Source organism: Manihot esculenta, chromosome 12, assembly GCF_001659605.2.
Source record: "Manihot esculenta cultivar AM560-2 chromosome 12, M.esculenta_v8, whole genome shotgun sequence".
Lineage (NCBI taxonomy): Eukaryota > Viridiplantae > Streptophyta > Magnoliopsida > Malpighiales > Euphorbiaceae > Manihot > Manihot esculenta.
In genome coordinates, this window is record NC_035172.2 from 7,181,936 (window position 1) to 7,254,024 (window position 72,089).

Genomic DNA, 72,089 nt, shown 5'->3' on the forward strand with positions numbered 1-72,089 from the left:
TATTGATACTTGAACATAAGAAAATGGTAACAATTTTCATTGGAAAATTGAACAGTCAGGCTACTTCCAAGCTTCTTGAAGATATCTGCAGTGAGCCTGGTGTGAACTGCACAAACTTATGGACCGCTTTCACTGGTACCCACTTGGCTTCTCCATTTCCTTCTACAAGTCCATCAGCTATTTGACTGATTTTACATCTTCATTTTTAACTATTCACAGGCCCAAATTGCTGTCTAAATTCTTCAAAAATTCTAGATAACCCGTCTCAACCAACAGCTACAAAGAACATGATTCACTTATCTCAAAGTAAGTAATCTCTGTAATCAACCTGCTTTACCATTGGAAGCAAACAGAAAGATTAAAAAGGCAAGGATTAATCTTAATTGTATAATTATGATTTTTTAAACAGTGATTAGGACGGGGACCATAGCAATGTACGATTATGGTAATGAAGAAGACAACATGAAGCACTATAAGCAAAGCACTCCTCCTGTGTACAACATGAAAAGCATCCCAAAGGACTTTCCTCTCTTCCTTAGCTATGGAGAGAAGGACTCACTTTCTGATCCAACGGACGTGGGAGTTCTACTGCAGAACCTTAAAGATCACGATGGAGACAAGCTCACTGTATTGTCCGTGGAGAATTATGCTCATCTTGATTTTGTTGAAGGTGTCAATGCTAATAAACTTGTCTACCATCCTATAATGGCTTTCTTCAAGCGTAACTGAGTTTGAAAACTCTATATATTCTGTCATCTGTAGCATAAGATCTGTTTGGTATGGCCATATTTTCATATTATAGGTTGCTCATGTATAGCTAATTAGTTTCACTTTGCAACCATTTGTTCTTCTTACCCTCTTTAGCTAATTATCGATGTTAATAGAATTGTATGTTTCAATTCATATGGGACCATTAACTTAGCTAATTATACAAACCTATGGGTGAATCCTAAATAATTATCATTTTATTCTCAAATTAAATACTAGTTGGAAGTATTTTAACCTTTAGTCGACCGACTCAATATGAATAAAATTTAGTTTATATCCAATGAATCAAACATACTTATAATTAAAAAAAAAGAATAATATCAAACGGACAAACTTGAGAAAAAAAAAAGTTTTAGTTATTTTTATTTTAAAATTATTTTAATTTACTTATTTGATTATTTGAACCTCATCATCACAAAATTATTAGATTCACTTCGATTTTATATGTTTAGTAAATTATTTTAGATTTACTTTAATTTTATGGTTTTTATATTATTTGAAATTAAAATATATACACCTTAATTATAGTTGAATGTTTAATATTTTTTAATAAAATTAAAAAGAAATATATATATATATATATATATATATATATATATATATATATATATATATATATATTATTTTTATTTTAAATTTTAAACGATATACCAAATCTTAGTATTTAATTTTCGTTATAATTATTATCATTCGATTTGAATTGGCCTTTGAGACATTGGTGCTTTTGAATAGAATCGTGTAGTTTCGTGAAGGTTCTTATACTGAAATCGAAAATTAATTTTTTAAATTCTTTAAAAGTAAAATCGAAGTTGGAATTCAGTATAGTTTTAGTATGTCTTCAGTTTTAATTTAATTTTAATATTATTATTTTAATTTCAATACGATTTTCAATTGATATAATAAAATTTAAGTAAAATTATTTTACTTTTTAAAATAAAAATCATTTTTTAAATTTTAAAATTTTATTAGTGTTGAATATCATATCAATTGTGAAAAATGGTAATATTCCCTTATATGAGCTATAGAGATTTTAAGAAAATCTCAAATATATTAAATTTATTTCATTTGAGAGAAATGGAGATTTAAAAAAAAACGAATAATATTTTTCTCTATCTTTGTTTGAGCAATAATTAAAAAGCAAGGAAATTATTATTATAAAATGTGAATATATAAACATGTTAAAAAATAAATATATAACAAAGAAAAAAAATATTTTGAAATACCCATCAACTATTTTTTTTCTTCTCAATTTTCTATGACCATTATTTAGAAATGTAATTAAAATAAGTTTTCTAAACAAGATTGAAAATAATTCTTTTCTAAATGGGCTTTTTATATATAAATCACTCAAAATAATTTACTATAGAAACATATTTATTTTTAGAGGAGCCTCCAAGTTTCTTATGTCATTTTTTTTTTATTTCTTACATCTTTGCTCTTGTTTTTTTTTTGTTTTTTTCTCTTAAAATTTTAGATATTAAATTGATTGTACAGGACGAGTCTGCTGATTTAAATACCAAATATTAATTATTGTCAGCGTCCGCTCCAGAATTTTCCAAAAAACAAACAAACCTTTAGTTTGTGTAAGAAAATGACAAAGATCAAGCAAAGGGTATCTATCATTTCTAAGTTCTAACATCTTACAAATACATATAGCAAATCTCTTCCTCAAATATAGATGTTTCCCATAAACCTGAAGTGATTCTGTGCTGCAATATGAGGTGTTATGAATGGATCTTCATCATAAGCATTCCTCGTACGACTCTTAATCCGTTGTTGGGATGACAAGAAGAGCTCCTCACAGCGAACAGCACGAGAAGAAGTTGATGATAAGATTGGTTCTTTACAGCACCTCCTAAGAGGCGTTAGCAAAATTTTCTTTAACTTTCTACCACATTTGCTTAGCTTCTCCATTCTCCTGTCAGATGACTTCTCTCCCATTTCTGCTTTTTTTTTTTTTTTCTTTTTTATTGAAGGCTTCCCGTTTCTGCCTGGAACTTGATTGTCTGCATATGTGCATATAAAGAAGCAAGAACGAAAGAACTATCACATGGATTCTGTGAGAGATGTTAATTAGTTTTTGCTTGTTTCTATTTGCAGCTTCATAACGTTCCTTTTTCCAAGTTTTTGCAGCCTTTGCTATTGGGAAGTTACATCACATGTTAGGACATAAGTTTGTTAGAGAAAAGAAGACTTCGATTACGTATATATATGTCAGCTATTATTAGCTTATAAATATAAAAAGTCGTTAGAGTCGCTCTATTATTGCTATGCTCCTTATATAATTTCTCTATATAATTTATCGATATTGAGTTTTTTAAGAATCACATGATATAATTTCTTGGGCTATTTAAATTCTTAACAAATAAAAGTAATAATAAAATCTAAATTATTTAAATATCAGAACATATCAGTTTTTTAAGAATCACATGCAACGCATACGATAGATCGATAGACCAACATTATAATGTGCATCTCTTTTAATTAATTAACGCTTTTAAAAGTGAACATTTTGATCGAATTAAATAAATTGAAATTTTAATATTTATAAAAATCAATTCATAATCGAAATAAATAAATTGAAATTTTAATATTTATAAAAATCAAAACGAATTGATTTTGAGTAGAAACTTATTTAAATCGAATCAGTCTGATTTAATTTGATTCGATTTAGTTTGATCGGTTGAAATTTTTAATAGGTTTTTTATTTTAAAATTTAATTAAAGTATTTCAATCTTGATTATGATATAATTTATTTAGATTATCAAAAATAATATATTATTATCACTAATTGGTTGGATTCCGTTTTATCGATTTTTTCTAATAAAAAATAAATTGAATTAAAATAATTAAAATTTTTAAAAATAAAAATAAAAATAAAACCGAAAAAAATAAATAATCAAACCATATTTCTAAATTAATTTAGTTCAGCAAGGTTTTTTTGATTCAAATTGAATATTACTCGATTCTAAACACTTATACATTTTTTTTTGGGAATTTAACAAAAAATAAGAAACAAAGACTTATTGGTTGCTTACTTCCTTATTTGCCATTTTGTTGAGGGTACTTCCTCCTCCTTAAGGGTGTAAATAAATCAAACTGTTTGTGAGCTATTCGAGACTCGATTCGATAAAAATTCGATCGGGTTCGGTTCGTTTTTTAAACGAGCCAAACTCAAACTCACTTTTTAGACTCGTTTAATAAATGAATCGAATTTAAACTTAGCAGTATTCGGCTCGTTTAGGCTCGCGAGCTCGGTTCGTTTTCAAACTCGTGAACAGGCTAGCGAATAAGTTCATGAGCAGGGTCGCGAGTAGTTCGCCAACACCAATCCCACATCGAAAGTTGAAGGGATATGGAGGATTGTGACTTCTCTATAAAAAGACAATCCTTCTACATTATTTTTCATTAGTTTTGGGTTTGAGAGACTTTAATTAAAATAAACAATATAATTTAAAGTCTCTTTTAACACCTTATAATTTAAATTTTATTTTTAATTTAAATAAATTTAAATTATATTTAGTTTATTTATATATAATCGAGCTCAAATTCGAGTCTAAATGAGTTCAAATTCGAGTTTTTTAAATGGAGTTTGAGTTAGTTCGTTAATGTGATAAATGAGCTTATTATGATTCGAATTCGAACCGAACTCGAGTTTAATATTTATTTTATAAATCGAGCTCGATGTTATAAATGAAACTTGAGTCGAGTTCGAACTCGAAATCTAACTTATAAATTTATTTTCTAATCGAATCTGAACTTATTAAAACTCGACTCGGCTCAATTCGATTACAGCTCTACTCCTCCCCTCCTTCCTGCACTTTATTCATATTCCTGCGCTCACTGTTTTTAGGCAATCAAGAAGCAATACGAGTGCACAAGGTAGTAAGATAGATTTATGCTTAAAAAGGAACAAGCTTTAAAAGAAAAAAAGAGAGTACCTATAAAATTAGTTGAATTAAATTTAAATGAGTCTTTGCAAAGACGGACCCATTCACGGTAAGGGGGTTATGGGTCTCTTGAAATTTTTGAAATTTTTAAAGGTATATAGATAATTTTTCTTAAAATATGAAAAATTATAATTAGATTCTTTTATGTTTAAAAAATTTACTAACTCATCCTTATTTCAAAATTATTTAATTAAATTATCATTATATTTTATAATTTCAAATTCTTTAATCCATTTATCAAAGAAATTTTTACTATTTAGTCCCTCATCTTCTATATTATTTTTCAATCCAAAAAATTTACTTCTTCTTTTCAAGATTTCAAATTTAAATATCCACTTAAATTTTTCTTAGATTATTCACTCATTATTTAATTTAATTTAATATATCATTTTTATTATTAAGTTATAATTATTTATTTATTTATTTCACTTAGTTACTAATCTATTTATACGATTGAAATTATACGAAAATAATTCTTAATATATTAGAATATTTTTTAAAAAAATTTAAATTTCAATAGTAAATCTTGTATTAAAATACTATATTATTTTAATATTTTTTTTATAGATTTGTATATTATAACAATAACGGAAAGAAATTTTTCTACGGTGAATATCATTAAAAGTCGACTCTATAGTGATAAACCATAAAAAATTGATCAATAATTTATATTAAAAGATATATTTGCAAATGCTAATAATGATATCATTAAAAATATATTTTAATGAATGAAAAATAAATGAGAATGTAATAATTTATTCACTTTTTATAAAAAGTTATTTTTTGAATATAAATTTTTTGCACATATTAAAAAAAATAATTTATTTTATTAATTTTTTTAATTATACTATTTTAAAAATATTAAATTTTATTAAATATTAAAAAATATTTTAAATATTTATTTAGAAAAATTAATAATTAATGATAGATTGATTTGAAAATAATATAAAATTAAATAGAATTATAATAAAAATTATATATTACTATAATGAAAGAAACTGAACAATAATTTTGGAACAATAATAAAAAAAAATTGATAAAATAATAAAATAAGAGATACTTATTTAAATTGAACTCTTAAACTGAATTTATGATTCGTCGACATGAAGATCCATTCATAGCACCTCATATTGCAAAACGGAATCCCTTCAGGTTTAGGGCAAACATCTATATTTGATGGAGAATATTCATATTTGTAAGATGTTAGAACTTGGAAATGATAGATATCCTTTGCTTAATCTTTGTCATTTTTTTACACAAACTAATGCTGGAGTGGACGCAGATAATAATTTTTTTTTTCCTGAGTTTATCCGTTTGACATCTTTTTCTTTGTAAATCAATCGATGATGAACATATTTAGTATAAATTTAGAATTATATACGTGGTAAAATTGGAGAGATTTTTTGTGTTTTATATTGGTGTGCAAAGAATTATAAGAATAGGTTAAATACATAGGGGATGAAGCTGATCTCAAACAAATACTGTGCTGAGCCTTGACAAGAGACTTGTGTTTTGTATAGGCGTGCATGCATGAAAAGACAGTACAACATAGATGCACGAGTCTGATGTAGAAATCCCCATTAAATGAGCTGTTAATAGACCCGATCTCTCCATGATTTCCTCCAGAAAATTCAAGAAATCTTCCCTCTCAACAGAAGAAAAGGGAACAGTATTTTCATCAAACTTAGATCAGAATATTGTTTAGGATTTCCTCAGGGTTTTAATATTTAAGTAAGAGATTTAGGCAACAACCATCTTCTTCTTCCTAGCTGCATTTACTTTATATTTTGCATTTTTATAATGGTATGAGCGGCTCAATTCTTTTATTCTAGTTGAAATTATTCTAGTTGAAATTAGATTGAAGTTTTAGATTTTTGTTTTACGGATAATATTTATGGTGAAAATATTTTTTATATTTCTTTGTGTTTAAAATATTTAAAATTTTTTTTAAAAAATATGTTTTTAATAAAAAAATTATTTTAAGAAGAATGACTTTTTATTTTGAAAAGAGAAAGTACGTTTTTAGATTTTTATAATTTTTTTGTTAGTTAATAATTATGTCCGTTATAAAACGTAATATATATTTAACATTAAGTAGTAATTAGTGCTACTATTAAGGAATTATATGATTCGATTTAAATAAAACATTCAGTTAGTTCGTCGATTAGAATTGAGTCTCTAAATCTTAAAGTGGTTAATAAATTATTTTTTTATCAACAATAAATTAAATTCAATAAATACTTTTCGAGTTTTTTTATTAATTATAATTAATTAGTGAGTTCTCCTAATTAATTTAGACCTAAGTACGACAGGTTACCTGAATTTATTGAAATTAATAGAGAATTATTATGTATAATTCTAATAACGTCGATAATTAGTTATAAGTGTAAGAACAAATGGTTGCAAAGTGAAACTAATTAGCTATACATGAGCAACCTATAATATGAAAATATGGCCATACCAAACAGATCTTATGCTACAGATGACAGAATATATAGAGTTTTCAAACTCAGTTACGCTTGAAGAAAGCCATTATAGGATGGTAGACAAGTTTATTAGCATTGACACCTTCAACAAAATCAAGATGAGCATAATTCTCCACGGACAATACAGTGAGCTTGTCTCCATCGTGATCTTTAAGGTTCTGCAGTAGAACTCCCACGTCCGTTGGATCAGAAAGTGAGTCCTTCTCTCCATAGCTAAGGAAGAGAGGAAAGTCCTTTGGGATGCTTTTCATGTTGTACACAGGAGGAGTGCTTTGCTTATAGTGCTTCATGTTGTCTTCTTCATTACCATAATCGTACATTGCTATGGTCCCCGTCCTAATCACTGTTTAAAAATCATAATTATACAATTAAGATTAATCCTTGCCTTTTTAATATTTCTGTTTGCTTCCAATGGTAAAGCAGGTTGATTACAGAGATTACTTACTTTGAGATAAGTGAATCATGTTCTTTGTAGCTGTTGGTTGAGACGGGTTATCTAGAATTTTTGAAGAATTTAGACAGCAATTTGGGCCTGTGTTACTTAAAAATAAAGATGTAAATCAGTCAAATAGCTGATGAACTTGTAGAAGGAAATGGAGAAGCCAAGTGGGTACCAGTGAAAGCGGTCCATAAGTTTGTGCAGTTCACACCAGGCTCACTGCAGATAGCTTCAAGAAGCTTGGAAGTAGCCTGACTGTTCAATTTTCGAATGAAAATTGTTACCATTTTCTTATCTTCAAGTATCAAGAAAGAAATGTTCTGTAATAGATAAAATTGCTTCAATTTAGTTTGCTTTCTCACCCTCGTGGAACAAATTCCCGCAGGCCTAACCAGTAAATGTCCTGAGAAATCAAAAGGGAAAAGTTAATGAAGAGGTAATGAGAGCCTTCTTTATACAAAGAGAAATTTGTTGATTTGTTTACCTCAGCTAAAAATGCATCAGCAGCTGCTTTGGTGAGTAGTGATGTAATCTGATTAAGATAAGCAATTGGGCTAAGCAAAGCTGCTGATCTTAACATGTTCGGTAATTTTTCTTGTGAAAGGGCAGCCAAAGCAGTTAAAGTTCCCTGCAAATTAAATCACAGTTTTTTTTTATGCTATATCATTGAGTAAACTGAGAAATTAGAATGTACAGATGGAGATGCAGATGCTTACCAAGGAATGGCCAACATAGTGAAGTTTCTGCCCTGTCTGTTGATGCACATACTGGAACATGGCAGGAAGATCATGAGCAGCTAATTCATCCCATGTCCAGTCCCAATAAGCCTGCAATTACAAGGACAAGAACTCATTAAAATTTTTCAATGAAGCCTACAATAATGAAGAAAAATGTTAAATGACAGCTAGAAAGCTGAAGCTCAACCGGATCATTGGGAGTAAGAGAGGTGTGTCCGCTGCTGAATCTACTTCCACGGGTATTAGCAATCCACACATCGTATCCATTGTCTGCTAATATGAAAGCCAGAGATTCATCAGGAGAATTGGATAGCCATGTTGCACCATCCTGTAATCACACAGTAATAGTTAGTTCTCTTATCTAAAGAAAAAAAAAAAAAAAAACAATGAGATTTTGTTTATTGGGATAGAATATTTCGAATCCCATCTGGAGCTAATTTCATCAAATGGTAATAATAACAAAGATAAAACTGAAAAGCTACTAACCGAGCTTAAACCATGTTGCAGCAAGACTGGTGGATTGTCTGCTAACTTGCCGGACCGCCCGGCAGGCGGGGCTTTTTACAAAATTAGGGGTGGGGGAAAACTTATTTCCCATTTTGGGGTTGGGGAAAACTTATTTCCCATTTTGGTGTTCGCCTGCCAGGTGGCGGGCAAAAAGTGAGTCTGGCGCTTCTTTGGAGGCGCCAGACTGAGTCTTGGCGCCTCTTTGAGAGGCGCCAGTGTCAAGTTCAGCCCCTGGCGCCTCTTTGAGAGGCGCCAGGCATGCTTGGCGCCTCTCAAAGAGGCGGCAAGCGTGGCTTTTTTTTTTTTAAATATATTATAATAATAAATTAAAAAAATATATATATATTATTTTTTGAATATATTATAATTACAAAATTAATATTATGGTATTTATATATACTTAAACTAATAATATACTTAAAGAAATAGAAAATATTAAAACTAATAATATAATACTTAAAGAAATAAGAAGTATTAATTAACAATTAAAATTTAATTATACATAAATTAATTCACAATATTCGCAAATATTTCTAATGATAACCATGTAAATGACCGCCGGTGCCACAATGTCGTGGTCTCCTCTCATTTGATCGTCTTGTGTTGTATCGACGCCCGTCAAATGATGGCTCCTGTTCAGCTTCTTGAGAATTTCCAACATCATCGTCAGCCATAGATATATTTAAATCAGGAGGTTGAGATCGAGGTCTTGAACTCTCCCCAATAACTGGATCCTGAGTTGGAAAGCCGAAATCCCCTGAATAAGGGGTTGAAGAAAATAACTCAGGAAAATCCGAAGAAAACAAGGTAAGTCGGCTTGAGGGATCATCAAGTGATTGTCGAGGGAATGCCGGAAAAACAGAGTCTGATGGAGTATGTGGTTGCGCAGGGGAGAAGAAGTCGAACGACGTGCTAGCCATGCCTTCCCCTCCAGTCTGATCGTAATTGGGAGGAGTTGGAGTAAATGACTGAAAAGGCATAGGAGAAGGCCCCGGTGTCCATCCTGTATACTGACTTTGAAAATTGTCTCCATAAGTGGGCATTTGTGAAGATTGGCCCAATTCTGTGTATGAGCCGTATGGATGGAATGCAACCGGTGATGGTATCTGCATTACACCAGGGTTTGGCGTAGGGCGTGGAATCTCCGTCTCCCTTGATGGCCTGGTAGTGTGGCGAGGATGTCGTGGAGGATTCCTGGAGGACGAGGGTGCGTCGTCGTCTACATCATGTGGAAGCGGTTGGGATGGTGGCGCCGGCTGTGGAGGCGGTATTTGGGAAATGCGATCGAACAAACGAAGTGCATGAAACATTGAATTGACCGCATTTCCAATCTTGTCTACTGTTGGGTGACGAACTTGACTCGCCCATAAGCGACAGTTCTCTAGACCATCCTCCTGTAAAATGTATTTGTTAATATATCTATCCCCTAAAGTTAAGTAATGTAAATATTTATATAATTAATACATAAATCACAAAGACACGCCCATTACCACAGCCCCGATTGATGCACCCCTTTGAGACACCCACCGACGTGCAATCATTCTGTACCATTCCATGTACTGTGAATGATAATGTAATGGCTGGGTCAGAGTATTGCTGGCAACAATCCGTCGGTGCCTTGATTCCCAGAGAGAAATCCAATGTTGGTTCTCAGTCATCCAGTTCGTAGTTGAAGAAGTTAATTTTATTGAATGCATATCAACTGTTTGACGGGGTTGTTGTGGAATGGGCTGAGAAAATCCAAAATGCCTCAGCACCCTGTCAGGTTGATGCCACTCCACAATATGAAAACATATCAGTGGGACAACCGATCTCCATATTTGTCTTCCCTGTAGACAATAATCTGGCATACCTGTAATACCCGACAGATTCAAGACATCGGAATTTCTACCGTCCGGTGGAATTCGAGGATGTCAGAGGTTTCTAGAAGGGTAAGAGAAAGGTTTTCTAAAATATTTTCAAGTATTTTAAAGGTTTAGAGTGAAAAAGAATTGAGTTTTGTGGAGAATTGGCCAAAGGAGTTTCTGTCATGTTCGGCCCCCGAAGGTTAAGTTCGGCCGCCGAAAGTGCCCAATGTTCGGCCCCCGAAGGTGATGTTCGGCCCCCGAAAGTTGCATGGTTTTGCATGCAGTTTCGGCAGCCGAAGCTGAGGTGGTCGGTTAGTTGTGCACACTCCTCCGTCCGTGGTTTGGCCAGGTGTTCACCTCCAGATCATGACCAGAGGTTAGGCCACGTCTCCCATGACTCATCTGCAAGCTTTTATCAGCTTAGGCAGAAGGTTGGTCGTGATTTGAGTGAGATGAATGTTTTTGAGAGAAAAGAAGAGTTGTGAGGGTTTGAAGCTTTGGAGGAGGAGTTGCTGCGTTTGCTTGTTCCTCTTCTGATTTCAGGAGGTAAGGGACGTCTTTAAGTTTGTTTTAATGAGTTTTAACAGCTTTTTGAAACAGGTTATGGGAGTTATGCATAAGTTGCATGCTTAGGTTAGTTTTGATGTTTTAATGATGAAAGCATGATTATATGTTGTGTTAGTTGTTTTGTTGGAGTTTAAGTTGTTTTAAGCTCCTTTGTGTTTGTTAAAGTGTTTATGCATGTTTTAGAGGGGTTAAATGCATGTATTGAGGGCTGAGCAGATGATGGAGGGACTGGCAGGCGTCCTTGTGCACGAAACTGAGTTCTGGATGAACTCAGGTTCGGCCGCCGAAAGTCCAAGTTAGGCCGCCGAACATGCCTGACTTTCGTCTCTGGAGGAGACATTCGGCCGCCGAAGGTGCTGCCGAAGGTGCCCTGTCCAGCCTTCCTTTGCTTGTTTTGCATGCTTGTTTTGAGGTATTCTAGAGGGGTTTTGGGGAGATGTTTATCAGTGATATAGAGTATGTTTGGTACCTCATTTAAGTCCTCCATTGTAGGATTGGACCCGAGAAAACGAGGTATTTAGCAGTAGTAGCTGCTTCAGAGTTAGAATTGGTCCAGAGCTAGTTAGCCCAGAGTTAGCCAAGCAGAGGCTACAGGTGAGTGGAACTAAACTGAAGATTTTACATTGAGAAATGACACACTTCTAGCATATTTCATGCATCATAAACTGCCATGTTATGTATTAGGTTGTGCTGCATTAGAATTCACGAATATGACGCATTGCATAAGATGATATTTGTGCGGATGAATGTTGGATGATCCTTAGCCCTTGATATGGCACAGAGTACAGATATAGAGTTATGGCATGAGGTAGCCATACCAGGTCGCCCCTGGATAGTCCAGGTCGCTCCTGGTACTATGAGATAGACAGTTTGACCTGACTCAGATAGAGAAGTCCAGGTGAGGCCTAATCGCCCCTGGCACAGTTGGCCTTGTGATAGAGCCAGGGAAGAGAAGTCCAGGTGAGGCCTAATCGCCCCTGGCAAGTTGGACATATTGTTATATGTATACACTGAAGGGCTATTGGTGACAAGTTCATCCTTTTGATGATATGTTTGTGATGTGATGCATTCCATGTGAGCATATAATGAATGGATTGTTTTATTGTTCCTCCTCACTGGGCTGTAGTAGCTCATCCCACTCCCTTAACCCCAGTTTTGCAGGTTCTGAGATAGCTATGGGAAGTCAAAGTCAGCAAGAGTACAGAGGAAAGTAATGTATGAATGTATGTTTGTAATAGCATAGTGGACATGATGTAATTAAAAGATTAGTTGTAATGTAATGTATAGATATGTACTGTCATATACTGGATAGATTTGTGCTTTCCCTAGTGTTATTGCTATAGTGTGATGTATGATTAATCCCTTTGTACATGCATCCTGTTTTACGTTTCTTGATGAGAAATGTGTGAGTTGGGCTTAACGTATGGCTTTGATGAGATACCAATGGGATGTGTTATAGAGTAAAAGGGTTTCACTCCCTTGCCCACAGCAGATAGTAGTCCCTGGTATAGGCCCTGAGGGCCATTTCAGATTGACATATCTGAGTAGCAGCAGTTAAGCCTACAGAGTTTTACAGGATTGTTGAGTCAGTTTGTATCATGTATGGGATTATCAGGTACACAGAGAGTATAGTTGGCTGACTACGGGTCCTGGCGGCCTTAAGCCGATCTGGATCCTAGTGCCAGTGATGGTTCGGACCGTTACTAAGGGGTACCGGTTTCCGGGTCGTTACAGATTGGTATCAGAGCATAGGGCCTCAAGAGTACGGTGTGTTGGGATAGCCCACACCGGAAAGAGGTGTTGTCTTGTATAGGAAGGAAAGCACAATAGGTACAATCATGTCCACTAGGATAGGATGTGGAGTCCTGTCTTGCATGATGATGTGAAAATGCCATGATGAGTTGCATGTGCATTATTGATATGTTTGATATGTGTTAAGGATTCATGTGTTTTCACATGGATCATTTGATGATATTGTGTGTGATGTTGTGCTTTTCAGAGGCAGGATGAGAGGAACTCGTCGATCTGCGAGATTGACTGGAGCTCCGTCGGAGGATGAGGACATGGATGCTCATCTCCCAGTTCTGCAAAAGGCAACATCAGATAGTTTAAGCAGAGAAGGTACATCAAGGGACCCTAGAAGGTCTAGTGATGAGAGTAGAAGGGGAGTTGTGCAGAGTGGTATGTCAGGGTTTAGGAGAGTCCTAGAGGAGGATGTGCAGAGCAGAGATGGTAGCTTTAGCAGGAGCAGGTTAGGAGGAGATATGGGTGAGTCTCAAGGAGGCACTCAGGCCTCGAAATTTGTTCCACCTCAGTATCCACCCTACCAGTGGGGGGCAGAGTACCCGATGAGAGGTACATCAGAGTTTCCTAGTTATCACCCATATCCCACCTTTATGCCCTATCCTTCCTTTTATCCGCCATATCCACCGCCACAGCCACAGTATACCATGTTTCCACCCTTCTTTGGTTATCCAAGTTTAGCAAACCCTACCTCAGGGAATGTTGCACCTCCTCCACCACCACTAGAACCAGTAGCCCCAGTTGTCCAACTACCTAAGCCTAGTTCACCTGGAGGAAGTAGGGTACAGATGACAGACTATTTGCGGTTAGATATTCCCCAGTTTGAGACTGGTGATGACCCTTTTGAGTATCTCAGAATGGTCAAGATGATAACTGATGAGTTGGGAGCCAGTGAGCGTAGAGCCATTCAGATGGCAGGGGTCACATTGAAATGTGAAAAGGCAAGGGCATGGTTCAACCAGTATGTGAACCCGAGGGTAGAAAGCTTATCCTGGGAGCAGTTTGCAACAGAGTTTGCTGAAGGGGCTTTTCCAGATAGCACAAGGAAGAGGTTCCATGATATAGTAGATATGGCACAGAAGAGAGAAGCTAGTGCCAAACTTGCAGGGACAAGTGATGTGAATCTCTCCCCTCTGCACGAGGCTGGGATAGAAAGGAAAAAGGGGGGAAGAGGCCTCAGACGATCAAAGAAGAACAAGTTCTGGAAGCAGCTCAAGTCTGGTCTGGGAATAGGTGAGGGATCGAGCTCTGGTTTGACAAACTCCAAATGTCCGAGGTGCGGTAGGCCGCACAAGGGAGTCTGTTTAGTAGGGACAACAGCATGTTTTAGGTGCGGACAGGAGGGGCACATAGCACGTGAGTGTTCCACCGCGACTTTGATAACACAGTCCCAGCAGACAGCCTCAGATAGAGTGACTCAACTAGGAGCTCTAGCTATGACTTTGGGCAGAGGCAGAGGGAGCGAGATCACTCCTTCTTCCATAGGTTCCCCAGGTGAAGGTCCGTCAGTACCAGCACGGCTCTTCGCTTTGACGCAATAGGAGGCTGACACATCGGACAGGGCGGTAACAGGTACTTTTCACTTCCGTTTGTTTTGATGTGTCTACTCTTAGAGACTCTGATGCTTTGTTTTCCTTCGTGCTTGAGGGATTAGACTGTCCTCTTTAGGTCAATAGACCCAAGTGTGATCCATCAGCGGCAGAGTTAGTCTGCCAGTTGAGGTCAATGCTAGTTCAGTGCTAGTTGTGAGTAGGTGCCTTCCAACTGACCTAGTGGTTCTAGAGTGATTGATTGATATCATTCTAGGGGTGGATGGGCTAGCTACTCATAGTCTTGCTTGAGATAGCAAAGACAGAGTCGTCAGGCTTAGAGATCAGGGTGGCTCACAAGTGGTATGTTGAGGGGACAGTGTAGAGATGCCTGAAATGTAGTATCAGCCCTCTAAGCTCGTAAACTAGGTAAGAGAGGTTATCAGAGGTTTCTTGCTTGCGTGTGTCATAAAGTATAGCAGTTGATCAGATTAGGAAAGGAACCAGTTTTAGTGCCCACAGTCAAAGACAAGTTTTGGATTTTGACCCAGACAAGTCATCAAGGTTACCACCTGCTAAGAGAGTTCAATGAGAGATAGGAATGGTGTTTATACCCATCATTTCTAGTCTTCTCTGTAGGATGGTACCAGTAGCATAAGTGAGATGGTAAAAGCCAACTGAGTAATAGCTAGTGGTTCGTGAGCTAGGAAAGATACTCGAGAGTGTTGCTACGAGATGCTATGGCCTTGGATTTTATCCAGGTATAGGGAGAGTGATCTCTCATCTCCGAGTGCAGCCCTCAAGGAAAAGAAATAAGGCAGAGAATAGAGTAAGAAATAGCAGAGTAAGAAAAGAATAAAAGGGTAAGTGAAAGTGAGCAGATTAAGGAAAAGAGAAGAATAAGTAAACTAGAATAGAACAGAGAAAGAAAAGAGTAAGATTAAGAGTAAGTTCAGGAGGAGATTTCAGTTAGTCTGGGATTAGGTAGTAATTGAGGCAGAGGAAAGGGTTAGCTTTTCCATTAGTAAATTCCCGAGGGAAGTTCCGTTAGCTTTAGCTCGGATCTTCACCCTGACTCAGTCGGAAGCTATCACATTGAACACAGTGACATCAAGTATGTTCACTTGTGGATGTTCAGATGTGTATGCTGTTCGTTTTGAACCCGCATGTTTTTACTTCCTTGTGGCTTAGTGAGCTGTTACTAGAGTGGGTTTGATGACTTCTAGGCTTAGAGTGTTTTCTCTGGGTTAATGGACCCGGGTATGATCCATCTGAAGCAGAGTCAGTGAATCAGATCAGTTTAGAGTTGTAGTGAGTAGAAGCTATCCAGCTGACCTTATGGTTCTAGAGTTGACTATTTGATGTCATTCTAGGGCGGATTGGCTACTTACTCATTGTACTACCTGTGTCTATAGAGACAAGGTAGGAGAGTTCAGAGTTCAGAGGCTAGGATGGATCATAGAGAGTCCTTAGAAGGGACAGAGTATAGGTGCCTAGAGGTTTGATGTCAGCCCAGCAGGCTCATAGGTACACAGGAAAGGTTATCAGAGGGTTCTAGTTCGTGTGAGTGAGTTTAGTAGTCAGATCGGGGAATTAGCCTCAATACCCGTAGTTAGTAAGTTCTAGATGGTTTCCCAGATGAGCTGTCAGGTTTACCATCTGTCAGGGAGTCAGAGTGTGGAATAGAAGTGGTGTCTGGACGCGGAACCATTTCTTTCCTTCTACCCTACAGGATGGCACCTACAGAGAGAGAGAGAGCATGATCAAAGTATAATAGGAAAGCTTGGTAGAGAAAGGTTACATTCGACTTAGTACCTCACTCTGGAATGTTCCAGTGTCAGTGTGAGAACCGAAGGATGAAACCTTGAGATTTTGTAACGACTGTAAGCAGTTGAACAAAATCACTACTAAGGATAGGTGTTCCCACACAGGATTGATGCTCTGTGGAGACAACGAGTAGGAGCTGTGTATCCTCCACGATAGATCTTAGAGTTGGGAACTAGATATTAAGAGTTAGAAAGAGAGTTAAAGAAAACAAAAACCAGTATAGGAAAAAAAAAGAAGAAAGGTGGGCAAGGATCAGAGTGCTCAGCAAAAAAAAAATGTAGAATAGTTCAGAAAAACAGAGAAGCATGCCCATGATCTACTAAATGGTGTAGATTCTAAGAGAACACGGCATAGAAGCCAAGTGTATAAGTTCAGTTTCGAGGCATGTCCGTATGATTATGAGGTGTCATAAGACGTTTTTGTTTTAAAGTCAGTAGCATTGACGCTATAGGCAAGGCATCTAGTTTTTCCTTAGAAGTATGGCTCTTCTGACCGGGTTGACTAAAGAAAAGGAAAGGTTAGTGTAATCAGTATAGTGTGCCTAAGTTGAGAAAAGTCAGTAATCAGATGAAAGAACCAAGTCAGTTGGGTACTGGAAACAGTGAGACGCAATCAGTGTAGAGTATAGACACAGACTCAGCAGTTAAGCGTCAGCAAAGTCAGGAATGGTAAATAACCCAGGAGTTTGACTCCAGTAATATCTGTGTCTCTTCGCGGAGGAAAGTGTTAGACTTTCCTTAATTGCTTATTTGCATATGTGTTTGTTGTGTGAACATTCGAGGACGAATGTTCTTAAAGGGGGGAAGAATGTAATACCCGACAGATTCAAGACATCGGAATTTCTACCGTCCGGTGGAATTCGAGGATGTCAGAGGTTTCTAGAAGGGTAAGAGAAAGGTTTTCTAAAATATTTTCAAGTATTTTAAAGGTTTAGAGTGAAAAAGAATTGAGTTTTGTGGAGAATTGGCCAAAGGAGTTTCTGTCATGTTCGGCCCCCGAAGGTTAAGTTCGGCCGCCGAAAGTGCCCAATGTTCGGCCCCCGAAGGTGATGTTCGGCCCCCGAAAGTTGCATGGTTTTGCATGCAGTTTCGGCAGCCGAAGCTGAGGTGGTCGGTTAGTTGTGCACACTCCTCCGTCCGTGGTTTGGCCAGGTGTTCACCTCCAGATCATGACCAGAGGTTAGGCCACGTCTCCCATGACTCATCTGCAAGCTTTTATCAGCTTAGGCAGAAGGTTGGTCGTGATTTGAGTGAGATGAATGTTTTTGAGAGAAAAGAAGAGTTGTGAGGGTTTGAAGCTTTGGAGGAGGAGTTGCTGCGTTTGCTTGTTCCTCTTCTGATTTCAGGAGGTAAGGGACGTCTTTAAGTTTGTTTTAATGAGTTTTAACAGCTTTTTGAAACAGGTTATGGGAGTTATGCATAAGTTGCATGCTTAGGTTAGTTTTGATGTTTTAATGATGAAAGCATGATTATATGTTGTGTTAGTTGTTTTGTTGGAGTTTAAGTTGTTTTAAGCTCCTTTGTGTTTGTTAAAGTGTTTATGCATGTTTTAGAGGGGTTAAATGCATGTATTGAGGGCTGAGCAGATGATGGAGGGACTGGCAGGCGTCCTTGTGCACGAAACTGAGTTCTGGATGAACTCAGGTTCGGCCGCCGAAAGTCCAAGTTAGGCCGCCGAACATGCCTGACTTTCGTCTCTGGAGGAGACATTCGGCCGCCGAAGGTGCTGCCGAAGGTGCCCTGTCCAGCCTTCCTTTGCTTGTTTTGCATGCTTGTTTTGAGGTATTCTAGAGGGGTTTTGGGGAGATGTTTATCAGTGATATAGAGTATGTTTGGTACCTCATTTAAGTCCTCCATTGTAGGATTGGACCCGAGAAAACGAGGTATTTAGCAGTAGTAGCTGCTTCAGAGTTAGAATTGGTCCAGAGCTAGTTAGCCCAGAGTTAGCCAAGCAGAGGCTACAGGTGAGTGGAACTAAACTGAAGATTTTACATTGAGAAATGACACACTTCTAGCATATTTCATGCATCATAAACTGCCATGTTATGTATTAGGTTGTGCTGCATTAGAATTCACGAATATGACGCATTGCATAAGATGATATTTGTGCGGATGAATGTTGGATGATCCTTAGCCCTTGATATGGCACAGAGTACAGATATAGAGTTATGGCATGAGGTAGCCATACCAGGTCGCCCCTGGATAGTCCAGGTCGCTCCTGGTACTATGAGATAGACAGTTTGACCTGACTCAGATAGAGAAGTCCAGGTGAGGCCTAATCGCCCCTGGCACAGTTGGCCTTGTGATAGAGCCAGGGAAGAGAAGTCCAGGTGAGGCCTAATCGCCCCTGGCAAGTTGGACATATTGTTATATGTATACACTGAAGGGCTATTGGTGACAAGTTCATCCTTTTGATGATATGTTTGTGATGTGATGCATTCCATGTGAGCATATAATGAATGGATTGTTTTATTGTTCCTCCTCACTGGGCTGTAGTAGCTCATCCCACTCCCTTAACCCCAGTTTTGCAGGTTCTGAGATAGCTATGGGAAGTCAAAGTCAGCAAGAGTACAGAGGAAAGTAATGTATGAATGTATGTTTGTAATAGCATAGTGGACATGATGTAATTAAAAGATTAGTTGTAATGTAATGTATAGATATGTACTGTCATATACTGGATAGATTTGTGCTTTCCCTAGTGTTATTGCTATAGTGTGATGTATGATTAATCCCTTTGTACATGCATCCTGTTTTACGTTTCTTGATGAGAAATGTGTGAGTTGGGCTTAACGTATGGCTTTGATGAGATACCAATGGGATGTGTTATAGAGTAAAAGGGTTTCACTCCCTTGCCCACAGCAGATAGTAGTCCCTGGTATAGGCCCTGAGGGCCATTTCAGATTGACATATCTGAGTAGCAGCAGTTAAGCCTACAGAGTTTTACAGGATTGTTGAGTCAGTTTGTATCATGTATGGGATTATCAGGTACACAGAGAGTATAGTTGGCTGACTACGGGTCCTGGCGGCCTTAAGCCGATCTGGATCCTAGTGCCAGTGATGGTTCGGACCGTTACTAAGGGGTACCGGTTTCCGGGTCGTTACAATACCGTCCACCACAACATCAGAGTATGGCTCCCATATAAACTGTGTACATACGATAATATAAAAGGTTAGAATTGTGATATTAATTACTATTATGTAATTTAAAGGTATAGAGTGATGACCTCTTCGGCTTCCATGCGATCAAGTTGGTACCGAAGTTGCACAAGCACATGCGTTGTAACTTCAGTAATAGTTCTAGCATTACTCCACCTAAACAATTTATAGTTTGGAATTAGTAACCAGATGTTTTGGATAGTATAGTACAGAATTTATAGCACATACCGGCTGCCAATCGGTGTATCTGGAAGGGGATTTATCTGGGAGATGGTAGGGACAATTGTTTTTATTCTGTCCCATGCCCAAATCTGTAAAATATGCAGTGGCCTACCAATTTGCTGCACTCGTGGTGATGTTGCCCTGCAAAGCTCTTTATAAAGCCAAGCAAGACAGGCTGCACCCCAGCTATATTGACCACAGGTGTTGAAATTAGCGAGTAGTGGCAAAAACATTAGATTGACCCTATGAGCAGACCGATCAACAAATAGGGATCCACCTATTAGCCGTAGAATGAAAGCCCGAGCATGCCTCTGAATAGTAACATCATCAGCGTACTCTGGAATCTGGTCAAAGTTATCTCTCAACCAGGTGAGTGCAACAGTATTTCCTTTCATAACTTCACGATCCGGGACTAAACCAAGCAAATCTTCACATAGTAATTGCCATGACTGTCCTGTTGTCCCAGTAACAGCATTGCCATCAACAGGCAATCCAGATATCAGTCCCATATCTTGGAGTGTAACTGTACACTCTCCATGGGGTAACATGAAAGTATGTGTTTCTGGTCTCCATCTCTCAACCAAAGCAGTTATGAGGTGGTGATCTAAATGGAAGAACCCTAATCGAACAGCTCCGTAAAATCCACTAGCACGGAGATAAGGGATAAGCCTGTCATCAATATCATGACCGTGTAATACAGTAGATGATCGTCGGCATGTGATAACACCGGCCTCTTGTGGATCATCCCACACGACTTGGGACCTATGAGATGCTTGCAGATATAGCAATGAAGTATCACGTGGTCCTGGATTAATAAATAATCTACTGTCATTTGAGCTGTCCATTCCTGCAAAGGGTTATTACAACCCTTTGCAGGAATTGACAGTTGTAATAACCCTTTGCAGGAATGGACAGCTCAAATGACAGTAGATTATTTATTAATCCAGGACCACGTGATACTTCATTGCTATATCTACAAGCATCTCATAGGTCCCAAGTCGTGTGGGATGATCCACAAGAGGCCGGTGTTATCACATGCCGACGATCATCTACTGTATTACACGGTCATGATATTGATGACAGGCTTATCCCTTATCTCCGTGCTAGTGGATTTTACGGAGCTGTTCGATTAGGGTTCTTCCATTTAGATCACCACCTCATAACTGCTTTGGTTGAGAGATGGAGACCAGAAACACATACTTTCATGTTACCCCATGGAGAGTGTACAGTTACACTCCAAGATATGGGACTGATATCTGGATTGCCTGTTGATGGCAATGCTGTTACTGGGACAACAGGACAGTCATGGCAATTACTATGTGAAGATTTGCTTGGTTTAGTCCCGGATCGTGAAGTTATGAAAGGAAATACTGTTGCACTCACCTGGTTGAGAGATAACTTTGACCAGATTCCAGAGTACGCTGATGATGTTACTATTCAGAGGCATGCTCGGGCTTTCATTCTACGGCTAATAGGTGGATCCCTATTTGTTGATCGGTCTGCTCATAGGGTCAATCTAATGTTTTTGCCACTACTCGCTAATTTCAACACCTGTGGTCAATATAGCTGGGGTGCAGCCTGTCTTGCTTGGCTTTATAAAGAGCTTTGCAGGGCAACATCACCACGAGTGCAGCAAATTGGCGGGCCACTGCATATTTTACAGATTTGGGCATGGGACAGAATAAAAACAATTGCCCCTACCATCTCCCAGATAAATCCCCTTCCAGATACACCGATTGGCAGCCGGTATGTGCTATAAATTCTGTACTATACTATCCAAAACATCTGGTTACTAATTCCAAACTATAAATTGTTTAGGTGGAGTAATGCTAGAACTATTACTGAAGTTACAACGCATGTGCTTGTGCAACTTCGGTACCAACTTGATCGCATGGAAGCCGAAGAGGTCATCACTCTATACCTTTAAATTACATAATAGTAATTAATATCACAATTCTAACCTTTTATATTATCGTATGTACACAGTTTATATGGGAGCCATACTCTGATGTTGTGGTGGACGGTATGCCAGATTATTGTCTACAGGGAAGACAAATATGGAGATCGGTTGTCCCACTGATATGTTTTCATATTGTGGAGTGGCATCAACCTGACAGGGTGCTGAGGCATTTTGGATTTTCTCAGCCCATTCCACAATAAAATTAACTTCTTCAACTACGAACTGGATGACTGAGAACCAACATTGGATTTCTCTCTGGGAATCAAGGCACCGACGGATTGTTGCCAGCAATACTCTGACCCAGCCATTACATTATCATTCACAGTACATGGAATGGTACAGAATGATTGCACGTCGGTGGGTGTCTCAAAGGGGTGCATCAATCGGGGCTGTGGTAATGGGCGTGTCTTTGTGATTTATGTATTAATTATATAAATATTTACATTACTTAACTTTAGGGGATAGATATATTAACAAATACATTTTACAGGAGGATGGTCTAGAGAACTGTCACTTATGGGCGAGTCAAGTTCATCACCCAACAGTAGACAAGATTGGAAATGCGGTCAATTCAATGTTTCATGCACTTCGTTTGTTCGATCGCATTTCCCAAATACCGCCTCCACAGCCGGCGCCACCATCCCAACCGCTTCCACATGATGTAGACGACGACGCACCCTCGTCCTCCAGGAATCCTCCACGACATCCTCGCCACACTACCAGGCCATCAAGGGAGACGGAGATTCCACGCCCTACGCCAAACCCTGGTGTAATGCAGATACCATCACCGGTTGCATTCCATCCATACGGCTCATACACAGAATTGGGCCAATCTTCACAAATGCCCACTTATGGAGACAATTTTCAAAGTCAGTATACAGGATGGACACCGGGGCCTTCTCCTATGCCTTTTCAGTCATTTACTCCAACTCCTCCCAATTACGATCAGACTGGAGGGGAAGGCATGGCTAGCACGTCGTTCGACTTCTTCTCCCCTGCGCAACCACATACTCCATCAGACTCTGTTTTTCCGGCATTCCCTCGACAATCACTTGATGATCCCTCAAGCCGACCTACCTTGTTTTCTTCGGATTTTCCTGAGTTATTTTCTTCAACCCCTTATTCAGGGGATTTCGGCTTTCCAACTCAGGATCCAGTTATTGGGGAGAGTTCAAGACCTCGATCTCAAGACCTCGATCTCAACCTCCTGATTTAAATATATCTATGGCTGACAATGATGTTGGAAATTCTCAAGAAGCTGAACAGGAGCCATCATTTGACGGGCGTCGATACAACACAAGACGATCAAATGAGAGGAGACCACGACATTGTGGCACCGGCGGTCATTTACATGGTTATCATTAGAAATATTTGCGAATATTGTGAATTAATTTATGTATAATTAAATTTTAATTGTTAATTAATACTTCTTATTTCTTTAAGTATTATATTATTAGTTTTAATATTTTCTATTTCTTTAAGTATATTATTAGTTTAAGTATATATAAATACCATAATATTAATTTTGTAATTATAATATATTCAAAAAATAATATATATATATTTTTTAATTTATTATTATAATATATTTAAAAAAAAAAGCCACGCTTGCCGCCTCTTTGAGAGGCGCCAAGCATGCCTGGCGCCTCTCAAAGAGGCGCCAGGGGCCGAACTTGACACTGGCGCCTCTCAAAGAGGCGCCAAGACTCAGTCTGGCGCCTCTTTGAGAGGCGCCAGCGTCTGGCGCTTCTCAAAGAAGCGCCAGACTCACTTTTTGCCCGCCACCTGGCAGGCGAACACCAAAATGGGAAATAAGTTTTCCCCAACCCCAAAATGGGAAATAAGTTTTCCCCCACCCCTAATTTTGTAAAAAGCCCCCGGCAGGCATTCTCTGAAGGCTAAGAATATAACCATCTTCTGATGTTACCTGGAGTCATTTCAAGGTTTTAATATAATAAATTAATTCTTACATGTTGTGAAGTAACTTACAGTAAAGAATTCTACTAAAATAGAGTGCGATACTTGATGTTCTTGGCAAATATATCCTTGTGACTCCACCATGGATTTGCAGAGACTATCAGTATTATTTGGTGATAACAATGGCACATCCTGTTTGGTGATCAAATGCAGCTTTGTTCTTGCTGCTGCTGTAATTCCTGAGAGGCTTAACAGAATCACCACCAGAATTGGAGTGGTTAAAGTATTAGCCATCTCGAGTTCTATAAAAGCTACGTAGATTTCCTGGATTTGAAGGAATTCTATGATTAATCATGAGCTAATAGTAATATATATATTAAAAAAAAGTTGACGAGGATGAATATATGGCACATTTTTAATATATGGTAAATGATTAGGCAAGGAATTCAATTGAGATTTCTTTCCTAGCTAGAATTGCCATATACATACATACATATATATATATATATATATTATGGTGCAAAATTTTTATGTTTATTAAACCTTTGAAAATATCTGTCATAAAAATATTTTTTTATATTTTTTATTTTTTTTAAATGAGATTGGAGATCAGAAAAATAGAATCCGATGTCTCTGAGATTTACTCATATGCACTTACCACTAGATTATATACGTAAATGCCACATTTTTTTATATTTAACATGGTTAAAAATTTTTTTCCATATTTCATTATATTATAAATTGAAAATAACATTATTAATATATTTAATTAAAAATAAAAGCTATAAATAAAATTAAAAAAATAAACTTAATAGAGGAGCCAACAAATATACCCTAATCACAATATTATATAGAAAATTTTTTTTCATATAAAATCTATTGTACGTATTCTACATTAATGTAAGATATGAATATAGTATCAATAGTAAGATATTAATATAACTTATTTATAAATATATTATTTAATTATCAATTTAAATTAACAAAAATATTATATGGTTATTCTTTATCTTAAAATATTATATTTTAACTGTATATTTTTTTTAAATTATTATATAGTTCCTGTGGTATGGAGAAATTCGGTTAGTCTCTTAATTTTAAAAAATATATTAGAACGTAATCATTCTGTTAATTTTTCTGTTGAATTTTTTATTATTTAATCTTTATAATTTTAAAAATTTGAAAATCCTTTAAATTTTTAAAAAATTTATTAATTAGTTATACAATATTAAAAGTATTTAATCAGTAGGCTTTTTAAAATTTCAATATGTTTTAATATATTTTTTAAAATTGAAAGATCAACTAACAAAATTTTTTCATAATATTCGCACTAAATAATAATTTTTTATACTAAAGTGGGGGCATGCCCTAACTATACAACTTTTAAAGTATTAAATTAATTAGTTATTATGACATATTCACCGTTACACTTATTTCAAAAAGAGATATCATCCCAAATAAAGAGACGATCATGCCTAATAGGTTTTCTAGCCAAAGTATGAGCCGCTAGAGTGGCATGACAACGAACTCATCTAATAGAAATATCAATTCTAGAGTCTAATAAAAATTTACAATCATTATAAATCAAATCCAATTCAGAAATGTCTAAATGTGTAGACCGAAGAATTTGAACTATCTGCAAACAGTCCATAAGAATGCAGCCATTAAAAGGCAAAAATTCCGTCGTAAAAAGCAAACAGTGATAAAGAGCTAAAGTTTCAACAATTACCGGCATACCATTACCTTACGAGAAACTAAAAAACACCACGTTGAAATATACCCTTAGAGTTTTCCATAACAAAACTGTAGCCAATAAAATCTTGAGCTTAAAACAAAACCGTAACCAATAAAATTTTGAGCTTGAAACAAAACCCCATCAACTTGACAAAGCCAACTGAAATTGTCCAAGCTTGAAGATGACGCACGAATTTGGAGAGGAATGGCTTCAGGATCACGAGCAGGGTTGGAAGAATAAAACAAGTTCTTACCCTAATATAAAGTAGCAGTGGTATTTTCATACAAAGCACCAGCACGTTGAGCAGCTTCCCAATCCAAAATATGATGTATGATGTCTTCTACAAGGTGAGCTGCTGAATTTTGCACCTGGTTCTATAATAATGAGTTCCTTGCTAACCATAATCTCCATGCACAAACCATTACAAAGGTTTTTCGAACCTTATCTTAGGACTTCAAAATCTGTAGTAAAAAATTAAAAAAATTATCATTAGGCTGCAAATCTCCTACTCCCCCTAACCTCCAAATTTCCTTGGACACAGGACAATGCAACAAAATATGATTGATACTTTCATCTTATGGCACCAAAGATATCTAGCATCCACATCCACACCCTTTTGCCTTAAGTTATCCTTTGTAGGCAATATATTTCTACAAGCTCTCCAACAGAAATTATTCACTTTTGGAGGAACCGAAACATTCCACAAACTAGTCCACAACTCACCCCCCACATTAAAAGATGATCTTCCTAGCAAGTCCATACACACAAAGTATGCGGACTTCACCGTATATACACCTCTTTTATCAAAGTGCCACAAGAAAAAATCTTCCTTATTGATAATACTAATAGGAATACTAATAATAGCTCTGATATCTCTTGAAGAAAAAAAAGCTCAATTAAAAGCGCTATGTTCCAAACCCTCCCATTACCTTCAAAAAGATCACAAACATGCAAATGTGGTTCAATAAAATCGGGGCCATCATCTGCAAAAAAGGTATCCTCCTTAGGAATCCAGGGAGCTGAAGCCACTAAAATCTTCTCTCCATTACCCACCCTCCACCTTGTACCCCTTCGAATCAACTCCCTTGATGCCATCACACTTTTCCAAACAAAGCTAACACCATTACTTACATTAGCGGAAAATAAATAACCGTTTGGAAAGTACTTTGCTTTAAACACTTTATAACAAAGAGTATTAGGATTTGTTAAGAACTTCCACAGTTGTTTGTCAAGTAAAGACAAATTAAAACTCCTAAAGTCCCAAAACCCCATACCCCCCTCCATCTTTCTACTACACATCTTCTCCCACGCTAGCCAATTAATACCCCTCCGCCCTTCTCTTTTACCCCCCACCAAAAGCCATTGACCATTCTATGCAATTCATTCAAAATAGTAATGGGAATCAAAAAAATATTCATGCAATATGCAGGTATAGCCTGCAACACAGATTTTATGAGAACCTCTCTGTCTGCTCTAGATAGAAATCTGCTGCTCCATGAATTAATCCTCTTCCACATTCTTTCTTTTAAAAAACCAAAAATTATTTTTTTGTTCCTCCCAATAAGAGAAGGTAACCCCAGATAGGCACTATGACTTAATGGTGAATGAACATCCAGGATATTACTGATATTAGACCTTACAGAGGAGACCACATTGGAACTGAAGAAAATGCCAGATTTATTGAAGTTCACCACTTGTCCAGAAGCAGCTACATAGGTATTGAGAATAGATTTAATACTATATGCTTTCTCCAGTCTAGCATTAAAAAATAACAGAGAATCATCTGCAAAAAATAAATGTGAGATCTTTGGGCATCTAGCACCTGCCCTACAACCCTGCAACCAACCCCTAGATTTAGCATCTTTAAGTAGTAACGATAAGCCTTCCACACACACCAAGTAGAGGTACGGAGAAATAGGATCCCCCTGTCGAAGACCTCTACCAGGCACAATAGGACCAATCCAATCACAATTAAAATTGATATTGTAAGAAACTTCCGAAAAGCACATAGTCAACCACCTAATCCATTAAGTAGAAAAACCAAATCGTTCCAGCATGCCTTTTAGAAACTCCCACTCTACCATATCATAAGCCTTAAAGATATCAATTTTAAGTGCACAATTACCATCATTTCTGCCCTTATTAATTTTCATATTGTGAATCATTTCAAACGCAACTATAACATTATCGGTAATCAACCGATGAGGGATAAAGGCAGACTGATTCTCAGAGATAATCATAGGAAGAACCATTTTAAATTTGTTCGCCAAAACTTTAGCCACAATCTTATATAACACATTACATAACGCAATTGGACGAAAGTCTTTAACTGTTTCAGGGCTATCCACTTTAGGGATCAAAACAATTAATGTTTCAGTAAGAGAAGAAGGAAAAGTACCATGTTGAAGCCATAGGCGACAACCATCGGAAGCATCATTGCCAATCAAGTGCTAAAATCTCTGGTAAAATGTAGGATTTAACTCATTCGGTCCAGTGCCTTGTCTGGATGCATCTAAAAAAGAGCAGCTCTAAATTTCTCATTTGAAAAGGGAGCACAAAGATCAGCATTATCGGCATCACTAATCAAGGGCAGTACCAACTCAAAAACCCATTCATAATCCACAGAACCACCATAAAAAATAGATTGGAAATAATGCAGAACATGATTTTTAATTTCCTGCTCATCCTCAATCCAGGTACCCGACGACTCCTTTAATTTAGTAATACGGTTCATTCTTCGTCTACCATTAATTTGTGCATGAAAAAATTTTGTATTTGGGTCCCCATTTTTAAGGCAAAAGCACTTTGCCTACAGTTTAAGTCTAGCTTCTTCCTGCTCAAGGAGACAATTTCAATCTTCCTTTAAAGAGGCATGAGAAATAGTACTGAGCTCATTATCCAATAATCTTTGTATAGTCTTCTTCTTTTGCCAAAATTCTCTATTTCTACTCCTACCCCACAATGAAAGAGCAGAAACTGAATCATTATGTTTCATCAAAAGGTTGTGTGGTATAGAATTAACCCAAGCTCCTTTAACAACCTCAGCCAGATCCTCATCACATAACCATGCATTATCAAATCGAAATCTCCTTCTATCTCCCCTATTATCCTTAGGAGCTGTATTTGTAATGACCCGGAATCCAGACCGCTACCAACGCTAAGATTCAGATCGACTTAAGGTCGCCGAAACCCGTAGCAAGCCTACTATACATCCGGTGTACCTGATAAAAATCCCATACATGATTATACATTTTCATAAAACTTAAACATTTCACGAACCAAGGCCTGACCTGTGCATGCATCATAAACTGTATACATAAAACCCACACTAGAGCCCTCATCAAATGGTCTAGTATGGTAAACATCACATGCCTCAAGCTTGGTTCAAACATAACTCATCATTAACACTTTTACATAAAGATCATGAACAACAGGGATTTACAAAAATATATACTAGGGCCAAGCACAATTCTAATCCATTATACATTACATGTCCACATCTATTCTATTACATCAGCTATACCAGCCACAAAGCCAACTCCCCTCGCTATCTCTGATCCTACAAACCTGGGGTTAGGGGAAAGGGATAAGCTACAAGAGCCTAGTGAGCAGAACCATAAAAACAGTTTAATGAACATATGCTCATATGAAATGCATCACAACACAAACAATTCACATCAAGATGGACTTGTCACCAGTAACTCTCTACATATCAAATGTGTTCGGCCCTCGACGGAGCTCCTCAGGACTTTCGCTTAAACATAATATAACATATCCATAAATGCTATGGGCGTAAAATGGGCCTCAACCTGGACTTTCTCTTATCATATTGCTAGGGGCGTAGAATGGGCCTCGACCTGAACTTCCGTATCATATCATATCATATCATATCATATCGAGGGCTAGTGGGTCATCCAATATCCATCCACATCAATAGATAATTATGCAATGCATCATATTCATGAATTCTAATGCAACATCCTAATATATATCATAGCATTCGTAATACATGAACATGCTTAAAAAGTTTAATTACTTTAAAAAGATAGTTCAGTTCTACTCACCTCTGGCTGACACTTGACTAAAACTGTAGCAGCTGACTCACTGTTGGCCTCTACGGTCTCCCTGGTCCGATCCTACACAGGTGGACTCAAATGAGGGACCAACACAACTATTACATGACTCTAAATAACTCCCCAAAAACCCCCTAAAACATCACAAAACATGCACATAAAACAAGCAAAGGAAGGCTGGGCAGAGGACTTTCGGCGGCAGGTTCGGCGGCCGAAGGTCCTCCACAGATCCGAAAGTCAGGCACTTTCGAGGGTAGGTTCGGTGGCCGAAGGTCCTTCACAGATCCAAAAGTCAGGGACTTTTGACGGTGGATTCGGCGGCCGAAACCTCAACACAGATCCGAAAGTCATGCTTTCGGGGGCAGTTTAGGCGGCCAAAAGGCTGCCTCCCATGCAGGTTCGACGACCGAACCTTGCTAAAACGGTCGAACCTGAGTTCTCCAGAAAGGCAGAACCCGAAACTGCCCTAAGCACTCAGCCTCCAAAACTCCTCAAATCCTCACATCCAACCCCTCAAAACATGCATACACACTCATCAAGCATAAGGGGCATAAAAACTAGCCTAAACCCCAACAAACAACTATAAAACATCACAAGAGCAAGCATTCATCATCAAAACTAATACAAACCCTAACACTTTAGATCTAACCAACTTATGCATTTTTAACCATTAACCCTTTTTAAAACTTACTTAAAATATAGGAAAAAGCGATGATCTACACTTACCTCTTGAAGATCTAAGGTAGATGCAACCCAAACTTGGAGTTGAGGAGAAATGGTCTCCAAACTTTAAAATCTTGGATTCAAACTTAAAACTTCAAAAACAAGAGAAAACTCATGAATATCTTGAAGGATTTGAAGGAAAAACAACAAAATCAACAATGGGAGGGCAAGAACTCACCTTTGCCCGAAAATGGAGAGAGAACCTCTCCCATTTTCGGACTGGAGGCCTCTTATAGATGGCTGTCCAAACCACCTTCGGGGGCCGAAAGGAGAGCTTCCGCGACAGCACCATGTTCGACGGCCGAACCTGGGCTTTCCTCTCCATTGCATTTTTCTTTCTTTTAAAAATTCTTTAACACAAAAACCAACAGTAAAACCATAAAATTTATTTTGTGAAAAACTTATTTTACCCTTCTAAGAGGTTTCGGCATCCGAGATTTCGAATTCCAACGGGATTCTGTCGGAATGTTGGAATTCTGACGCCAGAGTCTAGCCGGGTATTACAGTATTAATCACCAACGATTTGTGATCTGATCTAGGAACATGAACAACCGAGCAGACAACATTAGTGAATTTACGAGTCCAATCCTCAGTAGCAAGGGCTCTATCAAGCTTCTCTCTAACCAGATTATTCGACTCCCTGCCCTTCTCCCATGTGAAGAAAGAGCTAACGGTGGGTATTTGAACAAGATTATTGTCCTCAAGGGCCTGTCTAAACCCCGCATAAGATAATTTGGCAAAGTTACTCCTCCTTCTTTCTTATCTCTCGAGCATAAATTATTAAAGTCTCCCGAACAAAGTCAAGGAAGAGAGCTTCTACGAGATAAAACTCGAATAAGATTCTAAGACTAACGTCGTCGTTGTGATTTCGGAAACCCATAATAACCGGTAAACCTCCATTGAACATTACCTTCCGAAACAACCGAACCAATAAAATTTGAAGAAAAGCCAACCACAGAAACAGACACATGACTCTTCCACATTAACGAAAGGCCTCCTCCCAATCCTTATCTATTGACTGAGAAACAACTATCAAAATGTGAAAAACTACTAAAAAATTTCATACGAGAACTAAGAGCTTTTATTTCCATAAAAAATAAAATGTTTGTCTTGTAACTAGTAACCAAATCCTTCAATGCATTAACTGTCCAAGGATTGCCGAGTCCTCGGCAATTCCAACACAGGACGATCATTGCTTTCGGCTATCCTGACCTTTGACGGGATGAGCCGCTTCGATAGTCAATTGATGCAGATCTTCTTCCATGGAGAAGGGAAAAAAAAAATTAGGTTTAAGAAAGAGAAAAAGGCGAGAGTATCGAATCACAGAAGAAACTTAGTCTCCACTGTTACACCTATTTATCGGGTCATAAATATAATAAAGATATTCACTTTTTATCACATTAGATATATTTTTCCCTCAAAAATTTTTTACTTTTTATTTTTATTAATTTAAAAAATATAAAATATTAATATGTATGTTGCGACATATAAAATTTGTTATATACTTGATTATTTAAACTTAATATATTATAATAATATTATATTATATAAAAACGTATAACAACATATAAGGCATGTTATATAAATTTAGTCTAATAATATATATAAAAGTGAGAAGGAGGAAATATTAAAATTTTTAAAAATATCTCTACTAAAATTTGACGATTACAATTTTTTTTTATTATTTAAAATTTTTTAATTTAAATATTTAATTATATAAATAAGCTATCTTGATCGAAAAAGTCTAAATATTTAAGTTCTATTTAATTAGATTTTGTTATAAATTAAAACAAAATTTAACTGAAAAATTAATTAAATAAAAAAATCATATTTAAAAAATATAAAATTATTAGGCACAGTATTTGAACTAACACTATAATATTTAGCAACAAAAAGATTGGTACTTCTGTGAGAAGAAGCCGAGCCATCATGCTTCTTCAAAATACCCATCCTAGCATCAAAATACCCATCCTAACACCTAAAGTGTTAAGTAAAAATCTTGAAAAAATATCATAGTCTAAAACATTATATAAAAAACTAAGAGGCATATGCAAAGTAGTGGGACTAGCATGTAGCCTAGCTACCCTGTTAAGACAGTGAGCAGCTAGATTAGCTTGTTATCTAATTCAAGATAAAGACTAAAAAGATTCTTGAGCTAATAAAGATCTACAATCATTTATAATTTGCCTAAATTCTAACCAGTCCTCATGAGCTGAAAAAATAACATCCACAATAACTTTTGTATCAGAATCCACGTACATATTTGTGAGATGATTGTTCTAGATCCAAAAAAGAAACTTTCTAAGAGTTAAGGCTTCTGCAAGTTTAATGGGAAGAATAGACCCATAGAAACCGGTTAGACCCATAAGAAAAGAGTCTCTAGCATCCCTAATAACTGTGGCATAAGTTGAACAACCACTATGATTATGGATACTAGCATCAATATTACATACTAGCATATATATCTTGCATAGAATGATCCAGTTCTTAGTGATGGTGCTGGTTTCTTAGAGTACACATTCTTCCAATCACATGAAATTTGAAGGCCCAATGATACAACCATATATGCACTACATGTCTTATTATGACATAGTAACCAATTCTGTTGAGACCAAATACTCCAAAGAGCCATACAATTTTTTTTCCATAAGATTCTGATCAACAGATTTTCAGAGATGGTGCAAATAAGTCTTCACATTATCATACCTACTCGGACTAGCCGATAACTCCAAAATATCCCAACAATAATGTGCATGAAGGCAATGAAGGAAAATATGCACTGAACTCTCATTTTCTGAACAGTAAAGGCAAGAGGCAGAGGTATCGACAGATTTCTGTTGCAATTTGAGATTTGTGGGTAGGATATCTCTAAGGAATCTCCACATGAAATTTTTAAATTTTGGAGGCATGTGTAACTTTGAGAACTTACTCCAATCCTCAGGTATGCCATGGTAAGCAATTGAGTTATCAGAATATACAGTAATATGATAACTAAACTTAACACGTCAAATTAATCTATCACGATGAGTAAAAAAACTTAATGGAATCTTACCAATTTGATCAACATTACTAGGGATGAAAAGTTTTTTTATAAGGTTAAAATTCCATTTCCTCCCATTCTCCATAATCAAACCAAACACTTTGAGATCCTCATTTCCTCCCATTCTCCATAATCAAACCAAACACTTTGAGATCCTCTATGCCTTCAATACATGGAGTTTCTAAATAAAAGTGTTGATTGTCAATCAACTATGGGTCTTCCCAAACACTTATGTTTTGACCCTTCCCTACTCTCCATCTTAACCCTTTACTCAGAAATTCTGAGCCTGCAATAAGCTTTTCCAAACAAAACTAGGATTAGTCCCTTCTTCTGCTTCTAAAAAATCCCCCTTGAAAAATATTTAGTTTTGAAAAATCTACTAAGAAAAGCATGTGGATCGGAGATAAGTCTCCAATCATGTCGGCAAAACAATGTAAGATTAAAGTGGTAAAGATTTCGAAAACCCATCCCTCTGTATTCTTTGCGAAGACCTATAAATTCCCATGATAACCAGTGTATGTGCCTTTTGCTAGCCTCCTTTGTCCCCCAACCAAAAGAAATTCATCATTTTTTGAAGGTCGTCACACATCAAAACAGGGATGGCAAACATACTCATGCAGTATGAAGAAATAACCTGTGCTGCTGATTTTAAAAAAATCTCTTTACCTGCATTAGAGAGAAACCTACTTTGCCAATTATTTAAGTGTCTCCAAAGCCTTTTCTTGAGAAAAAAAAAAACCTGCTTTTTGTTCCATCCCATAAGAGATGGGAGCCCCAAATATCAGTCATGATTGAGAGAAAAGGTGACCCCTAACTCATCTTGAATCACAACTTTGACCTCACTAGTATCATTGGGGCTAAAGAAGATTCCATATTTCTGGAAATTAATGGCTTGACCGGACACGTGCTCATAAATATGCAAAATACTTTTGATAGCCCTACTCTCAATAAGATCAACTTTGAAAAAGAAAAAACTGTCATCGGCAAAGAGTAAGTGAGAAACACTCGGAGCTTGCATACAAACTTTTTCTCCATGCACATCACCTCTCAACTCAGCATGTTGAAAAAGAGCCAAAAGTCCTTTAGCACATAAGATAAACAAATAAGGTGAAAGAGGATCACCTTGTCTTAGGCCCCTATTAGGCATAATGAGACTAAAAATCGCTCAATTCAAAGAAATAAAGTATTTAATAGTGATAATACACATCATGATGATATTCGCAAATTTATCAGTGAAACCCATTTTTAACAAAAGAAAACGCAAAAAGGTCCAATTCACATGATTATAAACTTTACTGATATCAATTTTCACAGCAACTTCACATTTTTTACCATGAGTTTTCTGTTTCATGTGATGAATAATCTCGAAAACCACCGTGACATTATCAATGATGAAATGACCCGAGACAAAAGCTAATTGAGCAGGTGAGATAATAGAATCTAGCAAGAGTTTAAGCCAATTAGCAATAGTCTTTGCTATGATTTTATAAATCACATTACAAAGTGATATAGGTCGAAGATTCCAAAAAAGTTAAAGGCTTATCATTTTTAGGAATGAGAACAATGGTAGTATCATTAAGATTGGTAGGGAATACACTGTTTTGGAACCACTGTTGGCAACTAGCCACTACTGAATTTCTAATAGTACCCCAAAATGTTTTATAAGAAGTCGGATTCATTCTATCAGGTCCTGGAATTTTATCCAGACGCATTTGAAATACTGCTCATTGAACCTCACCTGCACTAACAGGTGCCAGCAAATTCTTATTATATGAAGAAGAAATTCTAGCTTGAATCATATTAATAACGGGATCATAAGAACTGCTGGGCAAAGAAAATATTTAAAATTTTATTCTTATTTACACTTAAATTCTATATTATAATTTAAACTAAAAATATAGAAGTCCTAATAAATTTGGATGCTTTAATATTCTAATTCTACATATATTTATATGTAATTATATTTATAGAAACTATATAATTTCTATAAATATAAATACGAACATAAATAAAGGAATTGCTATATTTATATGTAAAAAACTATTTGCATTCATCTTCATATTTTTTTAAAGAAATATGTATTTTAAATTTTGTTGAAATATTTTAACAAAAGACACTAAAAATAATTAAATGGTAAAATATGTAAAAATTAAAAAAAAATATTATGAGTTTGAATAATAATAATATTTTTTTAAAAAAATTTATTGCTTTTTACAATTTTAGTTCATGAAATTTTTAATTAAAAATATATAAAAAAAATTTATATAATGGATTCCTAGAATACTTTTAACTTCTTTAGTTATTCACAACTTCATTTAAATTTAAAAATAGATAATATGTTTAATTTAATTGTTAAATTAGTTTTAAAAGTTACCTAAGAACATATTGCCATATTTAAATTTATCAATCTTTAAAAATTTAAAATTAAATAAACGATTATTTATTTGAATTCAAATATATTGTATTGTTAAAATTTAATAATATAAATATTAAAATTATATTATTAATTGTAAAAAATTAATTTTAAAAAACTAATATTAAAGTTATATTATTGATATTAATTGTAAAAAAATTAATATTGATAAAATTAAAATAATTTCGTAAACTAAATAAATTTAATTTAAAAAATAAAATTATCATCTATTTTAAAAATTAAATTAAATACTATTATAAATAATTTTAAAAATTTAAAGTTAATATAAAAAATTCCATTATTTCCCTCTTTTCACTTTTATATATAATATAAATATTGATTAACTACTTTAAATTCAATTTTATATGAAAATTTTAGAAAGGAGATAAGCACATTTCAAACTTTTTATTTGTTTATTTTGCTGTAACTTCTTTATTTTGGATATGGATATGGAAACTCTAACAAACTCTAGGATTCAAGTACCTACAACAAATTTTCTTTTTTAACTTCGAAAAATGAGAAATACGCAAGAGTTTTCAAACTCAGTTGCGGTTGAAGAAAGCCATTACAGGATGGTAGACAACATTATTAGCATTGACACCAAAAACAAAATCAAGATGAGCATAATCCTCCACGGACAGTACAGTGAGCTTGTCTGCATCGTGATCTTTAAGGTTCTGCAGTAGAACTCCCACGTCCGCTGGATCAGAAAGTGAGTCCTTCACTCCATAGCTAAGGAAGAGAGGAAAGTCTTTTGGGATGCTTTCCATGTTGTACACAGGAGGAGTGCTTTCGTTATAGTGCTCCATGTTGTCTTCTTCATTACCATAATCGTACATTGCTATGTTTCCCGTCCTAATCACTGTTTAAAAAATCATAATTATACAATTAAGATTAGTCGTTGCCTTTTTAATCTTTCTGTTTGCTTCCAATGGTAAAGCAGGTTGATTAGAGAGATTACTTACTTTGAGATAAGTGAATCATGTTCTTTGTAGCTGTTGGTTGAGACAGGTTATCTAGAATATTTGAAGAATTTAGACAGCAATTTGCGCCTGTGAATAGTTAAAAATAAAGATGTAAATCAGTCAAATAGCTGATGAACTTGTAGAAGGAAATGGAGAAGCCAAGTGGGTACCAGTGACAGCGGTCCATAAGTTTGTGCAGTCCACACCAGGCTCACTGCAGATATATTCAAGAAGCTTGGAAGTAGCCTGACTGTTCAATTTTCCAATGAAAATTGTTACCATTTTCTTATCTTCAAGTATCAAGAAAGAAATGTTCTGTAATAGATAAAATTGCTTCAATTTAGTTTGCTTTCTCACCCTTGTGGATCAAATTCCCGCAGCCCTAACCAGTAAATTTCCTGAGAAATCAAAAGGGAAAAGTTAATGAAGAGGTAATGAGAGCCTTCTTTATACAAAGAGAAATTTGTTCATTTGTTTACCTCAACCAAAAATGCATCAGCAGCTGCTTTGCTGAGTAGTGATGTAATCTGATTAAGATAAGCAATGGGGCTAAGCAAAGCTGCTGATCTTAACATGTTCGGTAACTTTTCTTGTGAAAGGACAGCCAAAGCAGTTAAAGTTCCCTGCAAATTAAATCACAGCTTTTTTTTATGCTATAGCCCGGAGTAAACTGAGAAATTAGAATGTACAGATGCAAATGCAGATGCTTTCCAAGGAATGGCCAACATAGTGAAGTTTCTGCCCTGTCTGTTGATGCACATACTGGAACATGGCAGGAAGATCATGAGCAGCTAATTCATCCCATGTCCAGTCCCAATAAGCCTGCAATTACAAGGACAAGAACTCATTAAAATTTTTCAATGAAGCCTACAATAATGAAGAAAAATGTTAAATGACAGCTAGAAAGCTGAAGCTCAACCGGATCATAGGGAGTAAGAGAGGTGTGTCCGCGGCTGAATCTACTTCCACGGGTATTAGCAATCCACACATCGTATCCATTGTCTGCTAATATGAAAGCCAGAGATTCATCAGGAGAATTGGATAGCCATGTTGCACCATCCTGTAATCACACAGTAATAGTTAGTTCTCTCATCTAAAGAAAAAAAAAAAAAAAAAACAATGAGATTTTGTTTATTGGGATAGAATATTTCGAATCCCGTTTGGAGCCAATTTAATCAAATGTTAATAATAACAAAGATAAAACTGAAGAGCTACTGACCGAGCTTAAACCATGTTGCAGCAAGACTGGTGGATTGTCTGCTAACTTGCCGGACCGCCCGGCAGGCATTCTCTGAAGGCTAAGAATATAACCATCTTCTGATGTTACCTGGAGTCATTTCAAGGTTTAATATAATAAATTAATTCTTACATGTTATGAAGTGACTTACAATAAAGAATTCTACAGAATTAGAGTGCGGTACTTTATGTTCTTGGCAAATATATCCTTGTGTCTCCACCATGGAATTGCAGAGACTATCAGTATTATTTGGTGATAACAAAGACACATCCTGTCTAGTGATCAAATGCAGCTTTGTTCTTGCTGCTGCTGTAATTCCTGAGAGGCTTAACAGAATCACCACCAGAATTGGAGTGGTTAAAGTATTAGCCATCTCGAGTTCTATAAAAGCTACGTAGATTTCCTGGATTTGAAGGAATTCTATGATTAATCATGAGCTAATAGTAATATATATATTAAAAAAAAGTTGACGAGGATGAATATATGGTACAATTTTAATATATGGTAAATGATTAGGCAAGGAATTCAATTGAGATTTCTTTCCTAGAATTGCCACACATATATATATATATTATATTATTTTTTTATTTTTATTAATTTTAAAAATATAAAAATATTAATATTCACAGTATGTTGCGACATATAAAATTTGTTATATACTTGATTATTAAAACTTAATATTTTATAATAATATTATATTATATGAAAAAATATTAAAATTAAAAAAATCATGAACACTATAAGTATAAAAGTGAGGAGGAAATATTAAAATTTTTAAAAATATCTCTACTAAAATTTGATAATTACAATTTTTTTATTATTTAAAATTTTTTAATTTAATTATTTAATTATATTAATAATCTATCTTATCGAAAAAGTCTAAATATTTAAGTTTTATTTGATTAAATTTTGTTATATATTAAACTAAATTTTAACTGAATAATTAATTAAAAAAAATTCATATTTAAAAAATATGAAATTATTAGCCACAGTATTTGAACTAACACTATAATATTTAGCAACAAAAAGATTGGTACTTTCATTACTGATAACCACCGGTACTCACAAGTACTTGGGCTGGATCGGAGCCCATGAAAGCAGATCAGACCTTGAAATCGAAACACTTTTAGGTGGGTTTACCTAGTGGCTTCGGCCCGGAGTCTAGTCTGAATGATAGACCGGGTTGTTTGCAAGTCCAAACCCGGTAAGAAGAAAGCCGGCCCGATGATAGGACATGGGGAGAAACGAGCAAGTCCCGTCCTTTCGCAGCACTGTCTACACGCACGCCGGAGGGAATTAAATGGCCACTTGGCGTGAGGCAGACGTCTGACACTTTCATATGTATAAATCTGTATGACAGAGACAGGTGGTACGTAGCTATGAGACAGACAAAGGCAAAAAGATAAAAGGAGGAGGGCACCTTCCCGGACTCAAGCTTACACACATATTAAAAACCCTATTCTCTGGATTTCAGAATATCAATTATTAAATAATTTATCATTAATAATTATTAGCAAATAATATTTATTTAACAAATTAAATTTGCACTAAATTTATTTTATAATGTTTATGTAGTATATATAAAAGTAGAAAAACAGGAAAATATTAAGATTTTCAAAAAGACTCTACTAAGAATTGATAATTATAATTTTTTATATTTAAAAAGTTTTAACTTAATTATTTAATTATATTAATATTCTATTTAAACTCAGGTTGTTTGAAGCAATATCTTAATATTTAAATTTTATTTGGTTAAATTTTATTATAAAAAAATTTTCTTAACATTTAAATTCTATTATGGTAATTTTCTATATATAAAAGTTAGAGGAGAGAAATCATTGGATTTCTTATAATATCCTTTTACTTTTAAATTAATTATAATAGTATTTAATTTTTAAAATTGTTGATTATTTTATTATTTAAATTTTGATTTTTAAAATAGACTATAATTTTATTATTTAAATTATTTTTAGAATTACTTAAAAACATCTCAAAATATATATGAAAGTACAATAAGATTATGATTTTTAAACTAATAATATTTTGAAACGAAATAATAAAATTATTATTCAAATTAACTTTATAGTTTATTAAAAAAATTAAAAGTATATAGGATAATTTATAATAAAATTCTTGAGGTTAGTAAAATCTATAGTTTAACCTTATCATTTAAATAATAAATAATTTAATTCTTAAACTTTCATTATATTAATAAAATAGTCATTATGTTAAAATTTATTATTAAATAATAAATACTTTAAATTTCACTTTTTATAATATTTTAGTTCTTTCAATTTTAAAAAATTATAATAATTTAATTCTTGTAATTTTAATATTTATAATAATTTAATCTTTTAATTTGAATTAATTTTTTCAATCAATGATTAATTAATGATAAATTTAATGAAAAAATTATTTTGTTAATAAAATAAAAAATTTAGAGATTAAATAATTTTGTGAAGCTCAGCATTCTGTCGGAAAAAAAAAGCAAACTATGGAAAATTAAAATTGTATATAATAATTAGCACGAAATTATTAAATAATTTGGATTAATTATTTTAGATTAAGAAAAAAGAGGATTTAAAAATTGTTTAAGTCAGTTTGAGTTAGACTATTTCAATTAGTATAAGAGCTATTTGGATAAAAAAATTGTGCAGTGTGAGCACGAGCTGGAGTCACTTCAAATATTAGCAAACCACAATACTAGATTGTGCAGTGTGAGACGAGGTGGAGCCATCCCAAATATTAGCAAACCACATTATTTAAGAGTTCGGTATTGATTTAGCAATTGTATTCGATTCACTGATTCAGTTGCGACAAGAATCTCGCAAATTTAGTGAAAGAGAGTATGACATTCAGTCCCACATCAATTTCCACGCCCGGACTGTCAGCAGTTTAATACACCTACCATCCCAGGTACTAGCGAACCGCTATATCCAATTGTGCAGTGTGAGACGAGGTCAAATGTGAGATGAGGAACCCGCCTGCCCATAGAAAAGAATCCCACATCTGTCCTGCTTTAGGTCAAACTGTTTCAAATTTATTATTAAATAAGTAAAAATTAAGTTATAAATTTTGCTAAACCTCTATTATCTAAGTATATAACATAATATTACATTTCAAAATAAAAATTCTCAAAATAGATTACAATAGTATTTAACTTTCAAATTAAATGATAATTTTATCATTTAAAATTAAATTTCAGAATTGATAATAATTTTATTATCTAAATTATTTTTACATTTTTTAAAAATCAGTGAATCTGTATATAAAAGTAAAAAAAAAATAATAAAATTTTCTATAACACTCTCACACTACAAGAAAAATAAAAAAAAATTTTATCGATAAATAATTAGTAATTTAATTATCAATACTATACATCAGTAAAAATCATTAGTAAACTGTATGTAATTTATTTTATTAATTATTTTTTTATAATTTAATCAGTAAATTTTATTATTTTTTTATAAATTTAAATATTTATATAATTTACTGTAGCATCTTAATATTTATTTAAATTATATTCAGTGACTCTATCACTTCTTAAAGTCTTAACAAAATGATCCCTTTGCTTATTTACATATGCCACAAAATTTTTTAATACTTCACATGCTTTAGATTTTTATTTTAAAAAATAAACTCAAGTCTTTCTACTGAAATCATCAATAAAAATAATGAAATATTTGTTACCTTCATTTGATGGAACATCCATATAGCATAAATCTAAATGCTTTACTTCATGCTCAAAACATAATGCTCGCAGATCTGCTCAGAAATTTGAATGCTTAGCAAGCTAGAAACTCATTCCTTATTTGCAAGGAATTTGATGCTTCTAAAATTTAGTCATAACCAATTATCATCATGGAGTTACAATAAGAAGAATTATCATAGTTGATATGGGCCAGAAATATTTTGCTTGTTGACATCTTCATCTTTAGGATTATGCCCTTCTTTACATCACGATAGTGCACTCGTGCTTGTTGAAACACAAGTCATAGGCCTTTTCTGCTAGATGTCCCACGCTTAAAAGATTTTGACAAATGTTAGGAGTATAGTACACTTCAAAAATATAGTTTGAAGATCTATGGTTGACTTTAATGACAATCATCCCTTTCCCTAGAACTGAAGAACGAAACGACCCTATTTCCACTTAAATGATTTCTACAGCCCGAATACTACCGAAGCTTTCATAACTAGCCAGTAGCAAAGTTTTTGAGTTATCATCCTGTGAAACTCTAGCATGATTCTCTCTATTTTCAGTTCTCTTAGCACGACATTCTCTGCTATAGTGCCCATATTTTTTTGCAGTTATAACACTCAATGTGTGACTTGCATTCATATTGATAATGACCGGGCTTTTTGCATTTGTGACATTGAATATTAGATTTATTTAGAGAAGAATCATTACCTCTTTCTCCTTGTTTGGTAGTAAGTCTGAAATTTTTGCCCCCCCTGTCTCTGAAATTTTTGCCTTTGATTCTGCTATGTTCTACTTGTGATGGACTCCTTCTCATTTCTTAAATTCACTTGGGCTTTAATGCTTGCTCTAATATGCTTGGTGACCTCTCGTACATCCACATCTCTCTGAACTCCAATAAGCCTTGTAAATCATTAAGAGTCAAAGTTTCTATGATCTTTGGATTCTTCAATGGCTGTAACTATATAATCAAACTGACTTGACAGCATTTGCAGAATTTTCTCCATAATATCCTTTTCTTCAATCTTGGCAATGGTTTGCTAAATTCTTTGTTGCTATCCTCCAATTTGGTTTGCCTTTCTAATTTACGTGGATGATGTTATCATTGCCACTAATGACCCCTCGTATACAGAAGCTCTCAACGCAAATATGGCTTTGACATATTATATGAGGCAGGTATGCTTGATTGAAACCAATCGACTTTTCCCTTGAACAAAATCATAAGGTAGCTTTAGATGAAAGCAACTTGCTTGATAATCCAAGTCCTTACCGTCAATTAGTTGGGCGATTGATTTACTCGACTATCACTAGATCAAACATTTGCTATTCCATTCATGTTCCATCTTAATTCGTGCATCAACCTTGTCAAGGGCATTGGAAAGCTGCCCTACAGGTATTAAGATGTCTCAAGTTAGCACCAAGCATGGTATCTTTATGTCTTTTGCTAGTGATCTTTCTCTTATAGCATATTGTGATTTTGATTAGGCCATTCCCTCACATATCACTCATTAAGTGGTTATTTCATTCTCCTTAGCAACTCTCCTATCTTATGAAAAAGTAAGAAGAAAGTTACTATTTCTGCGCTTTTGCAGAAGCTAAATACCGCTCCATGGCCACCACTGCTTGTGAGCTGATTTTATTACGCCAATTATTTTCTGATTTGACTGTTTCTCACACTTTACCTATTAATTTGCATTGTGATGATCAAGCCACTATGCACATTGCCAAGAATCCAAACTATTATTAACGTACTAAACACATTGAAATTAATTCTCACTTAGTTTACAATTGTATTCAGCAAAGTTTACTCAGTCCGTACATTAATTCCCAAAATCAGTTAGCTGACCTGTTCACTAAGGCTTTAGGCAAACAACAATTCCAGTTCCTAGTTGGCAAGTTGGGCATTCACATCTCCATGCTCCAACGTGAGGGGGCCTGTTGGAAATTATTAAAATTTACTAATGTTTTTTTGCTGCTGATTTGATGTTCACTTTTGATTCATTGATGTACTGCTTTATTCTTTCCTCGTTAGTGTACTTGCCTCGTATATTCTTGTATCTAAGGTTTTTGTATATCCCTGTATTAGTGGCTTTTTCTAGGTCTGTATCTACTATAAAACCAATACCCCTCGTATCAATAAAAATAACTTTGAGCCATTTTTCACAACCTCATATTGCTTGATTTTTTTTCATTTTCTTACACAAGCTAAAGATTTGTTTGTTTTGTGGAAAATGCAGGAATAGATGCAGATGTAAAGTGTTCAAATAGTTATTATTTAAGTTTATAAATTACATTTTTAATAATTATTAATATTTAGTATTTTATAAATAATATATTTTTTTTATTTTCAATAAATAAGAAAAATTAATAATTAATGTCCATATTTACCTGAATCAACAGACTTATCTTGTACCATAAATTAAGCACAAAGACATGAGAATACAAAACTTGACATAAGCAACTTGGAGGTCTCTAAAAATATGGAAATATTATAAATAAATATGTTTTATAGGACAAGTGTTTCTCTGTTTTTTAGCTTTTCCCTCTAGGCAACCGACCTTTTTGTTTCTGCCAATCTACAGCTTCCTTTATCCTTCCTCAACCCCAGATGTGGGTTTTCTCTTTGCACTTTGAGTGGGGTGTGCTAAATAATAATAGGTTTATTTTGGGGTGGATCTAACATTGTTATGGAGAGAGTTTTTTCTTGATCTCGGTGGTAGCTTGGAGAGAATATCTTGACATGCATGCTTGTGTTGACTTGATAGTGTCTCATCCGGGCTTTCTCTTGCCGAGGGTGTTCTTGAATCCATGGAGCAACTCTTCATTTGCGTTGCATAGGGGGAGGCTATATCCCGAAGATTGAAGTTGGCCAAGATGTTCTCAGTGGCCACCCCCTCTAGCTATAAGAGATTAAGAGGATGTTTGGACTCTGTATCGTCTCTTCAGTGTACTCCAAGTCCCTGCTGATTCTTAGGTTGCATGGTGGCCGGTTGTACTACTACAACTGAATTGGTGTTGCTGACTTTTTTCCTCTTGCCTCTCCATTAACAATGATATTTTAAATGTTGCATGGGTGACTTCCAGTTTATTGTTTCCTTACTCCATCGCTTTCCCTGATCTATGATTTCTCGGTGTGGTTGGTGTCTGTATGTGGTGGGTGAAGATGAATCAAGCGGCAACTCCAACTTGCTCATGCTAGGTTGGTTGTTTTGAGTCTTGTACTCTTTTTAGATTAGGATTTCTAAAATAGATCTGCGCTTTAGATCAAGTTACCTTAGAAGCCAGATGTTTGGGATATTTGTGGATCTCTCCCCTTGCATGTGGGCCATGGTTCTTTTTTAAGTAAAAAATATTAAACTCATTAATTAATTTTTCAATTTTAAAAATTATATAAAAATTATATAATAATTTAATTTAATTCAACATTTTTTTTGTTAAATTTTTTGTTTAAAATGAAAATTTTTAATTTTTTTTGTTTATAAAATTTTTATTTTCAAAAAAAATAAAATTGATTTTACCAGAATTCGTTAAAATTTTATTTAAATCATGCAAATAGAGCTAGAGTTTTCAAACTCAGTTGCCCTGGAAGAAAACCATTATAGAATGGTAGACAAGATTATTAGCATTGACACCTACAACAAAATCTAGATGAGCATAATCCTGTATGGGCAGTGCAGTGAGCTTGTCTGCATCGTGATCTTTAAGGTTCTGCAGTAGAACTCCCACGTCCGTTGGATCAGAAAGGGAGTCCTTCTCTCCATAGCTAAGGAAGAGAGGAAAGTCCTTTGGGATGCTTTTCATATTGTAGACAGGAGGAGTGCTTTGGTTATAGTGCTTCAGGTTGTCTTCTTCATTACCATAATCGTACATTGCTATGGTCCCTGTCCTAATCACTATATAAAATTATAACACTTAGATTCTGTTTATTTATTTGTAAAAAATAACTTTTATTTAAAAAATAATATTTTTATAGAAAATATTTTTTAATAAAAATAATTTATTTCTATTATTTAATTTTAATTTAAAAATAAAATGTAATAAAAATTTATATACATCCGTGCTAATAACATTTTTAAAAGGTAATAGATTAATTTTTTTATTTAAAAATAAAAGATTGTTTTCTTTAAAATCATTTATTTTTCTCTGAATTTTAATTAATTGTTCTATATATTTTAAATATGTAAAAGAAATGGAAAATATTTTTCATAAAACAAAGGAAGGCTTACTCTTTATGTTTGCTTTCTGTAGTAAAGCAGGTTAATTAGAGAGATTACTTACTTTGAGCTAAGTGAATCATGTTCTTTGTAGATGATGATTGAGGTGTGTTGTCTAGAAAACTTTTGGTTTTTGAAGAATTTAGACAGCAATTTGGGCCTGTGAATAGTTGAAATGAAGATGTCAATCAGTCAAAAAGCTGATGAACTTGTAGAGGGAAATGGAGAAGCCAAGTGGGTACCAGTTAAAGCTTGCACTAAGTTTAAGCAGTTCACACCATGCTTACTGCATATATCTTCAATAAGCTTGGCAGCAGCCTGCCTGTTCAATTTTCCAGTGAAAATTGTTACTATTTTCTTATCTTCAAGAAGCTTGGAAGCAGCCTCTCTGTGCAGAAAGAAATGTTTTGTAATAGATAAAATTGCTTTAATTTAGTTTGCTTTCTCACCCTTGTGGAACAAATTCCCGCAGGCCTAACCAGTACAAGTCCTGAGAAATCAGAAGGGAAAAAAGAAAATATAATTGAAGAAGTTAATGAAGAGGTAGTGAAAGCCTTCTCTATACGAAACAAATTTGTTGATTTTTACCTCAGCTGAAAATAGATCAGCAGCTACTTTGGTGAGTAGTGATGTAATATGATTAAGATGAGCAATTGGGCTAAGCAAAGCTGCTGATCTTAACATGTTCAGTAACTTTCCTTGTGAAAGGGCAGCCATAGCAATTAAAGTTCCCTGCAAATTAAACCACAGTTTTTATATTAGCAACTCATATTATGGCCTGGAATATACTGAGAAATTAGTATGTACAGATGCAGATGCTTACCAAGGAATGGCCAACATAGTGAAGTTTCTGCCCTGTCTGTTGCTGCACATACTGGACCATGGCAGGAAGATCATAAGCAGCTAATTCATCCCATGTCCATTCCCAATAAGCCTGCAATTACAAGGACAACAACTCAATAAAATTTTTCAATGCAGGCTACACAATGGAAAAGAATGTTAAATGACTGCTAGAAAGCTGAAGATCAACTGGATCATTAGGACTAAGAGAGGTGTGTCCGCGGCTAAATCTAGTCCCACGGGTATTAGCAATCCACACATCGTATCCATTGTCTGCTAATATGAAAGGCAGAGATTCACTAGGAGAATTGTATAGCCATGTTATACCATCCTGCAATCACACAGTAACAGTTATTTCTCTTTATCCAAAGAAAAAACCAATGAGATTTTGTCAGTCAGTCGGCATAAGATAGTTGGAATCCCCATTTGGAGCTAATTTAATCAAATGGTAATACTAATAAAGATAAAATTGTAGAGCTACTAACTGCCAACAACCCATGTTGCAGCAAAACTGGTGGATTGTCTGCTGACTTGCCGGACAGCCCGGCAGGCATTCTCTGAAGGCTAAGAATATAACCATCTTCTGTAGTTACCTGGAACCGGTTCAAGGTTTTAATATATAAATTAATTCTTACAAATTGTGAAGTGACTTGTTATGCAGAAATAGAGTGCAGTACTTTATGTTCTTGGCAAATATATCCCTGTGGCTCCACCATGGATTTGCAGAGACCATTATCATTTGGTGATAACAAAGACACATCCTGTCTGGTCATAAAGTGCAGCTTTGTTCTTGCTGCTGCTGTAATTCCTGAGAAGCTTAAGAGGATCACCACCAGAATTGAAGTAGTTAAAGTATTAGCCATTTTGTGTTCTATGTAATTGCCACCTGCAACAGCAACTTCATTAATTTATAGTGAATCCAATATATATATACTTACTAAATCTCAGTTTATTTCTCAGAAAATATTTATCAGAAAAATATTATTTATATTCTTTAATAGGTGATACATTCAAAAAAAAAATATTTTCCATATTTCATTAAATATCAAATTAATTATATTTATTTAGAGTAATGATATATTTTTAACTTAACTAACATTACATTAAAATTTCAAAATAACATTAATCGTAATTATTAATTAGAATCACTAAATTATATGTTTTATTAAAAATTAATTGTAAATTATTATATACTATTAATAAAATTTATTATTAATACATTCATTTACCACAAAATTTAACAACAATATTTGTCTATTTTTCTATACTTAATGAAATGAAAATAAATATAAATATTAATAAATATATAAACAATAATAAATAATTTCTAAATTATTAAATTATATAGTATTAATCTATATAATAAATCATATTATTTGATATAGAATATAATTCTATTATAGAATACTAATAATATATATATAAATAAATAATAATAAAAAAAATAATATAAAATAATAAAAATATAAAAAATAATATTAATATAAAATAAGAACAAATATAGAAAATAAGAAAATAAATAAATATACATAGAAATTAATAAAGTAATATATATATATATATATATAATTGAAATCTCTTTCAATTTAGAATATTGAATTTCTGATATATTCGATTTTTAGTAAATTCTAATAATAAAAAAATTTCTTATAGAATTTATACAGTCTAAACAAATAAACAAAAAATAAAATTATATTTTGAATTTTCTCTTTTCAGAAAGAAAAAATTAAATGGTTAAATCAAAATAAATTCTGTAAAATGGGTCTCATACCTCAGTAAAAGAGCACACTTATTGCTTCACCTGGAATTTTGAAATTGAGATAATAGAAAATATATGATTCCAGAGAAATACTTCTCCTTCAGCTAAAACACAAAAGAAATTTTTTTTTCTTTCAGAAAAAAAAAATAAACAAATTTTTTTTCCTTTTATTCAGAAAGAAATGTTCTTAAAAAATAATAGAAAATTTTTGTGCTTTTTATCAAATGTGTGTAAAAATGGTTATATATATATTCTAAAAAGTTTCCAAAATTAGAGTGAATAATACTGTCATGAGTGTGAATAGGGCTATGCTTAATGCACTATAAATAGAAGCATAGAGAGTTTACCACTAAACATTTGTGATTTCCAAGTGTCAAACGGTGATGGCCGGGGTGAGCATTCGCTGGTCGGATCAAAATTCAATCGAACCGAATAAATTAAAAAATTGAAATTTTAGTATTTATAAAAATTAAATCGAATTGATTTTGGTCAGAAACCAAACCGAATCGATTTGATTCGGTTCGATTCAATTCGTTTTTATCATTTTCAATTTTTAATAAATTTTTTATTTTTTAACTTTATTTTTAATATTTTAAAATTTAATTAAAATATTTTAATATTAATATGATTTAATTTCTTGAAAATAATATATTATTATCACTAATCAGTTTGGTTCGATTTTTTTTATTTTTTTTATCAAAACCGAACCAAATTAAAATAATCAAAATTTTTAAAAATAAAAATTAAACCGAATTAAAATAAATAAAAAATCAAACCAAATTTTTAAATTAATTCAGTTTAATTAATTCCGCGTGATGGCATTTGTTTCAAATTAAAAAAATAATAATAATAATTTAAAATTCTATCAGTCACAAACACATACCTTTTTATTGATTTTCTCATTTTTATGAATATTATGATATTGTCTTTTAACGATAAATAAGTATATTAATAATTTAATAATTAATTTTATTAGCAATATGGTAATAATTTATAATAGTGCTAATAAATTAGTCATTCTAAAAAAATATAATTAGTTATTTTAAATATAGCTTAGTTACGTTAAACTATACTATATTATAAATAAATATAATTTTATAGTATTTTAGATTACATTCGTTTTATACTTGTGATTTTTTTATTTTTTTTATTTGATAAAAAATATATACCATGTTCATTATTATTGTTACATTTTTATTATTGCTATTTATTAGTAAACATTTTTAAAATCAGAAAACTCAAAATAAATATTGATTTTTTTTTAATTTTAGCAAACATTTTTTTCCTAAATTTTATTAGGTTATCATTAATAATTTTAAAATTTTATCTCTATTTCTTTACATATATATTCATATAATTAATTTATAAAATATATTTTTATTTTTTATTATACATATTTTTAAATATAAAAAAATTTATTAATTAATTATTTAATTTTTAAAAATATATTAAAATATTTCTTAAATTTTAAAAAATTTACTAATTAATCTCATTAATTTTAATTATTAAATATTTTACTATAAGAAAAAACTCATCATTTGGTTCTTAAATCTCACATAATTTCATTTTTTCTAATAAAAATTTAATAGATTTTAGATATTTAGACTAATAATAATATATTTATACTAACCACATTTTTGTATTTTTAATTATTAAATGTTAACTTTTTAATTTTTTTAATAGAATTAGAATTTCTTTTACTCTTCTTATCCATTTTTTTTTATAAAATTAAATATTAACTAAATAAATATCCAATATTAACTAAATTGTAATAATTCATAAATTTTTTAAATGATACTATAAATATTATTAATTAATTTTAATTATATTTTATTAAATATTATTATTTTATATATTATAATTATTATAAGTTATCATTATTAAAAATAATTTAAATATTTTATCTAGTTAAAAATATTTATAAAAATATTGATATTTAAAAACAAATAATATAATAAACAAATAAATAATAAATGAACTAGCTCTTTTAGAGTTTATGTTTTGGGCTTAGGCTTCCTTGTTTCTATTTTATTTTTTCGCTTTCGAATTAGGTTTCCTTGTTTAGTGGATTTGATTTATAAGCTGGAGTTTTTTTTTTTTTTTTATTGGATTCTGGTGTATGAGTATGGCTTGCTCTATATGTTCAAGTCTAAGCGGCACCGTCTTTAAAAGAATATAAAAGTAAAATAAAGTTTTTTGAAATATGATTTTATGAGATATGATTTTTCATGAGTTTTAAATTTTAATAATATTTTTATTATTTTAAGAATTTTTTTTTTAAAAAAATATTTATAGGTTTTTAAGAAAAATCTTATTAACCGATTAATTTAGTTGATTGAAATTTGAAGTTTTTTAAAATTTTTAAAAATTTTATTTTAAAAACCCTTTTATCTCTTAAATATAAATTTAAAGTTTTTAAATCTTAAAAAACCTTTCATTATTTTAAAAAATCATTTTCTAAATTAAAAAAATATTTATTTTACTATACTTTATAGCATTTACAACTCTAGATACACGCAACATAGGGGTGAACAGTATTTAGTTCAAATCGAAAATATTGATCGAACTAAATTAATTTAAAAATTTGATTCGATTTTTTATACATTTCAGTTCAGTTTGATTTTTAATTTTAGAAATTTCAGTTATTTCGGTTTGATTTAATTTTAATCAGAAAAAAATCAAAAAATTCAAATCGAACGGATTAGCGATAATAATATATTTTTTCAATAATATAGAGAAATTAAATCATATTAAAATTAAAATATTTTAATTAAATTTTAAAATATTAAAAATAAAGTGTAAAAAATAAAAAAAATTATTAAAAATCGATACTGATCAAACCGAATCGAATCAGATCGGTTCGATTCGATTTTTGATCAAAATTGGTTCGATTTGATTTTCATAAACACTAAAATTTCGATTTTTGGTTTATTCGGTTCGGTTCGATTTTGAACCGAACCGACCGAATGCTCACCCTAGGACAGGGTGGTGGGCTCAAATTTAAAATCCTGAGATGAAACGCAAAACAAACCAAGCATCCCAAGGAAAAGGCAGTCGGCAAGGATATGATTGATACAATGGGCTATATCTAAGAATTATCTTAGAGAAACCTCTGTTTTTTGCTAAAAGAAGAGTTTCTCGACAGGCGATACTTTCTAACTGTAAAGTGTTAAGGAATGAGACCCACGGATGACAACACCAATCAAGTATACTCCCTTGATGATCACGGACAACAGCAGAGGTAGTATCCAACTTAGAATTGACATATGCTGCAGCATCAAAATTTAGCTTAAGGAAGTTTATAGAAGGGGTTGCCAGCACATTGGGAAAGGAGATTGAAAAGGATGAGGATTCAAGAGAGTCTATAACAAGGACGAAGAATCTGAAGAAAACACGTCTTGAAACTCCTCTCTACTTAATTGCCAAACTAATAATTTTTGGAGCAAATTTAGATTTCTGGTTGAAAGTAAAATCATTCCTATCTTTCCAAATTTAGCAGAGAAAGAAAGCTAGAAGCTGAATTAATTTAGATGAATTTAGTGCTTGTGAGAAAACATTACATATTTCATATCATTTATCTGTTACGTTTGAACTTCTTATAAAGGGGGGAGTGTAGCTAAAGCGAAAAATTAAACCAAACCAAGACAGCATGCGGACAAGAGCAGAAAGTGTGATCAAGTGTCTCCTTTTCACCACAGAAGGAGCAAGCAAGATCTATATGTTGAATACGATGATAAAGTAACTCTTTGCATGGTAGGCATTCTATTGAAACTTCACATCTCCCTGAAGCCTAAACCACCTTCGAGTCACAAAGCTTAGACCATGCCACACAATGAAGCCATTTTTCATTCTGTTGTTGACTCCACCAAAAATTAGAGAGAATGCTATTAATTCTATCGCATAAGGAAGAAAGGAAATCGGAAGCAAGACATGGTATAAACTAGAATAGCCGAGGCTACCGCTTTGATCGAAACCTCCTTTCCACCCTTAGAGAGAAGCTTTCATTCCAACCCCAACATTTCTTCTCAATCTGCTCCTTGAAATAATCAAAGGTTTGACTTTTTGATCTATAAAAATGAGCTGGTAAACCTAAAACTGATCATGAACTTCCATATTATAAATATTAAGACAAGACATTAGGACTAAAAAAGATAACTGATTTAGCTAAATTCATCAATTGACCGCTAGCCCTTGAATAATCCCTCAAAATAGAGGTTACCATATCAGCTTACTCCATAGTGGCTTGTGAAAAAAAGGATGGAGCTCGCAAATAAAAGGTGGGAAATAGTCGAACCATGACGAGAAGCTGAAAAACACTAAATAGCTGAATTGTTAAACGCATGAGAAAAGCCCTCTGCCACAAGAAGAAAGGGATAAGGGGATCTCCCTAGCAAATACCTCTTGAAGGAGTCAGGTAACCAAAGCGATGTCTATTAATTTGATAAGAGAAGGTAATTGAAGATACACATTGCATAACCCAAGTTATCCATTTCTCATGGAATCTAAAGCATATCAGGGGAATGGGATGTACACATCCCTTTTAAGTGTCTAATTGTCAAAGGATTCCCAACCCATGACAATTCCAACAAAGGAGCTTTATGGGTTATGTTGGGGCCATTTTCAGCTAGCCTCCTCTGCCTCAGTGGATGTCAAATCATATAAACAAATTTTTTTTCCCTATAGATCCCCTTTTGGACCGAACTGTGAGTTCCTTTTGGGATTCTATTGCTCGATTCCCATACCTAATTCTCAACTAACAGTAGACTGTGTACAATCCGTCGATCTCGCTGGGCGCTTCCATGTGCGACATGACTTATGAGAATTCTGGTCAAGAGAGAAATCAAACTCTGAAGCTAGAGACTTTGCTTCCTTTAAAACAACCTATTTGCCTTTTATGAAACTGGCAACAATTAAATCTTTGCGAAACAAAGTCTTCTCAACCAAGGATCTTCCTTTCAATTTCAAAGATTGGTAGATGCAATATTAGCTTAAATTTCCTGTTATCTCATTCACCCCCTCCTTTTTTAACAATCTGGTGGTTAACTTACAGCAAAGAGGTCTTCAGTTGGTTATGGACAAGAGCAGAAGGTCGGTCTAAAGTATCAAAGTAAGAGACTGAAATTTGACATGGGGTGTTGGGCTTAAAAAGCATCTTTGCATTGATCTCCTTTTGGTGAGTGTATAGGAAGTATTGCTTGAAGAGTTATGGAAGATCAGATCTGGAAGGGATAATAGTACATCCTTCTGGAGAAAAAGAGGGTGGCACATGGCTCGAGGTTGCACGCTTAAAGACATGAGCGGTAAAGTCTTCATAACTACATTTATTTGGAGACATTTCTTTTTCAGTTTCAGTACTCGTCAATAAATGTTGATAATCTGTGATTGGACAGGCCAGTTTCATATTCTGCTCCGATGAGGAAGGCGATACCGATGATGGGGAAGGAAGCCAGTGATTCTGTTCTAACCCACCTCTAGATTTGCTAGAAGAGGTTCCTGGGTCGGATTTGATAAAATTAATTATGGAGCCACCAGATACACCACGTGATTGGTTTGTTCCTGAATGGAGAGTTTGGGAAGATGCTGGTTGAGCCGTTGGTTTTGTTGGTGAGGATGCCTTCATCCAAGGACCGAAAGCTGTCCTTTTTCCTATAGATTGAATTGATGATTGAGGTCTTGGCATGGAGCAGTTAATGCTAAAATAGCTCAAAGTGCCACAATTGACACATATATCTGGCATCCGCTCGTATTTGAGTGTGACCCATTATATGGAACCATGAGAGCTTTTGGATTGAAACCCAGTTATAAATGGCTTATGGATTGGAATCAAAGTATGGATTCGTATTTGGATTGTAGCTCCAGGCTTATTCATGAAGTCAGTGTCTAAATCTAAGAATTGTCCCAGAAAGTTCCCTTTAGAGGGTCCATTCTAATGTGTAACTTTGTTTGGAGAAAGGCCTGAAACCTGCACCCAGAAGGGACTATCTTCAAATTCGATATCATCAAAAACTACTTCATGATGCCATTCTTTAATCACCATTAGATAGTTCTGAATTGACCAAGGTCGATGTTGCATGACATGATGAACATCTTCCTCGTCTTCAAAAGAAAACGAGAAAATGATATTGCGGTTTGGCACAACAGAAAAATCCTTCTTTGTTGACCATGATTTGGATAAAGCCGCTTTGACAACGTCTAGGGTTTTGAACGCCTCCGAACAAACTAGAACATGTGGGTGTGGGGTCTAGTCACGAGAGATGAGGGAGAGGCTTTAGACTTTCTTTTGATAATTGCTAAGTCCCTGCAAAAAATAGACATCACCCACGCAATGAGAAACGTTGTCTTATCTTGACAGAGTATTTTTTGGGCGAGCTAGACTCGAATTTCTCACTCGCGCAGCCTTCTCCTGTTAGTGTAAACCCAAGTCTCATGTACATTGTAGACATTTTATTTACGATAAATAAAAAAGAAGCATTTATTTTATCACGTTGTTTATTATTGTGCGTATTAAATTGATAAAACATCTTTGAATGTTGGGTTTGTTCAAATTATCAAGTGTGAGACATTTGATCGTAAAACCTTGAAATTTTAAAAAACAATATTCTAAACTTCCATAGTCAATCATTATCATGGGAGTGACATTGAACTAAGGCTAATATGGTCTTTATAAAATAATCATGTTTTACGGGTCATAAAATATTGGATATCAATCAGAGAATATAAATACAAGTTAAGAACATTGTATTTTAGAAACAATCCACTTACGAGAACACTACATGGTTGAAAGTCATAAGTGTCTCTCTAGTGATACTTGTACTAAAAGCTCTTAGACTGAAAATCTCTATAGATGTCTAGATGAGTCCTTGTATGCTTTGACTTACACCTAACGTACCCATTTAATAAATGGGTTGGCAAGTACGGGTATAATTGGGTATGCCACAATTCATACTAAGCAACATGAGAGAAGTGAAGGGATTGTCTCTCTCTCGAAGAAAGAGAAAATATCATTGGCCACTTGACTACTGAAACTAAGAAGAATGTGGCCACACTCAAGTTGTATGATAAGAGTTATCATTAATTTGATTGATTCAATATCAATGATAGGTCAAGAAAAATTATTTAGCAATGAATAAGGATGGCTTGTTCCATACCTTATGCAAATAATGATATCTTATAGTAAAAGATTGTACTAGTTCACTAGTAGGGCAATTTTCTGAGCAAATTCATAACTATTCAATTTGGAAAATTATAATGTCTTGCTAGAGACTAATTATAATTTATGAACCTTAAAAATACATTGCCAACATTGAATAGTCCTATAGGATCACACACGATGAAATTTGGATAAAGAGTACTTTGATCTTTTCCTTATCGGGCCATTAACAAAATTTTATTAGACTATAAATATTACATAACTCGACCATCTAACTTACCCAACCTATAAGATCCTGGGCGAATACCCTTCGAGACCCTAAATAGTCCCTTCCAGTTTTCATCTAGCTTACCAAACTGCCTATTATATCTCCTGTTGTTTGCTTATTTTCCCTGATCATCACTCGGTGCTTCTGCAATTACATAATAATCCCCACAGGTTCCCTGTCAAGGATGGTTTCACGAGTTGTTGCCTCAGGTTCAGATCTCCTCTCTTCCCTATCATTTTTTGGCAAATTTCTGGAGTGTGCCATCTCTTATTAACCTCTGGATCTCACCTTTCAACTGTTTTCACTCCTCTGACATATGCCTATAGTCTTCGTGAAAATGGCAGTGCTTGATCTTATCTCATTTTTCAGCTCTCTCTGAATTAAGCTTAGGAGACCACCTGACCTCCTTTTCGTTCTTCCTTATCCATATTAAAATACACGTTCGTGAGTCATTCAACAAAGTAAGATTCTTATATTTATTTTGATCGTCCCTCCTTCAGAAGACAAGGTAACTTTTGTGGTTTCTTTCATATCCTCACCCCATTAACTTTCGGTTTTGCTTTTGACCCATCCTTTTATCTTCTCTTAATGCTTGGATTTCGTCATCTAGCCTAATGTATTTTCGGACTTTTTCCATTAACTGTTTGTACATAGTAGCTAGATTCTTGATTAGAGAATTCATGGACTTGACGCTGCATGTCCCTTTCTTTAATACTTCACATGTTATCTCATGATTTAATTCTTCTACTTATATTGTTTCTGAATTGAAACGTGAGATAAAACTCCTTAAAGACTCGCCCTCTCATTGGCGAACCTTCTGTAAGTCCGAGAAGAGCTTTTTTGAAGATATATAAGTAATAAACTTAAATTTAAATAATATAGTGAATTGCATATAGATTTGAATTAAACCTTAGCTCAAACGTTTGTACTATTTCTTAGCCAAACCTATGAGTGTTGATGGAAATATTCGGCACAACAAGAAGTCGTTGACATCCTGAAGTTGCATGATCATCCTAAAGATCGCCCAGTGACTTCTGAGATATGTTGTTCCATCATATTTGTCCAAGCGAGGTAGCTTGAACTTGGTTAGAAAAATTTCTACTAATATTTTATCAGAAAGAGACGAGATACCATCCAGAACAAAGTCCTCCTATTACTCCTTCTAGTACCTTTGAACGGCCCGTACCAGCTTCCAGTCGATATCTTTCGAAGTATCGTTTGATTCATCTTCTTCGAACTCGGCCTTCTCTTTAGACTGCCTCTTGATCGCTTCTGTCCAAGTTCTAGGAGTATCAACGAAGGCTTCCTCTCTTTCCCTGGAAGCCGTGACTGATGCTTCCCCCAAGCCTTGTACTACTCGAGAGTAACCTGCAACTTTTGGATGTATTGGATTATTTGTTCTTTATTTAGATTATTGAAATCTGCTTCATTGACCATTAAGGGCCTGTTTTGTCCACTACTAGAGATGAAAGAAATGATAATGCTCTCATTGGTAACAACCTTAGCCGTAGCTCGTGAACTACCGGTCATTTCGAGAGAAAGAAGAAAGACATTTCTTTCTAAGAGAAAATGAGTAAGGGACTGGTTTTAATCCAAATGAACAAAAAGAATTCAATGGGTTTCTCGGCGATGGAATCAAATGATATTGCTAAAATCAAAATGATGATGTGGCCGAAATAGAGCTGTGCTGTGATTGGTCAATCCTACAAGAAAGAGAGAGTAAGGTGGTTGGTGTCTAAAGCAGCCACTCCGACACTCAAGTCAGTAAAATAAAGAAAAGGCGAGAGTATTATAATGTTTAAAACTTAAGAGTAATTGTATAATAGAATTGCATCCATTTGTTTTTGTGATCGTTTGGTTGTTATACTGTATGAGGACAGAGTTAATTATAGTATTTTTTAGGAATCCAGCAATGATGTGGCCAGCTCGTTGATAAGAGATCTTGCTGGATAATTAGTCAGAGATCCCGTGATTACAAACGTAACAAGAGCTTGCTGAATTGTATCTGCTAATGGTAACTTTATGTGAAAACCCGCCTTTATGTGAAGACTTTCTTAATAAAGAGCTAAGCATTTACAGTGTTCGAATGTTCCTTTCAATGCATGGGATTTCATATTGATTGACTAGACTTTTACTACATGATCATGTCTCGTAATGACAACTCATGATTCATTTTAGGTGATTTTTATCTAGCATCACATAATATATACTATTATACTAAAAAATTATTATTTAATTCTTATAATATTGAAAAATTTATTAATTAATTTTTTAGTTTTAAAAAATACATTGAGATTTGAAATTTTAAAAAGCATAATTATTATTTAATTTTTATAATATGAAATTAAATATAAAAAACTTATTAATTGGTTTTTTAATTTTAAAAAATACATTGAGATTTGATATTTTAAAAAGCATAATTATTATTTAATTCTTATAATATAAAAAAATTTATTAGTTAATTTTTTTAATTTTAAAAAATACATTGAGATTTTAAAAAGCATACGATTAATCCATCAGTTAATTTTAACCATTAAATATTATAAAAAATAAAAAATATTATTTAGTCTTTATAATATTAAAAAACTTACTAATTAATCCATTAATTTTGAAAAATACATCACAACACCTTAAAATTTTAAAAAATCTACTACCTAATATCTCCATCAATTTTTGTTGTTAAGTGTTATTAAAAAAAAGTTTAAATGTCCTCAATATGAATGAACTAATTAGTAAATATTTTTATAAAATTAAGAAACCAACTAATAAATTTTCTTCATACTAAATAACAAAATATTTTCCTTATAAAAAAAATTAAAATGCCTTTAATATAAAGGCTAATTAGTAAATTTTTTAAAATACCTTTAATATAGAGACTAATTAGTAGACTTTTTACAGAATAAAAAACTAAAATAAATAAATTTTTCATATTATCGAAATTAAATAAAAACTAACTAGTATATCTTTTATACCAAATACAATAGTAAAATTTTCTTATAATAATAAAATAAAATATAATGTATAAATTAATTATATATATATATATAATTTTAAAAAATATAAATTTAATTGATGAAATAAAATTTTAAAATTTTTAACAATAATTTAATAAAAATTATTTAAAAAAGAATGATTTAACATAATATGTAATATTAAAATCAATATTTTTAATTTTCAATTTTTTAGATTTCAAAAACATTTTTTAATAAATAGCAAAAATAAAAATGCAGCACTATTAAACGAACAATTTTTGTATTTTTCCCATTTCAAAAAAAAAAAAAAAAAAAAAAAAAACTTTTGTATTTTTCATTTGTATTTTTAATGAAATACAACAATAACGAATGCAGTTTAAGTTCATTTGTTTTAGGAAAAAATATTTTATTTGGAAAATATTTTTCATATTTTTTAATATTTAAAACTCAAAAATATTAGTTAATAAAAAATACATTTTTTTAATAAAAAAAATTAAATCATTTTTCTTAAAAATATCTCTTTATAGATTTTCATGATAATAGTAATAATATTATAAATATATTATTATAATTTTAATAATTTATAATATAAATTATTTTCCTCAAATTAAGGTGTTAAATCTAACTACAACTATCAACTTGCATTTTTCAAAATTGCCTCGGTAATCTCTAAAAACATAAGGTAAAAGGGAGAGGGCAGTTAGAAGTTCATTAGTGATCAAATGCGTACCATTTGAAAGCAAGAGAAATGATAGCAACACTAACATTTTATTATATTAATTATTATTTTCTCCTTAATTGATTATAAATTATTATATTTTTTAACTAATAAGAAATTATTATATTTTTTAACTAATGAGAGTGATGATGTAAGTGACTGTTACTATCATCTAGCATTTCTCTTGAAAGAGAACACAGAATTCGGAGCCAATTCCGATCCAGATCAGAATGTAGCCAGGACTTCTTTTTTTTTTTAAGTTTTTCAGGCGACTGCATCTCTCCCGGAGGTGATTAAATTGGGAAGAGCATTGCTTATAAATTTCAGCTATGTAATGCTAAACCTCACAATGAAAATCCCTAACGACTGCACTCTGTATTGAAAGCTTGTACAATAATCTGAAAGAAATTATATATATACGGAACCAGAGCCACAAATCCGCTCTAATTCATGCTCCACTCTAAAGATATATACAGCAATAATCAATCATCATCGACCATAGATTCACCACACAATCAAGAGATTACTGCTCAATTTTACCCTTGTACAAAAGTTCAATCAATCCATTTTCAACTTTTCATCAAAATTAGTACAGAAAGTTCAATTTAAACTCAATTTAGACTAATTTTGATGAAATCTAACTCATTTTGATTTCTTGACTAAATTGAACTTAAATATGAACTTGTGGACTAATTTGGACAGAAAGTAAACAATGGATTAAAAATTGAACCTCCAACAAGTGTAAGGCTGAAATTGAAAATCTGACCACAGTTTAAATACGTTAATCTCCTATTCTGCTTCTTTTTCTTTTCTTTTTTTTTTTTCTTTTTAAATCCCTTCATGATTTGTTTACGCTGCAAGAACTAGTACTTTAATCGTACCCTGGCTATTTGCGGCTAGCATTGTAGGGCTATCACTCTTCCAGCAGACGGCGCTAATAAAGTAAGATCCAGCATCCTCATCAGCGTCATCCATTTCAGGTGAGCCAAATCTGTGCCATGTAACAGGTCTGGATATTTCCTGCCAGGTAAATTCCAAACTTCATTTGATTGAACTTTGTAGATAGGAAGAGGGAACAGCAAAAGAAAGGAAGAAGAATGCAGAAAAAGATATTTTATACAAGGCTAACCTTGTGGTAGACAAAAACTTCATTTGTTTCGCTGCCACATGCAATGTAATCACGGTTTACTGAGAGACCTACAAAATTCTTCTCATTTGTGTGGCCTCTGAAGGTACGAACCTGTCAGGATCACAAAGAAAATAACAACTCAACAAGAGTTATTAAGAAGTATAGTATTTGAGCCATAAAAATAATGTAATCAATGCTAATCAATCTCAGGATTAACCATTATATCAAAAGGTGGAGAAGTTTTGTTTTTTTTTTTCTCGTTTTCTTGGTGCTATGCAGAGGGAGGAGAATGGAGAAGAGTTTTCTGAAAGCATGAAATAGGAATTAAGAATACAACACCAGACTAAGACAGCAAATGCACAATCCTTTTCTTTTAAGAAGTAAAACATCAGAATAGTATTATTAAATAGACAAATCTTGTACATCAGATTGAACCAGGCTGACTAAAGCACTAGGACCATCCTCCACCCAAACTTTTAAGACCCAGTTTAGCTAATGCATGGGCAAGGTGATTAGCACTTCTTAGAACATGAAGGGAAGTGATACATTGAAAATATCCGGCCATCTTTGCGTCTGAACATATACACTAGCTAAATAAAATCCAAAAATTTCCATCTTGTTTCCAATTACATGCACATATTCCACATGATTCATCCAACAAAGATTAAATTTGCCAGCAGTGCAAGGAAAGTATCCAAGTACAAAAATTTTCCATTCAGTTTTGTATCAATTAATACAGAAGTTGAAACAAATAGAAAAAGATAACTACAAAAAAGACCTGCGATAAATTCCTATTCCTAAAAAGGAGACGGCACCTAAACCTGCCTATCTTGAAATGATTGCCACCTCTATAGCTAGTTTACAAGTTCTCAACAAGGCCATTTGTGGTTTATTAACTAGATTCAATTTTGTTATATACAGTTTAGCACATTCACCATCATAATTCTAAGAAATACTAGATATAACAGAACAGGAACTCCAAGAATGCATGCTTCAGTCTTCTAGGGCTACAGCATAGAACATAGAAAATTTTTTTATAAATGAAAAAGGGGCGCCCATCCGATTTGCTTTTGCAAACACAATACTTACTGGCACATTATCCTTGACATCCCATAATCGTAATGTACTGTCAGTAGATGCTGAAGCAAGCTCATTGTTGGACAAGAATTTCACATATGAAACAGCTTTGCGATGTCCACTGAACATATGGAGCGGATGGCTGATATTTCTCAAGTCATAGTAGTGAATATGATGGTCTGCGGAACCAACCTGAGAAAGGTCACATGAACTTCTACTTTTAAGCTGCAAATCATATTTCAAAAAGCTTGTGCACGCCAATGGGTGAGGCCACATGTTATACTTTAATAATGACAACTGATACACTATCCTACTGGAAAAATGTGTTACTTATAGGGCCAATAAACCTGCTTTCTAATTCAATATGACATCAACTATATGCTTCTACATAAGGGTCAGATTTTAAACTGAACATACACCAAAACTGATATCTCATTCTTTTTCACCCATACAGAGTCCAGGAAAAATCCAAGATAAGCATGCCCAAAAAACGGGAACTTAAAAGTGGATGTCAACTAACAGAATATCATGCTTCAACGAGTTTTCTCAGCAATACTGGATAAAAGATTAAACTGGCCCCACATTAAACAGTGGGCAAGCCAGTGCCAAAGTCTCTGAATATGCAATGAGTGAAGTATACCGCAATGTAATTGCTAGAACCAGGATTATACTTGACGCAGCAAATATTCGCTTTCATGTCAATGTTGATAACACTAGCTTCCTGATTTGTGCACCAAACTTTCACCTGATTATTTAAAAAAGCAGAAAAAACGTAAGTACAACAGCAAATGGACCACTCCACCTGCTGAAAAGAAAGGATATCCAAATATTTGCTTAAGTGCTTTGCTTGAACTTTTCCCTCCTAAACTATTAAGTAATGGACCTCCATTCGTGACAATGGCAATTTCTTATTTATGTTGAAAATATGCACAAGCATAATTAGTTACGATCTAATATCAACTACCTTCCAAAACCAGTCAATACATGCAAACAGGTGCCAATAAAGTTCTGAGCATGTTTACCAGTGATCTTGATACCAGGGCTGTACACATTCAAAAGTGATGATTAGGCAAGGATCACAATGTAAAGTGGATTATCTATTATAACACCACCGATGGTTTTTATAGATGATTTTCTCTTCCTCAAAAATTATTTAAATTTTATATTTTCAAATTGAAGCAGCCAGAACAACACAAATAGATAGGCAACCATGCTAGGCATGTATTTTCAGATCATAGGCAACCATGCTAGGCAAGTATTTTCAGATCACTGCCAAGCTTGGTTGGGTGTTCATATAATCACAAAAACTGAGCCAGGGTTTGCATAACACTTGCAAATAATATAATTCTGTAATAGCCACTGGAAACAATGCAACTACGATAGCCCTAAAGCACAAGCATAACTAGGCCAACCTTAAGCCAAACCATTCCAACATTAGAATATAAAATTGAACACATATTTTGCTTTGACCTTTCAAAGGCAATCAGGTTATAAACTATGCATTCCCGAGCAAATAAAGAGACTTGGTTGAAAGAGTACCTTGCAATCATCACTACCAGACACAAGCATCGAGGGTTCAGTACGAGAAAAGTCAACACTCCATGCACGTTTTTCATGTTCTTCATATTCCATCACACTCTGAGGAGGTTTATAAATAATAGTGACAAATTAATAATGACAATATCCAAGAAATATAGAATTGAATTTGGTTCATACTAAATGAACAAATACACTCACAACAGATAAAAGAATATATACAAATTCATGATAATAAAATAAATAATTGAAATGAGTTGCAACACTTAAAATTTTTACCTGCCTAGTTGTCACATCCCAAACAGTTACTATTCCCTCATAATCACTACTAGCTATCTGATTCTTAGCATACTTGTTCCAACTCAAGCAACTAAGCTTAGAACGTGTTGACATCTCCACAACGGGACAATGCACATCAGCAGGGTCATTCAGTACCTGTTAGGCAATAGCATATATGAAGATTGATAAACCAACAGAAGCACAGAGTACGATCATATTTGAACAGAACACATTTATTTGTGCAGAAAATTCAACAAGCCAGATGCATGTCATTATATTCTCCTTTCACTATGCCACTACATAAAGACTCCAAAATCTACTTGCTTTAGAAAGAATTAGCCTTCAATAAGCTTTAAAAAACTTGCTAAATGGAATGCTGCTTTAATTGTTTTCATCTGCTACAAATAGAAGAGTGATTCAGTTACAAATACACAAGTCTTCACAGAGTGTTTGTGAAATCTAAGTAATTAGAGATATTAGCATGCAGAGCCTTTTCCTGCCTAGTGCATTACCAAAGATTATTCATTCCATGTTATATTTTCTAGGGTTCTGCTATGGAATTGCCCTATTTTTTCTTTTGTTCAGGGATGATAATTCAAATACTATAATGGAAAATGAGAAAAATAAGCATCCAACTGTAGGCAATAAATCCGGAATAAAGAACATTCTATTTCATGTACATTGCCAATATAAGCACACTAGAAAGGGAAAAAAGGAAGCTGAAATCAAGATCTTACAGTGGAGAAGTCAAAAACTTTGATTCGCCTTGAAACTCCAGCAGTAGCAAACAATTCATCATCACGGTCAAATTCTATGCTGCAATTAAACAATTTCAGTTGATGAGTTTAATCAGATTTAACAGCAGATATTTAATCTATTCCATAAAGCAACTTTCCCACAAAAATCTAGGCCGTCCACTTTCTTTCGTTCATATCACACACACAGAGAGAGAGAGAGAGAAGTATTCTCTCCTATTTGTGAATCATGGTATCAAAGCTACTTGAGTTGCAAACATGTTTGTCCAACCAGAAGTTAATAAAAGCCAAGATCAGGCAGAGATTTCCCAACGTTAAATTTACATTTATTAATGATTCATCTTTTATATTTATACATGTAACCAGCCAAAAATGGAGTTGTGTTACAAAGATGGTTTCAAGAAGAGAGAACATAAAAGAGAATTGATTAATTCGATGGAGAAAACAAAAGTTTCTTTAACTTGTGCATGGATTTTGTGTGATCCTTCTTGTCAATGCACCAGAAGAAAAACATTAGCAGGGAAATTTACCTTATTACAATTTATTCCCAAGTGACATTTGCCACTGTAAATTTGTAGCAGTTGAAAAATTTAGAAGTTCTTTAATGTCATGGAAAAAGCAACTTGCACCCCCGAACTTACACCAAAAAGAACAATCTTCTACAATTCAAAGAAGTTTAACTTACCTTGACACTATATTGGCAGAGTGAAATATATCCCCATGCCTAAGTTCAGCAATGACCCTCAAGCGACTGCCTCAAAAGAATTAAAAGGAAAATTCACATGAATCACAAGTAAAAAATAAAATAAAATAAATAAATGATTGAAAAATATTTTTAAAACAATGATTGTACACCAATTCACAAAGATATTAGAGGGAATAAACAGTGTTATCTATACCTGTACTGAGTGAAGGTATTCAGCACAGACTGAAATTCTACTAGACCTGTGCTGTAGCCCTCTCTATCTATGATATTTTTATCCCTTTCTTGTTGGTTATGTGGTTGGGTTGTCAACAGACGACGCTTTTGCAGATAACATTCTTGTAGGTCATTGAACTGCAGCAATAGAAGGAAAATGAGAATTAATCTAGATTCTATAAATATAGGAAAAGTGGAATAGTTCCCATCATGTACTTTTAGATATATTCAACACTCATCAAGGCAATATTTAGCTAATATGGTTATTCAACAATGTCTAAATGTCCTGAGAAGTTTCTATTAATACATGCTAAAAATGGTTCCTGAATAAGAATCCTAAATTTTCCTCTGCAAACAGAAAGAGGGGAAAAAAACAATGTGATTTAATCAAACCAGCATAAGTAGGATCAGATATATTACAAATGACAAAGACTACGTTGGTATTCAAGCTCAATGATATAATCAATAAGCTTTAGGTGCTAGTTTTCTGAACATCCATTAAAAAGTATTGAGAACTTAAATTTCTTAAATTTGAAGTACTAAATCTTGATCTGAAATAAGAATTTGTATGATTACTGACCTGTGCATGGACCCGCTTTTTCCTTACCACAGATAGGCCTGACCGATTATACTGTGAATCAGATCCACTTAAAGTATCCTTTCTCTGAAGTCCATGAGAGCTTACTTGAGACTTGCCATCCATTGTCTTAGTTGGAAGATTCCCTGCAGTCAACCCTCCTTTCGCATTTAGAGAACTGCTGATCACACCACCACTATTCCTATCTAATGTTGAAGGCCATGGTTTTCTCACATTGGGATCATCTCCGAGCATCCACAATTTCATAGAATACCTGTCTCTAGTACGGTATAACTCAATCCTATGTCTCTCTACAGCCTCTATGTCCTCCTTAATATACTGGAGATCTGTCCGCACCTAGAAAGTTTAAAAAGATCCAATAGTTTATTCATAAAGAAACTTTTCAATGAATATTGTTATGATTACTGAATGTTATCTAGGGAAGGGAAGGAATTAATAGGACCAAACATGTGGCAAAGTACCTCATTCAATTCATCAACTTTTTGCTTCCGTAAGTACTGCAAGAAGTCTAGCAATATTTGCATATTTCTCTCAGCTTCTTCTTGCTCCATTTTTCTTTTTTTCTCAGCAAGCAGCGACATAAGGTTGTCCAGATCCTTGATCGGAATTTCACAACCCTGTCTAATGATCACAAGATTGTGTCACAATAAAAACATTAAACTGAACAAATCCATCTAATTTACAGAAAAGAAGGAACTTGATTAATTTATATTCATCAGAACAATCTGCTGACAAACAGAACAAAGACACCAGGCCAAACAACCTCACAACCATCAATTCATAAGGCCTATTCTGAATTTATAATGAATTATCTCTAGATTTGAAAATCACAAGCTCCATAGAGATCCCATGCAACCACTAATTATACTATAGATTTACAGAAGTCACCTGTCAAACAATCATCTCTAGGAATTCATTCCAGAGACCTACATGATACTGCTCCGGTCCTATCAAGTACATGACCTCTCAAGAACCACAAACTTCCCACAAAATAATAATTGCATGATCTTCTTCACCCAGTACAGCTAAGTAACAAAAACAATATACATAAAGACAGCATTTTATTAGCAACCCAGAACTAGCTCAAATTGACAAATAGCACAGGACCCACTCAGAGCAAGAACGGAAGGGGGGGAAAGGCATAGATGCATAGATGAGTAAATTACTAGAGAAGTGGAATGCAATAACTGACCTGTTGCAGTGCCTGAAGAAAACACTCAACGGGGGATGCATTTTTTGATGTTTGACGCGCAGAAACCTTCTTCAATAGCTACAAAATATGGTACAGAGAAACCGTATAACAATGAGCTGCATTTCCATATACATAATTTCAAAATACAAATTATGCTTCAACATTCAAACCTACTGTCAATTTCTACTACCCTTTTTTCAGAATTTTAACCACCACGGATGCCAATAGAGCAGTCTCGAAGTTGAAAATACTAGTGAAGTATAACTTAAATAGGCAGAGAGAGAGAGAACAAAAAGAAAGAAAGAAAGCTAGCAGACCTTCTGTAGTAAGAAATTAGGGAAGAGCTGGTTGCTAGTGAGGTAATGTCCGCAGCAAGGGCAATCGCTCTTGTTGCGGAGGTGAGTAATTATACACATGTAGCAAAAACTGTGGCCACAAGCTGTAAGAAACGCGTCTTTAATGATTTGCATACAAATTGGGCAAAGAAAATCCTTCTCCAATTCTGAAAAACCCGCGTCCTTCGCCCCCGCCTGCGCGGTTTGATCCGGAGAAGCCGCTGCTGCCGCAGCGAAGGAAGGAGATGGTCTAGGCTCCGGCTTCACCGCAGGAACTATGGCCCCCGTTGAGACCTCTTCCATGGTAAACTTTCTTCCGCTCGCTGTTTCACAGTCTGGTCTGTTTCAGACGGGTGTGTGGGTTTGTGTTCGGTCTGCAAAATCGCATTTGGTGATGATGGGAGGAGAGAGGAAAGAGGCGGCGAGCAAGAGAGAGAGAAGGGGAAGGGTAGGGTCTACAGCAGAGGCTGTGAGGGGGAGAATAGTCCACGTGATATTTTTGTTCATTTGCCCATGGTTACCGGTGATTTATGTTTTAAAAAAAAAAAAACGAAAAAACCAGTGATTTATGTTTTATAATCCGCTGCCAAAGGCCAAAACAGATTTTTTTATTAAATAACTTAAATTTTATTTTTGGGAAAATTACTTTGTAGTCCCTGAGGTTTAACGTAATTAATACTTCTGTCCCTCTATTTTGGCGATCCAACACTTAAGTCCCTCACTTTTTTTTCTGTCCAACTTCGTAGTCCTTCCGTCCAAAATAGCCGTTTGGAACACGTGAATTGACAAAATTAACTCTCTTCTTCTTCTTCTTCTTCTTCTTCTTCTTCTTCCCCTTTCTGCAACTTCTTCTTCTTCTTCTTCTTCTTTCTTCTTCTTCTTCTTCTTTCTTCTTCTTTCTTCTTCTTCCTACTCTTTCTGCAGCAGCTTCTTTCTTCTTCTTCTTTCTTCTTCTTCTTCTTCTTCTTCTTCTTTCTTCTTTCTTCTTCTTCTTCTTCTTCCTACTCTTTCTGCAGTAGCTTCTTCTTCTTCTTTTTCTTCTTCTTCTTCTTCTTCAACTGGAGAGAGAAAGCATGAAAGAGAAAAAAAAAAAAAAAGGAATTTCACATTAAGAGAAGGGTATTTCTGAAAAAAATTATCACCTCTCACTTTTGACTCTTTGACCAAACGGTTTAAATGGACGGAAGGACTGCGAATTTGGACGGAAGAGAAAGTGAGGGACTTAAGTGTTGGGTCGCCAAAATAGAGGGACAGAAGTGTTAATTACGTTAAACCTCAGAGATTAAAAAGTAATTTTCCCTTTATTTTTTAATAGACATTAATAAAATTAAGAATAACTGTATATCTGCACACCTAATTTTATTAAAGATATTTGTGGCGCTTAATTATGAAGTCATATTAATTTGACTTTAAATAATTTAAAATGTTAAAAATTATATTTTTATAATAAAATTCAGAAATAGAAATATGTATTTGTTTAAAATTAATGTGATAAATTTAATATAAAGAGAAATTCAATAGAAAACGTACATTTTGTATTATTATAAAATGTATAAAGCATATTTTTTTTTATTATGTACTTTTTTATATATAAAAGACAAAAAAAGAAAATTTGACTTTTTTTTCTCTAAGGTAAAAGTTCATTCAAGATAAGATCAAGCCCTTATAAAAACAAGATTACAACAGCTGTAAGAAGCTCATGGTCCAGACCACAATACAAAATGCCCAAAAGCCCAGATTAACAAACTCCAAAACTATCAGCTAAGAAAAGCATCGCCGCCTTTACCCGGTTGGCATTAAACACCTCCACCAATGCAACTGATGTATTTAGATGGGGTGAAATTTTATATAATTATTTATATATTTTTTATATTATATTTATTTATTTTAATTATTTTTTAAAATTTTTATATTTAATTTAAAAATTTTATTTTAATTTATTATTTAATATTTTTATTTAATTTTTAATATTTTTATAGATTAAAACCTAATTAAAAATTAAAAAAACACTTTAAAAAAAATTAAAAAAAATAGAAAAATTTTAAAGAAACAGATAAAAATATGGGGTATTTATGTTTTTGTTTCTACTCCATATTTTGGTTTTCTATCCCATATTTTTCACTAAATCCCATATTTTTTACTAAATGAATTTTTTGAAGTATGAGGAAAAATATTGGGTAGACTCAGACATAGTGTTTTCATGGTCTATCCTGTGTTTACTTTCTTTTCATGTGTAATTCCATATTTTTACTAAAAATTATATTTCTCTAGATTTTCTCCTAGGATCACGGATTAAGAGTTTCATATAAATACATTATACTTGAGAGACGAAGACTTTTTGCCCACTTTTGAATACATATATACAGAGAAATTGTGAAAAACGCAAAGAGAAAGATTTGGAAGATTTAGAAGGAGAAATTCTTCTAGAGTTTTTTATTTCTTCTCTTGGATTAGAATGATTTTAGATAATTTCTCAATTGAGTTTATTATTAAATTCTTGAACATGAGCAACTAAATTCATTTGATAGGAAATTTGATGTATCTTGGATTATTGATTCTCTTCACTCTATTTGGATTGATTTTCTTTACTAATCTATTATTTAATTTATAAGATTAATACTTTTGAGTAACTATGATATGGTTGAATGATTTTATCCTGACATTAATGTTGGAATGAAACATTTTAGAATTAAATTGGAAATTTAATATCACAATAATACTAATTGGATTGGGAATGAAGATTTGACTTATGGAGTCTAATTACAGCAAAGTTAATTAGAGAATTATCAAATTATTGAGAGATAGGTGATAATTTTTAATTAATTAATTTAGTCTTACTCGAAAAGGGAGTCCATTACCTTAGAAATATTTGCTCTAGATTTGGTAATTAAAATTGGATTCTTAACTAAATGAATCAATTAAATCAAAGTACAAGTGAAATCAAAGTACTCTAGTATTTAATATTAATCGTTTCATGAATTCTGCTGAGTACTTAATTCTTCTCTTGATATTTTAAATAATAATTAGATTTATAAATATTTTGATGCTTATTTTTTGTCATTGTGGATAGATACTCTACTTTCTCTTTATTACTTGAGACATTTCATACACTTGTGGATATCGCACAGTGTATACCTTGTCAAGTTATTGGCGCGGTTGCCGGGACCGAAAATTAATATCAAAATAGTAAATTCTATTTATTATTTTAGACATTTTATTTTATTTTATTAATTTTTATTTTTGTCTTTATTTTTGTTAGACAGGTAATGCATGAGAAATAAGAGTATTGCAAAACTTTTGCAGTATGACCCAGAGATCGAACGCACTTATTGTTAGAATATAAAGAAAGTTAAAGAAAGTAAAGAGTATTAATTCAATACCAACTGAACTGAAAATGGAACCAAACATTGCTGAAAACAGAATTTGTAATACCCGGCTAGACTCCGGTATCGGAATTCCTACCGTCCGGTGGAATTTGGGTGTCGGAAACCTCTAGAAGGGTAAAAGCATGTTTTTATAAAATGTTTTCATGTATTTTAATGTTTTAAGTATGATTTTAAATAAGTTTTTGCATGAAAATTCTTTAAGGAAAAACCCAGGTTCGGCCGCCGAAACTCACTTTCGGCCGCCGAACATGCATGGACTTTGGGAGGCACGTTAGGCCCCCGAAAGTCTAAGTGAGGGAAGTGCAGGTTCGGCCGCCGAACCTTATGTTCGGCCGCCGAACATTGCATGGATGCGGAGGCACATTCGGCCCCCGAACGTGGCCTGGCCAGCCACTATAAAAGGGTCCCCTTGGTCCGCACGGGCGAGCTTTTTCTCTCCCATTGTCGGCCAAGGTGAGTCTCCACCGTTCCTCCCTCGATCTTGAGTGTTTCCTCTAGATCTTTCATGGTTTTAACAAGTTTATAACTTTGTTTTGAAGATTTGTGAGCTTTGAGCAAGTTTTGAGTGCTTGGAGGTTCAAAGAGCTTAATCTCTCCATCTCCAAGCTAGGATCGCTTTCCTCTCGTTTCTTCAAGAGGTAAGGGTCGATCTTGAACCCTTTTTATGTTTTAAACAAGTTTTAAGTAAGATCTATGGGTAGGAATGCATGTTAGGACATATGTTGAGTTTATGGGTTTTGATGATGTTTGAGCAATGTAGCTTGATTGTGTGTGTATGAAGTGTTGTAGATGGGGTATATGCATGTTTGAGACCCCTAGGAACTTGTATGTGTGTTTTGGTTGAGAAATATGCATGATCTATGGTTTTGGGAGGCAGGAGGTTCATTTGAACCAAGTTTCTGCCGTTTGGCAGAAACCAGGTTCGGCAGCCGAAGGGAGTTTCGGCCGCCGAACCCCTCTTGTGAAGGCAGCTTTCGGCTGCCGAAGGTGCCCCCGAAAAGAGACTTTCGTCTCTGTCTGGCACTTTCGGCCGCCGAAGGTGCCGCCGAACCTAGCTGAGTTTCGTCTCTGTCCAGGACTTTCGGCCGCCGAAGGTGCCGCCGAAGGTGCCCTGTTCAGCCATTTCATGCATATTTTCTATGATGTTTTCATGATGTTTTAGGGGGTTTTTGGGGGATATATTAGAGTTATGTTTATATATGTTTGGTCCCTCATTGGAGTCCACCTGTGTAGGTTCGGACCCGAGGAACCGAGGACCCCAGCAGTGAGTGAGCTGCTTCAGTGTCTGGTCAGAGCTAACCAGAGGTGAGTGGAAACAAGCTTAATGTTTTAAATCAAGCAATTAAATGTTTTGAGCATGTTTCA

General features: G+C 33.9%; 5 protein-coding genes across 6 annotated transcripts in view; 1 reads left to right on the plus strand and 4 right to left on the minus strand.

The window, feature by feature from the left end:
- The window catches only part of LOC110627520 (triacylglycerol lipase 2), a 2,243-nt gene extending 1,311 nt beyond the window's left edge, over positions 1-932 (plus strand). Inside the window, exons 7-9 of the mRNA XM_021773870.2 lie at positions 56-135; positions 220-306; positions 410-932. Coding sequence (XP_021629562.2) covers positions 56-135; positions 220-306; positions 410-729 — 487 coding nt within the window. The 3' untranslated portion in view covers positions 730-932. The remainder of the gene's footprint in view (positions 1-55; positions 136-219; positions 307-409) is intronic.
- Positions 933-7,111: 6,179 nt separating this feature from the next.
- LOC110627521 (triacylglycerol lipase 2) lies at positions 7,112-24,008 on the minus strand. The gene is made up of 10 exons (XM_043948675.1): positions 23,820-24,008; positions 23,684-23,724; positions 8,867-8,933; positions 8,568-8,708; positions 8,360-8,470; positions 8,128-8,271; positions 8,006-8,046; positions 7,819-7,898; positions 7,650-7,736; positions 7,112-7,547 (listed from the first exon to the last, which is right to left on the minus strand). The coding sequence occupies exons 1-10, from the start codon at positions 24,006-24,008 to the stop codon at positions 7,228-7,230; spliced, it is 1,221 nt and encodes a 406-aa protein (XP_043804610.1). The 3' UTR covers positions 7,112-7,227.
- A 12,232-nt stretch (positions 24,009-36,240) lies between these two features.
- Positions 36,241-38,273, minus strand: LOC110627350 (triacylglycerol lipase 2). Its single transcript, XM_021773627.1, has 9 exons — positions 38,085-38,273; positions 37,883-37,990; positions 37,583-37,723; positions 37,379-37,485; positions 37,143-37,290; positions 37,021-37,061; positions 36,834-36,913; positions 36,664-36,750; positions 36,241-36,560 (listed from the first exon to the last, which is right to left on the minus strand). Exons 1-9 carry the CDS (start codon positions 38,271-38,273, stop codon positions 36,241-36,243), a joined length of 1,221 nt encoding a protein of 406 aa, XP_021629319.1.
- A 6,897-nt stretch (positions 38,274-45,170) lies between these two features.
- On the minus strand, positions 45,171-47,523 carry LOC110627346 (triacylglycerol lipase 2). Its single transcript, XM_021773618.2, has 9 exons — positions 47,329-47,523; positions 47,137-47,244; positions 46,842-46,982; positions 46,635-46,745; positions 46,400-46,543; positions 46,261-46,301; positions 46,054-46,133; positions 45,876-45,971; positions 45,171-45,490 (listed from the first exon to the last, which is right to left on the minus strand). The coding sequence occupies exons 1-9, from the start codon at positions 47,512-47,514 to the stop codon at positions 45,171-45,173; spliced, it is 1,227 nt and encodes a 408-aa protein (XP_021629310.1). The 5' UTR covers positions 47,515-47,523.
- A 12,339-nt stretch (positions 47,524-59,862) lies between these two features.
- LOC110628285 (E3 ubiquitin-protein ligase COP1) lies at positions 59,863-67,842 on the minus strand. 2 transcript variants are annotated; one of them, XM_021774885.2, is made up of 13 exons: positions 67,321-67,842; positions 67,004-67,081; positions 66,273-66,428; positions 65,794-66,147; positions 65,194-65,351; positions 64,980-65,045; positions 64,277-64,355; positions 63,540-63,695; positions 63,264-63,362; positions 62,365-62,469; positions 61,737-61,916; positions 60,648-60,758; positions 59,863-60,538 (listed from the first exon to the last, which is right to left on the minus strand). In XM_021774885.2, exons 1-13 carry the CDS (start codon positions 67,639-67,641, stop codon positions 60,368-60,370), a joined length of 2,034 nt encoding a protein of 677 aa, XP_021630577.1. In that variant the 5' UTR covers positions 67,642-67,842; the 3' UTR covers positions 59,863-60,367. The 2 variants fall into 2 exon arrangements, with proteins under 2 accessions (XP_021630577.1, XP_021630578.1); XM_021774886.2 differs by having other exon boundaries at positions 66,273-66,432; positions 67,321-67,463.
- Positions 67,843-72,089: the final 4,247 nt, after the last annotated feature.

Excerpts from the sequence above, each read along its gene's own strand:
- LOC110627521 (XM_043948675.1), bottom strand. The coding sequence starts at position 24,008 with ATGGCTAATACTTTAACCACTCCAATTCTGGTGGTGATTCTGTTAAGC. Across the intron at positions 8,934-23,683 it reads ATTCTTAGCCTTCAGAGAAT|GCCTGCCGGGCGGTCCGGCA; the intron begins GCCTGCCGGGGG and ends GTAAAAAGCCCC. Across the intron at positions 8,047-8,127 it reads CTGATGCATTTTTAGCTGAG|GACATTTACTGGTTAGGCCT; the intron begins GTAAACAAATCA and ends TTGATTTCTCAG.
- LOC110627350 (XM_021773627.1), bottom strand. The coding sequence starts at position 38,273 with ATGGCTAATACTTTAACCACTCCAATTCTGGTGGTGATTCTGTTAAGC. Across the intron at positions 37,991-38,084 it reads ATATTTGCCAAGAACATAAA|GTAACATCAGAAGATGGTTA; the intron begins GTACCGCACTCT and ends AAATGACTCCAG. Across the intron at positions 37,291-37,378 it reads CTTCACTATGTTGGCCATTC|GCAGGGAACTTTAACTGCTT; the intron begins CTTGGAAAGCAT and ends GTGATTTAATTT.
- LOC110627346 (XM_021773618.2), bottom strand. The coding sequence starts at position 47,514 with ATGGCTAATACTTTAACTACTTCAATTCTGGTGGTGATCCTCTTAAGC. Across the intron at positions 46,983-47,136 it reads TGCAACATGGGTTGTTGGCA|GATGGTATAACATGGCTATA; the intron begins GTTAGTAGCTCT and ends GTGTGATTGCAG. Across the intron at positions 46,134-46,260 it reads CGGGAATTTGTTCCACAAGG|GCAGGCTGCTGCCAAGCTTA; the intron begins GTGAGAAAGCAA and ends AAAATTGAACAG.
- LOC110628285 (XM_021774885.2), bottom strand. The coding sequence starts at position 67,641 with ATGGAAGAGGTCTCAACGGGGGCCATAGTTCCTGCGGTGAAGCCGGAG. Across the intron at positions 67,082-67,320 it reads CTAATTTCTTACTACAGAAG|CTATTGAAGAAGGTTTCTGC; the intron begins GTCTGCTAGCTT and ends CATATTTTGTAG. Across the intron at positions 64,356-64,979 it reads TCTGCCAATATAGTGTCAAG|CATAGAATTTGACCGTGATG; the intron begins GTAAGTTAAACT and ends GTTTAATTGCAG.